The following is a 70,970-nucleotide window of genomic DNA, read 5'->3' on the forward strand; positions in this document are numbered from 1 at the left end:
ATTTACAAGACAACAAATTTAGGCCTACACAATAACTTACAATTATTGTTACACTACGTAAGCCTTGGAACTTATTTAATATCCGAAATATTTGTGCGTTTTTTTCCTTCAATTCACGAAAATAATTTGAAGAATAGTTCAAGATCATTGTTATGAAGACAAAATACTTTTCATTTTTAATGAAATTATTTATGTATTTTAAAAAAAGATGGTCCAGGTTATTTCTCTCACTCTGCTAAGCGTTTCCACAGTGTCCTTATGCAAACAAACCAAATGGAGGTAACACTGAACGTAATACAGAGTCCAATAACATCGGGGCGAAAGTCACAAAAAGCAATAGAAGCTAGTCGACTCTGGTACTATTTGTCGAGTAAGTTTAATAGCTATGAAGGGAACTGTCGAATGTCACCTACTTCTAGTTCTTTATAAGATGCTACTTCTTGCTACGTTGTTATCAGAGTGTCTGTTTACGTCGACTTCTATTTCGTTCCGTTCTAAGACCCTATTCTTATTTTAAAGTTACGTCATTGTCACTAAGAAAAAACTTCCCCTAATTCCGAAACAAATAATTAGTTTTCCTAATCGTGCCATAACATACCCAATCTCGGATCAACCTGAAATTTTGCAAAACCTTACAGAACAACAATCAGGGGAAAAAAAACAATTACTTAATTAACTATTTTAATTCATACACGGGAAATAAATAGAAATTGACTGTTATGGGGTATAAGTTGAATTTGTCCCTTTTATACTTTGTAGTGAGAAAAGTTTGAGACTAACAATAGATAACTATAAAACCTTCTATTTTCACAATCCATTTCCCGTCATATACTGTCTGCGCGCACAGCACAAGGAGGCTGAGGAGGCATAGCCTTCCAATACGAAGTCAGGTCGCTCAATTTTTTGGGGGGTAAATGCATTTTAATAGCAATCACCCAGAAAGGTGGAATAGTCTAGATCTATTACATATTTAATGACATGGCTGATCCAAACGTATTGATACTGTTGTAACCCAATCCGCGACGCAATAGGGTTAACTGTGTGTGATCAGCTGACATATGTGACATAGGCCAGTAATACAGCATGTTATATGATTATTTCGAAGGACAAGGGACAGTACTGGTATGAACCTTGCACGTGAATAGGACCCGGGTTATGGTCATCTGATCATAAGCCTGCGTGGACCAGAGACACAATGTGGTAAAGGCAGTGCAGTTCAAGACAGGACAGCGAGTAGACCGGACTGTTAGTCTGCCATGAAGTCGGTCCTGGTGGAGTCTTGAAGTAAATGTACGAGTCCAGGAAGAGATAGAGACAGTAGAGTTTATTAGTTTAGTACGGTGATGTACAGTATAGCATTTTTAGTGTTGATGTATTGCCAATTGTGTCATAGTGGCTTTTTTAATTGGCCATTATTAAAGTACCAGATTATTTGGAGCCTTGTTGTCAAGTTCTTGATGTGTTGATGTGTTGTTGTGTGTTTAGCAATGTTTACAGAAGGCCGGATTAGGAGAGATCGTAAAAATACACTTAATATCAGCTTTGTTGTTGTTGTTTTTTTTTTAAGTTTTTTTTTATTTTGCTTGTTGGGAATCCCAAAAGTAAAACATTTAGTAGGAGAGAAACTTTCTTCAATAAAAAAACATGTTAAATATCAATGGACTTATTCACCAATCGTAAACAAACACCATTTTTAGTTCGTAACACTTGGAGGGAATCTTTCTGGGGAGGTGTGGGGGAGGGGGGTCATATCGAAAGGCGTAGCTAGGAATTCGCCATTATTTGGGCACCCGGGAAGGCTTGACCTTTCTGAGGGCCCCTGCATTTTGAGTAATATTTAATATATAATATATATAATGTAAAAAAACACTCATTTGGGGGGCCCTTCTCAAGTGAGGGCCCGGGGGCATTTTCAATTTTCCCTCCTCCCCCTCCCCCCCTCCTAAATATTCCTTAAAAGATTCACTCTATTCTTGAAGAAAAGGTTATACGTGTTGTCATGTTAGGGTTAGGATTCGCGTCATCACGCCTATAACAAGAACCAGGCTGTGACATGTGTACGAAACAAAACAAAAAAAAATATATTTAGAAATTTGCACTATAACAGACAATTTACTTAACTGGGGCGGTATTTTAAATAGTGTGGCGCAAGGTTTTTTTGGGAAATGCAAATGAAACGAATGCTCCTAACACATCTATTGATGAAACAATGAAAGTGATAGCCGGGAAACAGAAAGTCTTACAATTAAATAACTTGGAGCTTGGAGAAAGAGAGCGTAAATAGAAAGCTTAAAGATTGCGTGAGTGTGGTAAAAAGACACTGTTCAGGCAGAGGCGTAGTGAGAAGGGGGCATGGGGGGTACGATGCCCCGGGCGCCAAACGCAGAGAGGCGGAAAAAAAAAAGGTTAAAATTATTGTAGATATTTTAGTTAGGTAATACATTTTAAGGTTATTTGTATTATATTATTATTAAGTACTTTTTTTTTATAAGTCTATATTTCTATGTGAGGTTCATTTCATGGATAATGAGGGCGTCGCGTCAATATAGCTTATTGCTCCGGGCGCACGTTTTGCTCACTACGCCTCTGGGTTCAGGTTTTAAACGATATGGAGCTTATAGCGAGGAAGAGAAGAGAGGAGCAATAAATGGAAGGAATTGTGGGAAGAGGGGGAAAGACAGGAGGATTGTAGACTAAAAGTTTAAGACAAGATTTAGAGTTTTAATTAATGTTTGTGATTTGTATTGGTGACAATATACGTATTTAAATCACTTACCTGATAAAGATGCAGTCATTTGAATCATGAACTTACTTGTCACGCTGCCAACCTTTCATCCAGTTGTCTTCATCTTTGTTTTCCTCTTCATCTTTGTTTTCCTCTTCATCTTTGTTTTCCTCTTCATCTTTGTTTCCTTCTCCATCTTTGTTTCACAAACTATCTCAGATGTTCTGTCTTCCTTTCGATTCTTTCCTGATCTGTCGGCTACCTGCGTGCGATCGCTTGCAATAGCTCACGACACCTGGTGGCGGATTTTTCAAAAGGGCTTGTGCAGACGTCTGCAGCCAAGGTGATCGTCCGTTTATGTGTCGCGTTGGCCAGATTTTTTTTGTTGAAACTTTGCCTGGATGTCATGATTGTTCTTTACGATAAAAGCGCAGCTAACAAAGACTAGGCGCGGGGGGGGGGGGGGGGGGAAGTGCGTTTGGGGGTGGGCGTGGTACTCAAATCAAATGGGTATCGATACTAAGACATTGGCAGTAAGATACATGCCCTGATGTTTATAATTTGAATGATTGGGACGAGAGAGTGTGGGCAGGGTGACCAATGAAATGTTCAGACATAGATCTTTTAAATCAATGAAACTATAAAATAAAATACATAAACACATGTTGCCCATGAACCCATATACACTCCAATATTAGTTCAATCAATGTCTAGGAGCCTGTTTAGATAATAGTTTTAAAAAAAGTAAAGTTCCTCTTTCAGACCTTGCGATCTAAAGGGTAGATGATGTTATGGTCATCTGTTTCTTTGGCCAATGGTTAACGAGCAGGGTGCCATGTGGCCAGCACAACGGCCAACCACCTTTACTTTCCACAACTAGAGTCAGGTACCCATTAAAGTTGGGTGGACACAGGCATGCCCTAAAAATCAAGAAAATCAAAGTCAGTCTTCACTCAGATTCGAACCCAGGACCCCAGCTTCGGAAGCCAAGCGCTTAACCACTCAAACACAGCCCACCCCATGCTTAGATAATACTTAGGTACAAAAGCAATCAATATATTTGTAACTGCTCAATCACTCTTGGTAGAGAAGTTCTTGACTTTAGAACCTAAGGTTATCTAGTTCACATCACATTGCAAGATGGTATTTGGAATGAAATTCTTTTGAACGTTCCGAGGACGATAGCATCTATACTCATCTGAAACAATTGTGATATTTATGATTATGCTAATCACGTGAATTAATTCTTTGATTATCTAATTGCTTTTTAGGATCCATTTAAAATTGGAAACACATCTTTTAGGCGATTAAAAATAAAGAAGAAAAAGGGATATGAAGAAAAAAGGAGCGATATAAAGAAACACATATTGTAACAAATAAATACAGAAATGCTGGGACAATCTACTTCAGCATATTTAAAATTTTTTGGGGGCACGTTGGTTGAGTGGGTAAGAGCTTGGCTTCCGAACCTGGGGTCCTAGGTTCGAATCATGGTGAAGACTGGAATTTTTGTAATTCGGGATTTCCAGTGTTTCCCTGAGTCCACCCAGCTCTAATGAGTACCTGACTTAAGTTGGGGAAAGTAAAGTTCGGTCGTTGTGCTGACCACATGATACCATGCTCGTTAACCGTTGGCTAAAGAAGCAGATTACATTTACATCATGGAGAGCTCCCTGATTTGGAAACCACTGAGCAATTCATCTCATATGTCTAGTCATCTGAACGCTCCAACATAAAAATGAGAACGAAGAAGAAGAAAAAGAAGTTGGATCACTATTGTCAACTTAATTAACTTTTAGCTACAAGCATTAATTTCATTATGAAGTTTTGAAAAGGGAAAGAAATCCTATGTTCTTTTTTTTTAATACTATTTTATCAATTGAAATTTGAAAACAGGGACGTCCTCGTATAATTTAGCGCCACACTTTCATGGAGGACCTCAGAGCAGTGGACACCAGGCGGGAAAGAGGCTTCAGACATTGCAGGGACACATCTTCATGGAGACAGCTTGGCTCCCAATGCGCCGAACTTCGCGGGAGGATCTAAGCAAGAGAATGTTTGATACTGAGTTAATAGTCCGTAGACAGCACGCCATTTTGGTGCATCCGGTGTAAAGAATAAAGGAAATGTGGATACGCCATCTTGTTTTTGTTCACTTTACAATTAAAAGTTCACTCTGTAGCTCAGGACCGGACACAGCAGCGTGAGACAACAGATGATCCGAAAGCTTAAAGTCGGGACGAGCGAAACCTGCCCCTTGTGGAGCATCACCAGAGAATGCTGACCATGTCCTTCAAAGCTGCAAACAATACCAAGAGGCCCGAACAAGACTCTGGCCCCAAAACCCTCCTATAGAAGAAAAACTATTCGGAGAACTGCCTGATGTGGAGACCACAGCGGTTTATCTCATATATAGGATGACTGATCTGAACCCTCCGACATGTAAAATGAGAACGAACGAAGCAATCTGTAGGCTTTAATTTAGCTGGCAATATTGAAGATCCGTTTATCGTCCTTGACATTGATTAGTTTATCGTCCTTGACATTGTTTAGTTTATCGTCCTTGACATTGTTTAGTTTATCGTCCTTGACATTGTTTATTTATCGTCCTTCACATTGTTTAGTTTATCGTCCTTGACATTGTTTAGTTTATCGTCCTTGACATTGTTTAGTTTATCGTCCTTGACATTGTTTAGTTTATCGTCCTTGACATTGTTTAGTTTATCGTCCTTGACATTGTTTAGTTTATCGTCCTTGACATTGTTTAGTTTATCGTCCATGACATTGTTTAGTTTATCGTCCTTGACATTGTTTAGTTTATCGTCCTTGACATTGTTTAGTTTATCGTCCTTGACATTGTTTAGTTTATCGTCCTTGACATTGTTTAGTTTATCGTCCTTGACATTGTTTAGTTTATCGTCCTTGACATTGTTTAATTTATCGTCCTTGACATTGTTTATTTTCTCGTCCTTGACACTGTTTAGTTTGTCGTCCTTGACATTGTTTAGTTTGTCGTCCTTGACATTGTTTAGTTTATCGTCCTTGACATTGTTTAGTTTGTCGTCCTTGACATTGTTTAGTTTATCGTCCTTGACATTGTTTAGTTTATCGTCCTTGACATTGTTTAGTTTGTCGTCCTTGACATTGTTTAGTTTATCGTCCTTGACATTGTTTAGTTTGTCGTTGAAATGTTTTACACTCCCGTACTATGTACGGTATATAAACCAAAATCAAGCTATTTATAGATTAGTCTCTTTTATTAAAGCCCCTTTTACCTCATCTCTAAGCCTTCAAGTTTGGTTTTTATTTCATTTTCCAGTTACTCTAAACAGGCCCGCATTTAGAAAGTATGAATAGCACTTACAAAGCAGTTTGAGAATCACCCTGATGTAGGGTAGTCATATTTAGGCAAAATTGGATCGAATATGAAAGAGGTGTCTAATCATTTTTATGACAGTAGCTGAAAGGATCAATAGAGTACATGGGGGGGGGGGTAAGGTACTACAGCGCAGTTCATCAATTTATTTTTTTAAACTAGTTTTAATGTAGCAGAAATACAATAAATTGTAGTGTTAATAACTTTTCTGGACAGTGTTAAGTTCAAAGTACGAACAAAAGAACTCAGACATCTAAAAAATAAAAATGAATAGATTAATTCAAAATACGTGTAGACGTATTAGATTAAGCTACCAGCAGATTTATTTAGAGTACAAATACATTAGCTCAAAGTACAAACAAAATATCTCAAGGAACATACTTATTAGCTCAACTTCTCAAGTATAGACACTATAGCTCAAAGTACAAACGTATTAGCATCTTAAGTAAAGACATATTACCTGAAAGAAAAGACACATTAGCTAAAAATAAAGACACATTAGCTAAAAGTAAAGACACATAAGTTAAAAGTAAAGACACGTTAACTTTAAGTACAGACACATTAGCTACAAGTAAAGACATACAAGTTAAAAGTAAAGACACATTAGCTAAAACTAAAGACACATTTGTAAAATTAAAGACACATTAGCTAAAACTAAAGACACATTTGTAAAAGTAAAGACACATTAGCTAAAACTAAAGACACATTTGTAAAAGTAAAGACGCATTAGATTAAAGTAAAGACACTTTCGCTCAAAGTCCTGGCATCCTACAGAACACATGAACTCAACAGACACTTTCTTTCAAGGCAGACTCCTAAGCTCCAGGCACGCGCAATGGACAGAACAGAATGTAGACCACAAAGTTCAGGATGACCTTTTCAAATGACACATTGACATGTCTAACTGTTGACATTTGTGGTACGTTAACATCTGTGATAGACATGTAAAGGCTTATAGAAAAAAAACATGATCTTATATATATATATATATATATATATATATATATATATACATATATATATATATATATATATATATATATATATATATATATATATATATATAGGCTGAGCTGATAGAATGAACATGATCTTATGTGAATAGGCTGATAAAAAAAAGCATGATCTTATTTGTGTAAGCTGATAGAAAGAACATGATGTTACACGTGTAGGCTGATAGAAAGAACATGATATTATATGTATAGGCTGATAGAAGAACATAATCCTACATGAACAGGTTACACATTACAATTGGATCTATCAGTGTGGATTATTTTGCACCAGCTATAGAGACTTTTCTATAAAATCATGAATATAACCTTTTTTATAACCTTTTTTTATCACCCTTTCTCCAGATCTCTTAGAGTCGATAAATATAACACCCCTATCGATTTACCTAATTAGGTATTGTTATTCAGGACCTACTCCAAAAATAAATAAATATCATGGCCATGTTTCCTTCTCAAACCTGTCCAGGTTTAACTCTCTTCTGCTGGGATACGAGACACCAATAAAAATGACTTTTGAATGTCGTACAGAGACAATGCCTTGCAAGGAGAGTTCACGTTATTAAACATTACCTTTACCTGCAGTCTGGGGGTTACGTCCCTTTCCTTCCCACCTCTTTCCCATACCTTTCTATAAGGCCACAGCGTACCCACAATCTTTCTCGTGGACATAATCAACCTGCTCACAGCAAAGAGAAGTAAAAAGGAAAGTTCAAATCTATAAAGTGTCCTTTTATGTGAATTGCCTGGCTTTTTTCTTTCAAGTATAAATGGATTGTCTGCCTTTTGAAACTTCAATATTTTAATATCAGCCATTGCCCGTCTTTCTAGTGCAGAGGTAGGCAAATTACTGCCCGCGCGCCACATGCGGCCCACCGGAGCGTTTTACCTGACCCGCGGACACCTACAAATATTATTTTGATAGGTATCGTTAAGTGAATGTGAAGTTAAATGTGAACCTGGTCTAACTGATGTCTTATAATGAATATCTAATTGATCTAAATGTTTTGTAAACGGTCAATCTCTTATTCCAATCCTCAAGAAATAAAACATTTAATAATTTAATAATTGTTTCCTTTAGTTAAGTGTTTTAATTCTATGGCTATAAAGCAGTACTGCGATTCACGCGATAATATGAAAAACTACTTATTAATTGTTGTTTTGAATTATCCCCAACTTATATGCATACTAAATAGATTTTTCTCTTTTAAAAAAAAGTAAACATTTTTTTGTGTAAATATAGTATTTAGTATGACAGAACTTATTTCACTTAGCAATACAAATGAAAAAAATATTTTTTGGCAAAAAATCTAAAATCATTTGCATAAATGTAATATAAATATTATAAATATTCACCTCCCCTACTGAAGAGCCTCCCGTGTTTGTTACTATTAATAGTGAATAGTTGTAAAAATGATGTATTTATTTTAAAAAAAACTGCTTGCATAAGTGATTTTAAAAATTAGATTTTTCGCTTTCAGAAAAAAAAAATGTAGCCGTTGCATCAGAACTTTGAATGGTCTAAAATATTATGATATCAAATTTTCACTATCTTTTCTAGTTTACGAGATCTAAACGGGACGGACGGACAGACGGACATTCCACACAAAACTTGATCGTCTTTTCCCCTTTTGGGAGCCGCTAAAAATGAAACAAACAACGAATTTCCATCACGTGAATATCACGTGATCAAAAAATCAATAGGTTTTTGATTTAATAGCTTTATGTGGATTAAATATCGGAGTGCACCTAAAAGCTAGAGATGAATTGCGTAACATCAGTCCTCATTTTAAGGACTTTTAACAACAGTTACAAGTACTATACAAAAGAGTTGTGCATCCTGAATAAATAGTATAAACAGCTTTCTTGTATTTACAAGGGTCGATAGTTCAAATTCCCTATGGAAACTGTGCGATTGTACAAATGAAGATATGTTTAGGGCAGCTAAGAGATGTATCCCAGAATGCCCTATCTTAAACAGAGAACAGAGAGCTTTCTATTGCGATGTACGTGTCAAGGTCGGAAGAGAAGTGTAGACATAAAGTTAATTTAAACATTGGCTTCATTTACCTTCGAGTTTCTACAAAGAAGAGCAAGGGAGATCATTAGAAATATAAAAAGAGAATTCAATTTCCGTTACTAGAAGGAAGATTCACTCCCTTTTTCTTCAAATACATCACACATTTGCTGGCAGTTTTTTTTTTAAATAACTTGTATCTAATTTAAATCTGCGCTTCCTACCTTACAGTACACACTTATTGTCTTTCTGATGACGGTTTCAAGTTTCCCTTTATGGTTCCTGATTCTGAACTCTGGGGTATTGTTAACTAATTGTTCCTTAATCTTTTTAGCTTTAGGTCAAAAGTAGTATATTTACTAAGCTTAGACATGTCGCAAACTAGCATGCAAACTTTATCATTAACTAACTTAAAAGAAAAAAATTGAAAACTAATTTTTTAAACTATCTAAAAAAAAACTAACTCACAAACTAAATGGCATTTAGATCCAAAAAAAGGATTATTTTTTTAAAAAGGGCTATTCTTCCTGCTTACAGTATGATATTCATTATGTTATGGCACGATTAGGAATTGGTTATTTGTTTCTGAAATAAGGGAAGTTTGGACTTAGAGACAATGACGTTAGTAAAAAACAAGACTAGATTTTAGACAGAGCGAAATATCAGCAGATGTAAACAGACTACGTTAGGACACCTTAGAGATAGGAAGATTGTTATGAACGTAGAGAGCTGACATTCGACGGTTCCCTTCATTACTATTAAACTTCTTGTTTAGTATCAGCGTCGATTGCTTGTTCGGCCTTTCGTAGGTGTTATTGGATTACGTTGAGTGTTACCTCCGTTTGGTTTATCTACATTAGACACCAGCGCCTAACAATAATTCTATTAAATTCTTGGAATGCTTCACTATTAAAAGAACATTTTGTTGTTAGCTTGCACGATTAAGTTCTTCTGATACTTCCCAGCTAATTTGTACATTCAACGGTCTGGACGTCTGTTTTATTCATTCAACTATTTACATTTGAGTCGAGTGCGGGAAAACCCGATGAAAGCGGGTTCAAAATAGCCTCATATAATTTTAAGATGATCATGTTTTGAAAAAAATATAACAGTCAAACTAGAGTTTTCAATGTGTGGCCAGTCAGCTGGTATTTTTTTACCCAAATTTTCTCTGTCAGATTTCTAGAAAAATTGTTATCCATGTAGGTCCCATTTTTTTTTCTCCCGAACCCATAACTAAATAGCAAGATAATAAGAAGAATAGGGGAAAACAGTTCTATATTCAGCAAAGAACAATAACGCATTAAAAAAATGAGACTTATAAATAAATATTATGTGCAAATTTAGTATCTGAAGAGCATACGAAGACAAAAATATCTTCGTTGACTAAAATAATTTTCATACAGTGTAATTAAAATAAAAGAAGGTTCAATCTGACGCATCCATGCTAACCTACAGACTTTGGTATAGGTTGACATTTACTACATATTCAAATCATTTGCTCCTAGCAGAATATGTTCACAATGATAAAAGCACTCACACAATATTGGGAAAAGCAATAAAGTCTATCACAATATTGGAAAAACGATAACATATATAACGTTGACCCATTATAGGAAAAGCATTAAAGTCTATCACGTAGGACGGATGAGAGTTGGGCCAGTCTGAATCGTTATATTGATATTACAACCCAATGCTATCCAAAGTTGGCAAGAGCTTGGTCGACCTGTTGGTTGCTTTTCTCATTACAAAAAAAAATAATTAGTAAATTTAAAAAAAAAAAAAATACATAGAAATTTGAAAAGCAATTTGTCTTAGTGACTTGACGGGATTCCCACTCAAATGTATACAAATTTCTATATTAGTGAGGCCTATAATAAATAGATTATGAATAGCTTTAGCTTTTGTTGCTGCAAGTTAGGTTATCCATCATGTCGGAGTGAACTGAAAGCATTGGCTAACACTTGATTCAACACCATAGCAAGGTACCACTGGGCTCGGGCTCAAGAAAAAGACTGAAGACCTTTTTCCTCCGCATCCAACTTTCATAATAACATAGGAATACAGAAACCATAAGCAAAGAAAACAGTATTCATTTTACTTGGAACTTGGATCTAGATTTAAAGCATTTTTTTTTTTTTTAGTAATGATTGAATTAAAAGAATGAAGTAGGCCTAACTTTGTAACTTTGTCTGATAGTAGGCCTACTTATCACATGTGTTGTTCATTTTCTTCAGTTCTTTCTTTATTAAATCTAGATCTAATGCGAAAAACAAATTCGAACGTTAAAACTGAATCAAACTAAATTAAAGAAAAATTTGAAAGGCAAATAATTTTACATAGCCCAGTTTTTTACCCTGCAATTGTATATTACTAATATTAGGGCGTACAATCATAGCCATAACATCAATACATAGGTAATGGATCCAACTTTAATTGTTCATAAATAATAACATTGAATCTTCATTGTATCCTGACAACACTACAATTAATCGGCGGAGACAGGTAGGGCTATAGCCTACTAGTTAACAACATTTATACTACGTGAAATTACAAAAAGAGCATCAAATAACATAGATTTCCATGAAAAATTGTTCTAAGATATACATGCACTGTAATCTTTGTCATGTGACATTTTCCAGTTGTGTTCGTTCGCTGTTTTATTTGAATGGGGAAGGGCGCGTTTTTGAGCACAAATAACAGGCTTGATAGACTAACATTAAATATCAGACTTCGTATATTGCTTGCTTATAATTATCCATAATATAATAAGTAACATAGTATGTAACATACAATTTAAGGCCAGAGATTTCCCAGGTATTAATATTTATATATCAGGATTTTAACTTATGCTATATTGACAAAATACTTACGTCTATATACGTCAATTTTCTTCAAGTATCGTCTAGAATTTATAAGATAATGTAAAGCTTGTTTCTTTTAGCAAATAATAACCTTTCCGTGTACTAAACATCAACTAATAGTATCTATAAGTTTTTATCCCAATGTGTATGTAAAGTATAAATGTGTAATAAAGTATAAATGTGTATTTAAAATTCAAATTTTATGCAAAGTATAAATGTGTATGTAAAGTATAAATGTGTATGTACAATTCAAATGTGTAAGAAGAGAGTGGTTGGTAAAAATCTCTAAAATGAAATACATGCCTGAAAACAACAGGGTTAAACGAGTTTTAAAACTTTAATATTATGAAGTTATAGTTTTCAACTACAATTTTTGCAAGCTTCAGCTATCCTCAAATAATAGTTTAGAAAAATAAAAGTGAAGTGTCCAAAGAATACTCATTGTGATTGTAAGAGATGAATCCTTTCAGTACAAATAGAACGATAGAAGAAATTCTCGCGAGATCATTCAATGTCAATATATTTGATCAAACTCTTGTCCCAGATAAAACCTTTTCTTGGTTCACCCTCGTAGTTGACGGGTGGGCATCTTTTGGTGTCGCTTTCCTCGGGATATTTACCAACGCTCTCACCATAGCCGTCTTTACCCGAATGGGATTCAAGGAAACCGTAAACATCACCATGACAACCATAACCTTCTGGGATATGGTCCGAGTGCTTTGTGGCTCCATTCACAGGTGCTACAGCCTCATCGCCCTGGTGTCCGAGTCTCTGGGCAGATCTTGGCAGAACATCACCACCACAAACCTGGTCTACTTGCACAACATCGCCAGCAACATTGCCTACGCCCTGGGCAGCTACGTTGCCATAGAGAGATGTCTATGTGTACGCTTTGCCCTTAAAATCAAACGAATGTTGTCGCCAATGGTAACACTTAGCATCTGTGTTACTGTATCCATTGTTGTATTCGCCATGTTTTTTCCATCAATGTTGTTTTTGAATTACCGCTGGGTTAGTGCCCCTGACAGTGACCAGCCAGTAGCCAAGTATGAGTTCTCTGACTTTTATAAACTTAATATCAAAAGTTACGTAGAATTTTACCAGTACATCAATTTTGCCTGCCCGATGGTCAGTTTGGCCACGATGGTCATCAGCAGCCTGGTCATTTTATTCCAACTGAGAAAAGCATCCAAGTTCCGAGCGAGAAGTCAACTGCACGAAGCGAAAGTAACAGTACGAGATGGTCAAGTGGTCAAAATGTTACTTGTGGTCATCGCTTCCTATATTACAGTGCTACTGCCAAGGCTGTTCATCTATATCGCTGAACTCGTTGTACCAGAGTTTTTCGTGTTGAAATATTACAACAATATTTTTGGCGTTGCAGTGTATCTAGTCTTCCTTCTGGATTTCATTAACTCCTCCGTAGGAATACTGATCTTCTATTCGATGAGCACAAAGTTTAGAAAAAATGTTAAGTTGTTGTGGACTTCGATATTACATCCGCGACAGCAAAAAGAGCACATTTTAAATTTAAATCATGCAAATTGATATATTAAAAGTATGAAGTGATGGAATTAATTAAGTAATGGATTGTGAAATTATTTTTTTTAATGCTAGTTACTTATCTTATAAAATACAGATGTTACTTCAAAAAAAGAAAATGATTACGTCCTACAGTCCTACGGCTACGCGTCATGCATCTATCAAATCTATGATCTACTGATGATCTGATCTAGTCATGCATGTTAACCAAGTCCAATCATACCAATGACTTAAATTCTGCCAAGTCGTTGGTTTTCCTAGCTGACTCAGGCTACCCATTCCATGCTCTAGTAGCAATAGGGAAGAATGAACATTTGAGACAATGTCATTACTCTAGATCAATATGGTAAATTCGTAACAGAGGGGCCTCCCATAAAAGCGCTATAAAGATCTACTCAGGCGCCATTTCGCTCTCACTTGCGTAGAGGAAAGTAGCTGGCAGCAGATGGCCTCTAAAATAAACAGTTGGAGAACTCACACAAAAGCGCCGGAACAAACATTTGAGACTCAAAGAAAAGCCATTATTGAAGACAGGCAAAGAAGACGGAAAGAAAACTTTAAAAGACCGCCAGTGGACAATGGTTTTGTCTACACGAAATGCTGGAGAATATGCAGGTCGCAACTGGGTTTGCATAGTCATGTGAAATACTGCACTCATCTTTAATCTTCGGAATCGAAGTCATTACCATTAATATGGTAAATTATATTAAGCAACCCTCTTATGCAAGCTGGCTGGTGTGAATGTATGTTTTAGTTTTCTATAATTATAATGTTTTGTTTTGTGTAATGCACGAATTGTAAGACAAATTTTCTTATGGTTAATAAAGATTATTATTATTATTAAATTTACGTAATTATCTCCCTTGTAAAAAAAAAAATGCAGTGAAAAATATACCCTAATGCCACAAATGTTTTAACTGTGGCGTGCATTTGAATGGAAGATTCAAACTCATATTACTCATATGTTTTTCCTGACTGATATTTGCTAACAAAAGATTACACTCAGTGAATCTGAGAAAAGAATGATATAGCTATGGAATGATTATTAAGAAAATTTAAATAAATTTATATAGCTGTTTAAAAAATCTCTGGAGCTTATGGTTTAGTTGAATCTACTATTTTGTTTAGTGGATCTCAAAGGTAACTAAAGATCTAGATAGAATATTTATAAGTGATTTACAAAATCACTACTTATAATGTTCTCCTTTCTTCATAATTTTGTCATTTTTATTGATCTCAATTATTTTTCTGGCCACTTTTTTTAAGCTCTGTTTTTATAGAAATCACTATGATCATTAAAAACATTTATGTGGGTGACTGCTTGAGAGGCTCATTTCATCTCTTCCAAAAGCCATAAATTCTGGACAAAAGCCATGGTTGAAAATTCTGGACAAAAGCCCTGGTTGAAAATTCTAAACAAAAGCCCTGGTTGAAAATTCTAAACAAAAGCACTGGTTGAAAATCACTACAACAGATTTTTTTGATTTTTTTTTTAGACTGGTGATAAATGGGTTAACATGTAAATCAAATAATTCATTTAAATATAAAACATCTTCCAGATGACAACACATTAGCTTAGAATGAAACCATCAATTTGTTCTTGAACAATACAACAAAAAGAAATTTTAACCAGTTTGTATTTTTTACTTGTTTAATGTTCCAATTTCCACCCATCATTGTGAGTCAATCAATATTTACATCAGTTAGTTAGTAGGAAATATAATCTATACAAAGTACATGTGTTAAGTAATCCAATGATCCTACTTCACAGGTAGGGTAGGACAAAGTTTACCCGTGGTATGGAATGTTAGCCAAATATAGTGAGTACAACAAATAAGTGGCATATATATCACAAGAATAGGTGCAGAACTAAATGTGCAAAACATTATATGCAAGACAGACCAAACTATAAATTATACATATAAAACTATCTTTTATACCAATTTTTTTTTTTTTTTTCTAATTTGGACCCCAAAAGTAATAGAAATTAGAACTGAAAAAAATGTTAAGAATATAACCTAATATTTTCCTCATACAGATCTGCTTCTATGAGAAACAACCTAACTTGTAAAGATAACAACATCTGTACAATGCTAAGATTTAGGAGCTCTTTAACTTCCTAGTGAAAAAAAAAGATTTCTTACTTAGGTCAAAACTGAAAGCAATATCTGACATGAAAAAAAAATATTGTGGATACAAAGAAAACATTTTAACAAAAAAAAAAATTGTAAACATAACACGCACAACTTTTTTTTTTTACTACCAAATAATTTAAACCGAATTTAAAATCAACTAGATTTGTGGTTTTTGTTACTTAAAAAAACACAGGACATTAAATAAACTGAAAAGTTTGGTACAATATAACAGGCTGCATTTTCTCATCAATTATGAAACAATGGATAGATAATGAAATAAAAACTTTATCGCTTCAGTTGTAAGAACGGCAAATAACTTCAGCCCAAGTCACTGTGTTTTATGTTGGCTAACTCAGAAAAACTTAGAAATGACATCTAAATAATTTAATAAGCATTTTGTTGAACATATGCTTTCAAGTCCAAACATACAGGGTCAATTGACAAAATATGGGGAAATGTTAGACTGAAACATGGGGACTAGGTAAGGGCATGGTCGTTAAGAGGTAAAGCCCTTGGCTTCTGAACCAAAGGTTCTCAGATTTGAATTTTGGTCTAGACTGGGCTTTTAAATTTTCGTATTTACAAGATGCTCCTGAGTCCACCAAACTAAATGGGTATTGGTCGTTGGAGAAATTAAAGGCAGCTAGCCACTAGACACCCTGCCACACATTGGCCGTAGAAACAGGTGACATTTAACATCATCTGACTATAAATTGCTAAGTCTGAAAGGGAAACTTTTTACTTGTTTTAAGTGAACCAGGTGATACACAACAAATCCAAAATCAAGAAAAAAAAATACCAACTTGGCAATCTGTACTTCATTTTTCTTACCCACTTCTACAGAGGATAACAAAAATGTAATTCCTTTACAAAAGGTAAAACATTTATTTTATTAATTGTTCATTAGTTATCCCATGTCGTTAAAATTTTTTTGTCAGAGTGAAAAAGTGAAAATTGTAATTCTCTTGTTTGGTCTGCATAACTTTCTAAGCAAAAAATGCTTCGCTGCATGGAATGATACGGAATACAAAATGTTAATTTCAAAAGAGGGGACATTTATTCTAATACAGCCTTCAATGATTTTTCATTTTCTATTTATAATTTACAAACAGACAAGTATACACACCCATTCAAACATAATATCACAAAATTTATAAACAGCTTGAGATTTTTTAAATATTGTATACATAAAAGTGACAAAATTAATAAGTAAAAAAAATAGTGTATATGTCTTTTATTTGCAGTAAAAGGGGGATGTCAAAAATGACTTCAGAATATGTTATCACATGCAACATACTTAGACAATGTATGTTATCACATACAACATACTTAGACAATGTATGTTATCACATACAACATACTTAGACAATGTATGTTATCACATACAACATACTTCATACAACAAAATTAGACAATGTATGTTATCACATACAACATACTTAGACAATGTATGTTATCACATACAACATACTTAGACAATGTATGTTATCACATGCAACATACTTAGACAATGTATGTTTTCACATGCAACATACTTAGACAATGTATGTTATCACAAACAACATACTTAGACAATGTATGTTTTCACATACAACATACTTAGACAATGTATGTTATCACATGCAACATACTTAGACAATGTCAAACTTCCTCATTGTCACATTCTATGTACAAATTAACAGCCCAAATATAATGTTCATCATATGCTATTTATACATCTGTCAAGTCATGCACATCTAGCTGCTCATGGAAGACAGTGTTACCATCAAGAAGTACAAAAGATAAAAAAATAAATAAACAAAACATAAAACCATATTTATTACAGATTAGAAGAAAAATTGCAGTGAAAAAAAATAAATAAGTAATGCATCAGACCAAACAGCAAGGGTTTTTCATGCCTTCTGGTTTAGGTTTGTTGGATTAATATTCTATGGCCTCCTTCATGGACTAAGGCTCAATGCCTGGGCATTAGCTGTGGTCGTAACGATAGATTAATATATAGTGCCTCAAAACCACAAGTTCTTTAAAGACATTTTTTTCTGCTGTAGAGAACAAATACACATGAAAATAGTACTTTTTACAAAACAAAAACTAGGCCTGTAATTGTTTTTTATTATTTATTAATATTTTATATAATGCCAAAAAAAAAAATATTTCTAATACATTTTGGGCTTAGAAAATTATTTTTTTCTTACTTTTTTTCTGATCAAATAAAAATAAAATCAATATCAAAAGTAAGACAACCAGAAAGGTTCGAAAGGTGAAGAGTCTCAGAGATAATGCAAGGCCCAACCTGCTCATAATCGATTTCAAAATCAAGAAAAGGCTCAACAGAATCTTGATATATACACGAAATAAAATAGTGCTCATTCATAATAACAAATAATGAGCTCCACATTATGCTTTAATTAAGTTAAGACATCAAATGTATTACACATATGTAAAACTATGATTATAAAAAAAATTATATTTATAACCAAATTTTAAAAATAGAGATTTCATACACTGTTCAAATTAGTTAAGCTCAAACACTGTTATTTATAAATATACATATCTGATCTGTTAAAATTAGAGTATAGATCTTTTGAATTTCATTCATTTTCAATTTCTTTAAATCACTTTAATGAAACCTAAGATATAACTAATCACTTTTTTTTATCACATGAAAATGGCTAGCATATGCCATTGTGGTGGACAGCTGTTCTTTCCAAGTGAATTGTGTCTTTAATTTAATTTCAATGGTTAAAACAAATTTAAAAATGAAAAAATTGCAAAAATACCTTTTGCAATTTTTAACTAGACAGAAATGTGATTCATGATAGAAAAATAAAACAATTATAAATGTACAAAGCTATGATTCTTAACTAGAAGTTAAAACTCACAGTATTTCTAACAAGCATTTCACTATTTCATTTCATCACAACTTCTATATTAAGAAAGCGACAAAGGAAACAACAACACTTTTGTAATAGAAATTAGCCTTATCTATTGTTGACACAATTGTTCATCAGTCACTTTGAAATACATTCAGCAAGATCATGGATCTTATTGATATGCTAACATAAAATTTCATAATTATTCAAACAGATTGTGTGAATGATATACAATAACAAGCTACAATATTCTGTTGCCATGATGTGTAAAAAACACTGACATAATCTCTTGAAAAAAAAAAGTAAAATGTACAACACGAGATCTTTTGAATAGGATAACCATAACATTAATGTACACCCATTTAAAGACTATGACTAATGAACCTGTAACTCAATGTGATGATCAAGATGAGGTCAGTGTCGCCTGGAAGCCTTCGCTTGTGGGACATTTCTCCTCCTGCCCATTAGAGTATCTTCAAGATCTATAGTGTCAATGGCATCAAAGTAAGGATACACTGGAGAGCTAGGGTCAGACGAAGCTTCGGCTGTGATGTAGTCCTCATCCAGCTCTGAGATCAGTGGCTCAAAGTTAGACACTGTGTACGAACTCCTGTTTCCTCTGTGACTTTTTTGAAATGAGAAAAAAACAAACAAATGAAAGCTAGCTTGATTTATTTTCATTTTTGTGTGACATAATCAATATATCATTTACATCAAATCAAATTCAGATTTATCTGACCCAGAACAAATATAAATAGGCTATAAGATGTCAGAGATGGCCCTAACATAATTATTTCAATGCCAATTTTCAAAATACAGTATTCTCCATGAAGCTAACTTTATATTACTATGACTTTATCTACAAATAGAAATACTGTGTTACAAATTATAATTAGTCTTATATTTTTTAAAGTTTAGTACCCATTTATATACACCATAACTTAAGACTTAGATCCCTCCCATGTCATTGGGTATATAGAGAGTGTAAGCTGTCTCCACTGAGATCATTCCCTAGCAATACTATATCTACATCCTCTTTGTAAACCTTTCATGAAGTTTAGACAGCATGAATGTGTGAACCTCGTATAATGTTCTATCCCAATTTAGTTCAGATCACACTTTCAATCTTTAATCTCATACTGATTATAAATACAAAATTATTAACTAAAACAGACAACTTTTTGATTTCCTACACTTTTTTCTAATGTAATCGTAAGATTTTCTTATGGGCTCTATTTGTTTCAAACTTTATTTAAGTATAGTATAAGTATATGCCAGTATACTGCTGTGGAAATAAAATAATTGGCAGAAGGCAGATAATCTGAACAAAAAGTCCTAATCAGTTATAAACAAATTTAATGTTAATGATAATGCCTTTCCAAGAGAAAATAAAGGGACCATATCTATATGCCACAGAAAAATGAATAATAATAAATTTTTACAAATGCTCCTTCTTCCCTAGATGCTATTAGAGCATGGAATGGGTTGCCTGAGCTAGCCAGGAAAACCAGTGACTTGGCAGAATTTAGATCATTGGTTAATATGCATGACTAAATGCATGACGCGTAGGACGTAATCATCTCTTTTTTGAAGTAATGTCTCTATTGTATAAGATAAGAAGATAAGATAATTTTTTTTTTCAATAATATTCCTTTTAAATGGTATGACTCTAATGTCTTGCTTATACTAACTAAGAAAAAAATGTTACTGGCAGATTTACCAATGGTGAGATTGGTGTTATTCAAGGATTGATGCTGATGTTGATTGTTTTACAAACAACTGTAAACAGTCAATTAGAACACTACTGTTTAGAAAATGAGAAAGGTTCATATCAAAAGGTCTCCCTTGTGTCACGAAAAACCAGACACGCAGACTATCAACACATGGACAGCTGCCTAGTTATGCGGTGGGAGCATGGAGGCCGAACTGTCGTACGGCTCCTCTCAAGGTCCAGGGCTCAAAAATATCCCGCTGCTATCCCCAGTATTTCCAGGAAAGTTTCAACTAGGATGTAGATTATCTTCACCTCCAAAGATAGATCCAAAACATGTAAAACATTTTACAAAACAAACATTGACTTACATGTTATTGTTAGGGTCGTCTTGGCTCTTCACTGCAACGTTGTCACTCTGTAGAAGCTGCTCTTCTTCATCTTTCACCTTTTTCAGTTCAGGTATGAACTGGGACATACTGGTCACAGTGTTACCCTCTTCTATGGCTGATAACTCTGGAATTCTGATATAACAAAATTATTTGCTTTAGATTGTTTTCATTTATTGGTTTACTGGAACAGCTAAACAATTAACTTATGAATAAATATAATTCATGCTGAATTATTAAAAAAAAACATACTTTTAAAAATTCATAAGAATCAAAACAATTTTTTTTAATGCAAAGACATTTTTAAGCCTATGCCAGAACAAAAATGCATTGAATAATATAGAAATAATAGCAAACAACAATTTCACATGAAATTCGTGGATTATTTTCTTGAAAAATGGTGTTTATCCGGGAGCAAGTTCCATATCTTTTGGCTGGGTATGGAACTTGTCATAAAGTCAGTAGGTTTTTATATCAGAACATGGAAGAACCAACGAAGATGAATCCATGGAGGGATTCTTGTGAAAAATATGAAAAGATCAAATTCTTAATCTACAGTGACGTACATGTATATAAATACACTTTGTGATGATTATTTTTAAAAAAATGAAGTAAACACACAAAAATAAATATTGTTGCATGCACTGGCAGATTAAGATTAACTTTGAATTAGAAAAGTTGCATGTGCTTGTGTGTGTTTTCATTTTCACTGTGATATGTGACATTGAAAGACAAATGTCATTTTCAAAGTGATATGTGATGTTGAAAGACGAATGTCATTTTCAAAGTGATATGTGATGTTGAAAGACAAATGTCATTTTCAAAGTGATATGTGATGTTGAAAGACAGTCATTTTCACTGTCATTTGTAATGTTGAATTACAATGTCATTGTCAATGTCATTTGTGATGTTAAAAGACAATGTCATTTTCACTGTGATATGTGATAATGAAAGATAATTCATCAAACTTTTTTTTTCTTTAGTTTTAGTTTTTCATGCATTAAAAAGATCTTTTGTTACAAGCAGCAGATATCTAGAAAATGTTCATTTTATAAACTTTTTTACCAGGAGATTTCCCATTATATTCTCTCCAAGTTTGGTAAAAAGTGATGAGGATATCTAATGTAAGATTTGCACTGTTGCTGTCTCTTAGACAAAGTTTGGTTAAAGTGTTTATAGTACATAATACAAGATGTGTAATCTTCTGCCTTTTAAATATTTACAGATCCATTATAGGCCAAGTACCTTGAGATTTTCTCCATGTTTAAGAATGGTGCATTAACATGGCCGATTCTCCTTGCCTTGTTGGATGATTCTGGCTCAGAGTCAGAGTCCTTTACAGGCTCGATAGTGAATCTATTGCAAACAAAACATTTTGGTTTCAATTTTTTTTAAATTGAGACTAACACCACAAGCTAATGTTTTGGGCTGTATATCAGAATTAAAACTGTAAATAGTAGGCTAGTCCCACTGGCGGATCCAGGGGGGGGGGCGGTAGGGGCGATCGCCCCCCCCCACTCGGCCGACCCCCCCCCATGGACGAACTTTAGTATAGGATTCACACAATTTGTATACGAATTTATTACTTATGTTAAAAATATATACTAATTATTTATATTTCAACATATTTTTAGATTATTTCGCCCCCCCCCTCTAGTATGTTGACCGATTTGGTGGAGTCGGGAGGGGGCGATGGTATCAATTCCGCCCCCCCTACACTTTCGAGTGGGGGGGGGGGGGGGGCGGTCCAATTTATTGGTAGAAATGACAGCCTGCTAACAAATCAATTAAATATCTATATCCCTGTAACTTTTTATTGATAACCGATCTTTATATTATGTCATTCCCTGTTTGCCGATTGGTGTGTGGGGGGGGGGGGGACGAACACCTCTTCTGCCCTTCCCACCTAAACCCTTTGAGTGGGGGGGGGCGGTCCGTTTTTATGGAGAAATCATAGTTTGTGAACAAAATTAGTTGAATTAATATATACATTTTATATTATGTCGCTCCCTTTCTGGTATTTTGGCCGATTCGGTGGGGTGAGGGGGGGGGCGATTGCATGTACTGCCCTCCCCAATCTAGCTCTCTGAGTGCTGGGGGGGCGGTCCTATTTTTGTGGAGAATCATAGTTTGTGAATAAAATTAGTTGAATATCTATATAATATAAACTACGTATTGATATGTGACCCATTGTAAATATGTCGTACCACACTCTAATCTCAAATTGTATCATTAGTAGCCTAAATTTAAATGAAAAAGGGTTGTACCAGGTGGGAGGGGCGATACATGCAATCGCATTTCCCCCATCGGACAAATCAATACTTTTTCTTTTTGTATTATAGTTAAGAAATTACAAAATTAAAAAAATCTGTCACTAATATAATTTATATAAACTATAAATTAAATTCTTATATCGAGTCGCCCCACCCATATTCTTTAATGCCAAATGCAATCTTTAGCAGAAATTAGTAAAGGAGCGAGGATTAATCGTTTTCACTCTACCGCCATTCCCATTTCCAGACAGAGTTTTTGTAATTTCACATGAAGTTATCATAAGTATTTTAAGAAAGACTTTGCATTGGAAAAGTTAGAATTCAAACGAAATTTTTCAGTATAAGAGTCATGATTGAGATGAGTTCTAAACTCAAATAACGTTTTCATAGTCGCCTTTTCCCAACCTTTACTCAATCTGATATTTTTCTAGCTAAATAAATTTGGGACTATAACTCACAATTTATACTAGAGTTGTCTTGAATACTATTTATCGAATAAGTTTTTTTTCGGCGGCGATCCTCAAAGCAAAAATCTAAATACGTGGGGTATCCTATCTTTTCAAGGAACAAATCGGTTTTATTTGCAATGTATTCAGGGACTATAAATTCATTGGAATATTTTTCAAGTACAACATTATTCGAAAGGTCGTTTTTTAATAGTATGAATAATGAGCTTCAGGTCAGGAGAATGCGTTTCTGCAGAAAAGAATGCAAAAAAACGCTTTTGGCGTCGGGGCTTCGCCCCGAACTTCATTTATGGGTAATGAGTTGTAGATGTCACGAGAATGCGTTTCTGCAGAGAAGAATGCAAGAAAACGCTTTTAGCGTCGGGGCTTCGCCCCGAACATCATTTATGGGTAATGAGTTGTAGATGTCAGGAGAATGCGTTTCTGCAAGAAAGAATGCAAGAAAACGCTTTTGGCGTCGGGGCTTCGCCCCGTACTCCAATGATGAATAATGAGCTGTACTTGTCAGGAGAATGCGTTTCTGCAGTGAAAAAAGCAAGAAAACGCTTATGGCGTCGGGGCTTCGCCCCGAACTTCACCAGAGAACCTTATAGCGCTGCCCCAGTTGTTTTGTTTTTCGCCGAAGGTTGAGAAATGCTGCTTTTTTTATTCTCATATTTATATATATATATATATATATATATATATGCCTATACATATATATGTGTGTGTGTATGTGTGCGTGTGTGTGTGTGTGCGCGCGCGCGCACTGTATGCACGTTTATGCGTAGGGTTAGGGTTTACTGGGCGTTAGGGTTAGGGTTTGGAAAAAAATCGCCCCCCCCCCACTCCAAAGTTCTGGATCCGCTAGTGGCTAGTCCAAAACAGGTGAAGAAGGACTAAAGTATTTTGTTTCGGGGGTGCTTAGAATGACCAACACAATGACCAAAGGTCAGAGATAAATCTCACAATTTCAGCCTGGCAGTGGAACACCTCACTATATTGCCATCCTGCCCATATGTTTTTATACGAAGAAAAAAAAATTATCAACAGGCCTGCACATTTTGTAGTGAAATTAATGACTCTAGGAATTGATGGAAATAATAAATAATTAGAAATACAAAGATTACTTCTATGGGCTGCTGTTAGAGCTCCAGAGAATTTTGTACAGAAAAGTTTTTCTTCTGATTTAGGTGATAACTGATGTCCTTGTTGATAAGATAATACTTGAAAAACACTTTCCAATTGAATCAGATTAATAGGGACATTTCTATCTCATTAGTAATTGTGTTTAACTGCACAAAGATATTGAACTAGTCTAACCATGATGAACACTTTATCATGCAGTAAATCTCAAGTGAAGAGTCTAGAAAATAAGCTTTGATTGATCTACATAGCAAAATCTTGCTTAAGGACTACAGACCTTTGGTTTCCCCAGTTAAAGACAGATTTATTTAAGTTCTAGTCATAGTGACAATGAATTCCTTGGTTGTTTTTGCAAAAATGTACTAGGGCTGGTAAAACTAATGTATTTGTAAACATTTCTTTCATATGGCATGTTATGTTCAGTTTGCTCAGAAAAAAGGTTTGATGTGGCAATGAGCAGTTGGTCTAAACTGCCCACAGGTTGTGATGTCGCAGGTCAGTGTTCAGGCTTTCTCTTTTTTGGACGTATTGGGAGGGGGTACTTTAGGGGAGAAAGTTTCTGTACTGCCTTTGGGTGCTCAGAATTTAGCCTAAGACAAATCTTAATTGAAACATCTTGTCTGCAGTGAGATAGAAACTCAAGCCCTTTTCAGGTTAATGCCACTTTTAATATTTTAAATATCAAGTCAAATCATAAAGATAAGCTGACATGGGAATTCTTGGTAATATTTCTAATCTTAAATGATTTCTTTCACCAAATGATACTTAGTGATCTGTGGGGCAGACGATGTAAAGGTCATTGTTAGGGTCTAGCATAACTTCCAACCACCATTACTTTTCCCAAACTAATGTCAGGTACCCATTAGAGCTGGGTGGACTAAGAGGTGCCCTTAAGATCCAGAAATTAACAGTTTTCACCAGGATTTGAACATGGAAACCCATCAGCTAACATACATCCTTCTAAAAGAGATTAGCGCAAAAACATAAGGGAAACATTTAAAAACTAAAAAGGTATGCTGCATTGCACAAAGTTTTTTAAAAAGTCAATGTCGGACACAAACTTAATAAAAAATCTTAAGACTCCTGCATTATAAATTTAATCAGCCGAGTACTGTACCTGTTGCTTTTAGGAGAACTGGAAGGTTTGTTACTGGGTGAGATCTGAATGGGTAAACTGAGTTTCCTGTTCTTGCTTTCGACATCAATACAGTCACTATCTGTGTTGGCCCTCTGCCTCACCTGGTGAAACAATTAAGAAAACTGTTAAAACTTCTATTGATTAGTAATTGTAATTGGTTAAAATGAATGTCGAATAAATTAAAATTTAAAACTGAAATGCTATAAAACAAAATATATAAAGATTTACAACAGGGGAGTACAACTGTATAGAAAAAATATATAAAATAACGTAAACCCTGCTAAAAATAAAATATCTATAAACAAATTACTTAAAAGTGTGAAAACATAATGTTTTAAATAATACCATTTAAACTGTCTACATAACAGAAATGTTTTAACTTAGAATAAAAATATTATAAAGAATCTACTATAAGGTATATTAAAGCAAGATACACCAATACATAGAGAAACTAATTCTTGTTATTACAAATATCATACATGGTCTTGATTGTATGGAGCCATACATGTACCACTGAGAAAATGGTTAATGATATAAAGTACACTTTAGATGTTTGTTATAATTCTAGTTCTACGAAGCATAAAGCTCAAAAGATAAAAGAAAATGTTAACATATACCCCCTTAAATGAATGTTGAAACCCTTTCCCATTTTTAAAGAATAAAAATGATAAAATAAAATTAGAAATGTAATCATTTTAATTTCTAGGTTAAGACAGGGGAAAAAAAGGAAATATATTTTCTAAAGTAAAAGCAAATAATAAAAAAAGCAAATTTTATAAATAGCTAAATTTTTACAAAATTTCTTTAAATAAACAAAATCTACCTTCCATTAATCTTCCTAAAAGATGGCTTCAGAAAATATTCATATGATTTGAGGGAATAACAGATATCACCTAATTCATCCTTTAAGATAATTACACTACAATTATAGAAAACTATAGAACAGTTTTTTTTTTTATGATTAAAAATAAAATTAATGATTATATTGTTCTGCATTAACATAAAACAATATTTACTTTTTAATTTGAATGTTTGAAATATTTCTCAACAGCAATTGAAAATATAATGAAGTGTATTTTACAACTTAACTAGTTTAGAATGTAATCATCAGAATAATTTGATGGCTTAGGCACAACGTCACACTTAGTAACATCAAACATCATTGGATCATATAGCTTTCATGACAGTGCTAGGCACAGTGGTCAAATGTGTAAAAATAAAACAGGAAATAGCTTAAGTTTAACTAAAAAAGATTTTTTTTTATGAGTTTGATGCAATGAAGTTTGACTGTTTCATAGGGGAAACAACTGAATGGAAACCAAAGACAATGTAGACTTCCTGCACCAGCCTTCCCTCCCTTTCTAAAAAAAAAAAAAAGTTAACTTTCATGTCTTCCAGTTCAATATGACGTCCAGAAGAGCATGTATGGTATGTACAGTAGGTCAAGTGATTCAGCAAATCTATTGGGTCGAGGTTTCTAGTTCAAGGCTGCCAACATTAACACTCAGTTCAATTTTACAAATACAAAATTTAACTATCAAATTATTTTTTCATGAAAAAAAAAAATTATTATGCTGCATAAAATCTATAGCATTGAGAACAGCAATAAAAAAAAATATGTAAAAAATTTACAAACAAAAAAAAGCAAGCAATGTTGAAATGTTCTTTAAAAAACTTTAACAGAGCTTTCACACAGAGACTGAAAGAAATAAAAAAGCAGACATATTGGTCAAAGATGGAAGAATGAACAAACAAATAAAAATCACTCTCTACCCAGAAGAAATTATGAAAATGATAGAATATGTAATAAATGAAAATTGGACTAGCTCACATCCCAATTACAAGAAAAAGGATGCCTATCACGACATGACCAAAGCATAATTTTTCAACTCAGAACCGGACAACAAAATGTGACAACATGTGTTCCGGAAGCTAAAAGTCAGGACTAGCGAAACTTGCCCTTGTGGAACATCACCAGAGAATGGTGACCATGTCCTTCAAAGCTGCATACTAAGTCAAGAGGCCTGAACAAGAATCTGGCCTCAAAACCCTCCTATAGAAGATAAACTATAAGGAGAACTGCCTGATCTGGAAACTACTGCACAGTTCATCTCAGATATAGGATTACTGATCTGAACCCTCCGACATGAAAAATTAGAACAAAGAAGAACAGCTAATATTGGGAATCAGAGCTCAACAGTGTGAAACAGTTTGTAACTCATGCTATCAAACTAAATGTATTTACATTTAAAAAGAAATTGTCTTTGCCTGAACATCACCTAAATATTTTCTAAAACATCTCACATAAAAAATAATATCAAATTTAAAACTTTGATGATATTAAGCTATAATAAATGCAGTATATAGAAAAAGCCCCAAGCCACCTGAAACGCAGCTTTGATGCTATTGTCTGTCTCGTCCTTTACCGGGAGGTCCACGGAGGACCTTCTCATCTCATCCTGCTCATGGCTGATTACAGAGTACCTTGTGGCCTTGCCATTTACAAGGTTATGCATGCGGCCATGCATACTTCCATGCATGCTACCTGTAGACTCCAGAGTGGCCTGGGAAGGACTCCGTCGAGTAGAACGACCATGGAACAGGCTTAAAACGGAGCCTGTGATTGATCCTTTACCCCTTGACCTGAAAAAGAAAAAGTTTTTTATCTTTTAATTGGACACCTATATTAAAGTCATAACCATCTATATTATCTTTGATTCCCAAACTAGGGCCTATTTAGCACCCTTACAGGGGGATTTACTGTGTTTTGAAATCAAGTTAGCTATTTCTTAATTTCAATTAGTTTATTTTTTAAAATTTACATTTTTTTGTGGAAAGCGTGGTCGAGAGGCTAAGTGCGCTTCAACTTGGCTTGGCTTGTCTTGACTAACTATGAAGGGGGCTCGAGGTTCGACACCCGACTCGGGCAGAGTTGTGTTTACTGAGCGCCTAAAGGCAGCATGGAAAAACCTTCTACTAGATACCCCCTCTCCCCCACTGGTCCACAACTGAGATTGGACCAAAGCGCTCTGAGCATGCTATAAGCATGAAAGTAGCGCTATATAAAAGCCATAATTTATTTATTTATTTATTAAATACATAACTATTATAATGAGATAATGTGTTATTTTACATATAGAGATATATATATAAAAAAAAATAATGTTCATTACCTCTGATGCCAAGGTAAGTTATTGAGCTCTTCATGGTCTGTAATAATCATCTTCTCATTTTCTAAATTAGGTTTACTACAAGTACAAAAATAACATATTTTATAGTGAACTATAACAACTAGTTCAAAGACAAAATATCAAAAGTTTTTATTGGAGATCGGCTTGTAAGAAAACTACTTTCAATGAATTGTGATCTAATCAAAAACACTTAGGAGCTCAAACAGCTGCTTGATCACTTAACCTAAATAAATGATGTTCAAACAAGCATTCCTTTTTTTTAAAATTACACAGGCTTATTCACTAAAGGACAATATGACCTCTCTCTACTGCTTACTAATAACCTTCAATCTAATCCCAAACTAAAATTATTGTCAGATGTTTCTGTCTAAATATAACTACTTTATACTTTAGATTATAAAATGTCCAATACATAATCTATAAAAACAAAAAAATCTAAGGAATGTTATTTGTAAAGTAGTTAAAGGAAAAAAAAAACTTACTCTATATTAAAAGTTGTCCCCAAGAAGTTGGGCCTGATGGAGCCAAAGGAAGACTCTGTGTAAGGTACATCTGCAGCTAAGTCATCCCAGAACTGGTCCCTTACTAATGCAGGATGTCTGCCATAGCAATGGTCAGTCAAGCAGAATGCTACCTGATGGGACAGAAAAATAACTATAAAAATGGCCTTCATAGTACAAAATAAATATATTGAATATCTTTGTAATTATCTTTTTTTTTAAATAAATGGTAAAATAGTGAATAATTATAATGATTATTACTCGTAACAATATGGAGTGAAAAGCAGACAATAAAAACTTTCAGTTTATTTTTTATATCTCATATTATAATTAACATTAGTGACTAGATTAGCGCATTAGTAGACATATGTATTATACAGAGACTCTTGATAGTCTGAAAAAAAACAGTAATTTGACACAGCACCAACCTAAATTCATGTAATTAAAATATGTAGTACATAAACTTTTAGAATGTAGGTAGGCTTCAATTGTAATGTAGTACATAAACTTTTAGAATGTAGGTAGGCTTCAATTGTAATGTAGCACATAAACTTTTAGAATGTAGGTAGGCTTCAATTGTAATGTAGTACATAAACTTTTAGAATGTAGGCAGGCTTCAATTGTAATGTAGTAAAGTAAGCAAATGTTGAACTCAAATGTTTTTATTTTTATTTTTTTTATCAATAACTTTTCTATTTCAACTATGTTATAACATTGAAAGTCTAAGATAATATTACATCATAAATTGAATTTTCTTGACATACAAGGTAATGTCCTTTGAAATAAGGTAGCCTTTGGTAATCCAACATTTTTGGTAATCTTACACCCCCGTGGTTCCATAAACATCAGACTACTAAGAGTCAACTGTAATTAAAAGTAAATTTTGAAACATGCTTTTTAAGATTGTTTTATTTTTCTTTGTTCTCTATAGTGGCAGAGTGGTATCTTACAGTCTACTAAATTTAAGTCTTGACTTGGAATTGCGGAGGCTGAAATGTTTATTTCAGGATTTAAAGACCTTAAACCTTAATCCACCCAGCTTGTCAGAAACGGGTGAACTAACTCTCACTTGCCCTAGTGAACTTTAATTGACTATAAACTTACTGCAGTATGTCTGTCTAACAACCAGTTGATGTCGTAGTCATCATCATCTTCACCAAAGGGGTTTATCATCTGTTCTGCTACCTATGAAAATGAAACAAATAAATAAAGAGAAATAAACCATGAAAAGATGAATAACATTGTTTTAATTAATGAGCATCTTAATCCCTAAACAAGTAGTTCCATCCTTATCTTGTTATATAAGAAAAGATGAGCTCTTATATCATACAGACGTTACTTCAAAAAAGAAGATGATTACGTCCAACGCGTCATGCATTCAGTCATGCAATGAGATCTTATATCATACAGACGTTGCTTCAAAAAAGAAGATGATTAGGTCCAACGCGTCATGCATTCAGTCATGCGATGAGATCTTATATCATACAGACGTTACTTCAAAAAAGAAGATGATTACGTCCAACGCGTCATGCATTCAGTCATGCAATGAGATCTTATATCATACAAAAGTTGATTGACTTTCAACAGCCTGAACTGATGTATAAACATTAAGTTAGTAAACACAGGTATCTGAAAGCAATATCTAAATATAGAAATCAACATTTAAGTACTGAAAGCCACTTGTCAAAGAATCAATTTCTTATTGAAACTGGATTGATGCGGAAAAATATGGAAAGTTGACTAAGTGTAATAAAACTTGACTCAAACACCAACAGTCCATCTTTCAAAGAGCCCACAAAGTGTTCAATAATATTTATGAACCTACACATTTTTAGTAGGAGGCGCGGTGGCTGAGCGGTAAAGCGCATGGCTTCTGAACAGGGGGTCCCGGGTTCGAAACCTGGTGAAGACTGGGATTTTTAATTTTGGGATCTTCGAGGGCCTCTGAGTCCACCCAGCTCTAATGGGTTCCTGACATCAGTTGGGGGAAAAGTAAAGGCAGTTGATCGTTGTGCTGGCCACATGATACCCTTGTTAACTGTAGGCCACAGAAACTGCCCTATAGACCACAAAGTCTGAAAAGGAAACTTTACTTTACTTATACATTTTTAGTAGCCCCCCCCCTCCTTTTTTTCTTTTACAAGAGTAAGTAAAACTGAATGTACTCAGGGTTGTAATATTCTAGCCCAGTTTGCTTATATTGTTCTGGCTACAATTTTTGATCAAATTGTATTAAACTAAGTCAGCCTATTTGAACAGCTGAACTATATATCTCTAACAGATCTCTTTTATAACACTTTCTGTACACCTTAATTTTTTTTTAAATGATGTACAGACAAGAAAAGAGAAGAAGGCCATTTCTCAGGGCATTAGAAGAAATATGCAAATAACAGAAACCAGCCATCAATATCATAAGGCTACATATCAAGGGGGTTTGAGTTTAAATCTTGACTTAATCCTGAGCTTAATTTGAAGCTAACAAAATTGCTGATTAGGACCCAAGTAAAGGGATCGGCTAAAACTAATTTTCCTGGCTAGATATATTTGTCCTATGCTAATGGTACATGAATAAATAAAGTCAAATGCTTAGTGAAGAAGCATTTTACATGTTGTCCCTCTTACCTTGAGCCAACCCATGTAGAATAAAAACTGCAGAATGGTAAAACCAGGAAAATAAAAATCTCTGGTGTATCCAGGATGCTTCTGGCTTGGATCCAAATATTGCTGTCCCAGCAATGCAACAGCGAAGTAAGAATAGGTGGCAAATGTTACAACCTAAGAGGAAAAAATAAAAAGATTTTTTTAAAAGCTATTGCAGTAAACTACACCTACAAAATTTTAGAAACATTTCAATGAAACATCTTAAATATATATATATTATAATTTAACTATAAAGAAGGTTTTAAGCATCTTCTAAAAACAAATAAGCATCAAACAAATAATTTGTTTGATGTTTATTTGGGTATTTTCAGATCTGGAAGGCTGTAATAATCATATGCTTAATATCTATTTCAAAGGAATGTTTGCAGTTAAAATACAAGTGACACTTTGTCACAAAAGTCATTGGTACAATTTTAAAAAGTGAAAAAAAATTTATATGTAGAGAGGGTAAATAGATTAACATTTTTTTGGTTACAAATACCTATTACGTATTACCGATTTAGTCATCATGATCATCAAACTCCATTTGAGTGAAGGCTTGAGAGGCTCAAATCCTCTCTTGCAAAAGCCCCGGACAGAAACCCTGCTGTTGACGTTAAGGTCGTCTGTTTCTTTTGCCAACAGTAAACGAGCAGTGTGTATAGCCAGCACAAGGACCAACTGCCTTTATTTTACCTATCTTAGAGTTGGGAGGACACAGGAACACCCTAAAAATTCCAAAATTCAAAATCCCAGTCTTTACCTACATTCGAACCCAGGGCCACAGGTTAGGAAGCCAAGCGCTTAACATCATAGCCACTGCACCCACTTGATCTATATAATAACAAAAGTATTACATGTTCTTCTATTCATAATAGGTTATGAAAAGACTTGTAAAATGTTATCTAACCTGGGTGTATACTAAGGGAACTGTGATCCAATCATACACAAAACAAACTGAACATTTGTCTCGGAAGTCTGCAAGACACTGAAATAGAAAGCATACAAAATAGACTCACTAATCACAGATATCTAGATTAATTTCCATTAAGACAGTAAGTGTTATTTCATTTCGATGGCAATACCATTTAAGCATGAAAAAGGTTGCCTGAATCAGGCAGGACAACTAATGACTTGCTGAGTTTAAATTAGTAGAGTAAAATTAGCATGTACAACAATGATAACACATGGATGTGAACCTACACTTTTTATTTCCCAGGCTCAGACCATAGATAGTATATTTAGTCCAAGCCAGAAAACTAAGCCTAGCCATGCTTTAGATACAAACATATTTTAAAACAAGATTTAATTATGTTCAGTGTCGTTAACTCCTAGTGACTACTATCCTTGATCACAAAGATTGAACGTCTGAAAATTGTACGGTAAGGAAAATGTTTGACTCTATGGTTGTTGTTTTCTAAATATTCCCTTATTAAGGGCAACACATAAACTTTCCAGGCCAGTGTTTACCTCTAACACTATCAAGACAAATGTTGAACTCTACACATAAGACTATCTAGGCCAGTGTTTACCTCTAACACTATATAAGCCAATGTTTACCTCAAAGTTAACAAGGCAAATGTTTACCTCTAACACTATCTAAGCCAATGTTTACTTCAAACTTATCTAGGCAAATGTTTATCTCTAGCACTATCTAAGCCAATGTTTACTTCAAACTTATCTAGGCAAATGTTTACCTCTAACAATATCTAAGCCAATGTTTACCTCAAACGTATCTAGGAGAATGTTTACCACTAACAAAGCCAATGTTTACCACTTATTATCTAAGCAAATGTTTTTCTCTAACTCTTGTTTCTCTAACAAGTAGGCTATATTGTTTACCTCTATGACCATTCGAAGTCCAAAGTCTGTTTGAATTCTTCCTTCACGTCTCGCTGTCACCAGTACCTGATTTGCCCACATCATCGGTACCCAGAACTTGAGATACCTACATTGAACTTTCTCATACATCTCTGCTTCTTCCTTAGTGATGAAACCTAATGAGAACAATGTGGTAAACATAATACAAATAATTTAATTTATATAGCGCTGTTAACATTTAGTAAATTAATTTACTAATTGGTTATTTTTTTAAATTGATTCATGTTGTTTTTTTTTAAGATGCAATAAATAATTGTTTAAAATATCCACTTGATCAGAGAAATAGTGTTAACATATATATTTAAGAGGACTAAATCCAACAAATCTAGCCATGTCTGTGAATACTGAAGGATTTTCCTTGTTGGTATCAAACAAAGTAATTAATTACCAGTAATTAATTGACTAATTAGTCTAATTGGTTACTTTTTTATTGTTTCATTTTGTTTATGTAAATAAATGATTGTGCAAGTTTAAAATTGATCAGAGAATGGGTGTGGAGAAGTAAGGTATACACCATTTTTACAAAACAGACAGACAGACAGATAGACAGAGTGAGTTAATATAAACTTAATAAAAACACTTGCCCAACGTTTATCCAGCACCATTGGATTGCGAGAGAAAGGAGAAGTTTGCAATGGAGCTCTAAGGTACATGTCATAGTGTAAATTGTCCTTATCACTATTGTAGGCCTATTATGCCTAGAACCACTTCATGACTATTTAGTGATTTGTTAATATTATGCCAGATAAACTTATTCTTGTGTAACCTATAAGTTATGGAGTGTGTGTGTGTTTCTATGGTGATGGTGGAAATAGGTTAGCAATTGGTTGTAAATGATGCAAGATAAACAGCATTGTCGTCTGCAGTCTTAGGTAGAAAGATGACCCCAGACTGAAAGGACGTGTTATTGTAGGGATTTTGTTCACAATACCATTCAATATTATGACTAAAGTCTACTACATTCATTTTATCTCAGGTTAAATCTGTTTATATTGTCATAAATTATGATAAATGTTCTATTTAGTTTTATTCACAAAGAAGTTATTAATTTTTTTTAAAGTTTTTTACGTTAAAGTACGCATACTACTTCGGTTTAGTTGTCTACCAGCAGGCAGCAGTTTGGTCCTACAAGTTAACACTCTTTCATAACGCTATATCATAACATTGAAATATCCATTAATCAGTGACATGAGTTTATTATGAGTCAATTTGGTTAAATATTGCCTTCACTGTTTATTTAAGTTAACAACTGTCAGGGGTGCCCAGGCAGACGAGCCTATACGAAACATACAACCCTGACACTGTGCTGTGCATGTTGTCTGGCTTGTTTGACTGAGTATCTGCATACTGTAGGCGTGTGTTTGATTACGTTAATGAGCAACCGCTTTATTGTATTTGTATGGGATACTACACATTGTATATGGGCCAAATTAATTGTTTGAATAGACAATAAAATGTAATGATTGCTGCTATTTACAGATAAGTTGTTGGACTTACCAGCTTGAACGATGTGATCTATTGTTGGGAATCGCTTCATAACAGAGACGCTCACAGCACGACAGATTAGGATTAAACCAAACAGCACATATCTAGACAGTACATAAATAAATGAGATCATTCTTATGTTAACCTTTGAATAGTAATAACACTTTCTATAGGCTTCCCCCAATATACGAGACTAAGAAATGACAAATAAAAATAGTATTAAGTAACAAAGGCAGGGAATATATAGGCCTACCCAGTCTTGGGTAGACTCTTATTCCCATTACTAACAGTTATGTTTTCTAGAACACAGAACTGTCATCTTTCCTTTTATGTTTTATTTCGAATTCACATCAACAAAGTCTGAATATTCTCCTCTTTAAAAAAAAAAAATTTCGCCATAACCTAAATTTCAAAACTCCAAATTTCATATAAAGTTGCCCGTAAAACAAAAAGAGATTTTTAAAATTTTCATCTGCTTCTTTTTCGTAAAAATATATATAAATATATTTTTTAATTACGTACGTTAATTTGTTAAGTTTAGAAAAACATACAAAACGCTTAAATGCTTACCTGGCAACGGATCGTCTCATCATTCTTGACTTCTCGTCAAAACCATGTAAATAAGTGGCCATGACAAAAAGTGTTCTAAATGATGTGAACCAAAATAAAATGTCAAAATGAATTGAATTTTAATTTTGAAACTTTCAATAATTTCGCTAATAATTATTTATCTCATAACTTTTTGTTTGGTTGCAAAACAGTTGAAAACAAAAAAGAACGATCGATAGATTTCTATCTATAAATTTTTAATTTTTTTTTTAGATCTTCACATTTTTAGATGGCATTTTACTGAAAAGTAATTCTTATAATTACAATGTCAAAAAAGATCTCTGATATCTTAAAAACTATTTTGATAATTAGATCTAGTAGATCTAGTTAGTATAAATGGGATCTAACAGATCTATACCATTTCAAGTGGATCAATTAATAGTTGTTAGAAAGTCTTAAATTTACTGTTATAGTTCATCCAGAGCGCCTAGGTCTATTTTACATAATTTATTACATAAGGACATATACAAAATTTAATATAACAAAGTGTAACATTTCTATGTGTTACATAAGTATAATATATTAAAGTCATATACCTCTTTTCCAAAAAATCATGTATAATTAAGATAGATAAAAAAAAAAAAAAACTCACAGCACCAACTAGCTAGTTTAAAGAACCACTGACAAATATTAGTGTGACGTACGTTATGTTAATTTAATGTGTTAATTTTTCTTAGTGATTAGTTTGTATGGGGATGTTTTTTTATCTTAGTAAAAATTGTGTGTGTATTGAAGTTTAGGAGTGCAGACAAATGACTGTTTAAAGTTGATTTTTTTACTTTCGTTGAAGTTTAGCCTACAATGTCATAATTATTGCCAGTGCAATACTGTTGCATCTTGGGAAGAGCTCTGACTACCTTGAATCTCTCCATCAGACATATGTTGCTAATTAAACCTATGTTGAAAAAAACTGATACTTCCAAACATATGCCGAGAAAATGAAATAGAGAGAAAAAGAGAGAGTCGGCAGACAATAGAGAAAAGGAAGGAAGAGCGAGAGAGAAGAGAGACGGGAGGAGAAAGAGAGAAAAAAGAGATAGAGAGACGAAAGAAGAAAGAGAAGAGAGACGAAGGAAGAAAGAGGAGAGAAAGAGAAGAGAGAGACAAGAGAAGAAGAGGACAGAGAGAGACGAAAGAAGAAAGAGGAGAGAGAGGGACGAAAGAAGAAATATGAGAGAGAGGGCAAGAGAAGAAGAGGACAGAGAGAGAAAAGAGAGAGACAAGAGAAGAAGAGGACAGAGAGAGAAGAGAGATCAAAGAAGAAAGAGAAGAGAGACAAGAGAAGAAGAGGACAGAGAGAGAAAAGAGAGAGACAAGAGAAGAAGAGGACAGAGAAAGAAGAGAGATCAAAGAAGAAAGAGAAGAGAGAGACAAGAGAAGAAGAGGACAGAGATAGAAGAGAAACGAAAGAAGAGAGAAAAGAGAGAAGAAAGAAGAGAGAGAGAGAATAGATACAAGAGAAGAAGAGGAGAGACAAAGAAAGAAGAGAGACAAAAGAAGAAAGAGAAGAGAGACAAGAGGAGAAAGAGAGGGGAAAGAGTGAGACGAGATAGAACAATAGACATAAGAGACAAACTAGAGAGAGAAAAGGAATTGGAGCGACAGAGAGTAAAAAAGAGTTAAGGTCAAAAGAGAGAATGCCTTAAGTGTAAAAGTTACAAAGTAATAGGGTAGCGAGACAACTTTATGTCGAAGAAAGTGCTGATGAGCGGTATGGTTGAACAAATGTAGTTAAAAACTAATTAGTATGTAGAGAAATTCCTACGAAAAAATAAATATGAAAGTGAATCCCATTAGTTATACACCGTATTTAATTATTTTACTTTGTATAATATATATGTAATGATTTTCAAAAATCTGATTAATTTCATGGTTGTAAATACAAATCATTGTATAATGTATTTGAGCCTTAGAGCCTTCACGTTTTTCTTTTTTTTTTTTTAAGAGTAATTACACTTATAAGTGTGGAAAAAATAAACAACTGGTTATTATGGCTGTGAACTGTTGGGGATATTGCCGGGATTCACTGTGTGGCCGACAACCCGTGCTGGGAGGGCAAGCAAAGGAGGAGGACATGCTGAGAAGTCGAACCCTGTCTTACCTGTCTGGGAGGAGCAGGGTAACAAACGGAGTCCACCACCACCTTACATTAGACGAACACAACAAATGGTGTCAAACTGCGTTGTAATTACTTGTCAGCGGTTCTTAAACTTTAGTAGCGACTCCCCCATTAACACTGCACATTATGTTGGCCCGATTGTAATCTGTGTTGGCTAATTTGGGCTATTGTTAGGGGCCAATATAATGTGCTCAGGGAAATTAAGCCTTACACTCTATGCTAAATGTTTATAAGTTTACATGACATTAGAAACATTATGTAAGAAACATTTGGCTTTGAGAAAAAAAAATATACTCTTAAGTTTAAGAAACGCCAATAAAAATAAATAAGAATAAAATAATTTAAAAAATATAAGATAAAAGAAATGAATAACATAAATTAAAAAGAAATAGAATAAGTAAAGTAAAAAAAAAGTAAAGTTCCCCTTTCAGACCTTGTGGTCTACAAGGCAGATGATGTAAAGGTCATCTGTTTATGTGGCCTACGGTTAACGAGGGTGTCATGTGGCCAGCACAACGACCAACCGCCTTTACTTTTCGCTAACTAACGTCAGGTACCCATTAGAGTTGGGTGGACTCAGAGGCGCTCGAGGATCCCGAAATTAAAAATCCCAGTCTTCACCAGGATTCGAACCTGGGACCTCCGGTTCAGAAGCCAAGCGCTTTACCGCTCGGCCTTCGCGCCTCCAGTATAATAATTATTAAAAATATAAGATAATAAAAGAAATAAATAACAAAAATTGAAAAGAAATAGAATTTTGTTTGATGAGAGATAGAGTATGTCAGAAATGACTCTGAAATTATTTGATATGCGTAAGTAGACTTATATTCAATGAAAAGTCTATATGTTTCTTACCTGTCTGGCCAGGGGACATTTATGAACTGCTGCCACCACCTCTGTACTATAAACGTCACATAGAAGCCCAGCAGGAAGGAGAGTGGTATAACATTGGACGCCGACCTCAGTTCCATCACAATACTTTCAAAAACTCTGAGGAGAAAGTCAACTAGTTAGCCATCAATATATTATCAGTTTTTATACACTCTGTCTGTCCATCTGTCTGTCTGATAAAAAGTTTTAGCATGTGTTTTTTTTTCTCCCATTTACCATTCTCGGCTCAAGTTAAAACTTCGCACAATTGTCCATTAAACCTGACAAGACATGAATCAATTAAAAAAAAAAATTAGTTAATTATTTGTTGTTGATAAATTATTTTAATTTCGAAATAAGGGGAAATAAATGCTACGATTAAGGATATATATATATATATATATATATATATATATATATATATATATATATATATATATATATATATATTGAGTATTACGTTTTGACACGTTTTTTATTCTCCCACTCCCACTTCCCATTATCGTATCATTATCGTATCATTATCGCATCATTATCGTATCATTATCGCATCATTATCGTATCATTATCGCATCATTATCGTATCATTATCGTATCATTATCGTATCATTATCGCATCATTATCGTATCATTATCGCATCATTATCGTATCATTATCGTATCATTATCGCATCATTATCGTATTATTATCGTATCATTATCGTATCATTATCGTATCATTATCGCATCATTATCGTATCATTATCGTATCATTATCGTACTGAAATTTATATTATTCGTAGTTGATAACACACGAATCAATCCAGAAATTAGCCAGTTAATTATTTAGTACTAATTAATCTATTTTGTTTTATATAGCAGAAGGGAGGTAAGCTCCGTAATTTCCAGACAAATGGCAGTACTTGGCGGTTTCGGAAACAAAGATAATATTGGGCTTTAATTAACGGTACCATCGAGACCACGGTTTAGTGCGCTAACCACAACATGACCAGGCAACCATACGTTAAGATAGATAAAATTGGACTTCCCTTAAATGGAACAGAAATAAGTTTGGACTTTAACTAAAGAGAGAAGTGGGTGTGTATTTTAAAAATGTCCAAAGCGTTCACAATATTGTACACAACGAGAAATGGAAAGTTTGTGTAAACAGTAATTATTTAGAGTTTGGTGACGTGTGCTGTGTCTCATTACTGCTGACACAACATGATTCATGGCTCGAATGCCCCCTTCCACCGTTATGATTTGACAGTGGTGTGCAGGAGGTTGGGTCAATATGTTATTTCAACTATTTCGCTCATGACAGCACAATCTTAGTAAAAAATGGTATTCAAAATATTTAAAAAGTAAATCATTAAAAGTAAGCTCTCTTTCAGCCTTGCACACCGTGGGGGCAGACGATGTAAATCTCATCTGTTTCTTTGTCCGACGACTCTGTCATGTGTCCAGCACAACTACCAACCGCCCTTACTTCCCCAGTATTTATCAGGCACCCTGCGTGGCCGAGTGGTCAAGGGCTTGACTTCTCGTTGAAAACTGATATTTTGAATTTGAGAATTTTTAGGGCGCCCTTCAACCCACCCAACTCTAATGGGTACCTGCCATTAGTTAGGGAAAGTAAAGGCTGTTGGTTGTTGTGCTGGCCACATAACACTCTGCTGGTTAACCGTTGGACTTAACATTATAGATCGCAATATCTTATTAGAGTAGAGGAACCGCAGTTTTTATTGAGATTTTAACTAAAGACCTCTCTGATCGGAAGCAATTCTAGTATTTATTTACAGTGGGAAGCGTGGTCGAGAGGCTAAGTAAGATTGAACTTGGCTTGTCTTGGCTACCTATGAAGGGGGCTCGAGATTCAACACCCGACTCGAGCAGATACTCCCTCCTCCCACTAGTCCACAAATGAGATTGGACCACAGTGCTCTGAGCATGCTATAAGCATGAAAGTAGCGCTATGTAAAAGCTATAATTTGAATTTGAATTTATTTATTAAAGAATTTTCCTTTATAATTTTAATTGGGGTTTATCTAATAAAGAGCTATCTATAATGTATTGTAATTGTATTTACTTAAAATAATTCTGGATTTATAAAGCAGTTACACAGTACAAGTCTGTAAAATAAGTGTACACTACGTAGGACCAGATAACAAGAGAAATGTGTACTGGGCCTACTGTTGGAGAGTTTCACAGAAAATAAATAATGTCAAAGACGCTAAATTAAATTTCACTGTTGCCAACTTAATAAGAACAAATTGAACTCCAGTTTTAACCCTATCTCAATACGTAGTATCTAGTGTTCGTATCAAATCTTCATTATCACTTATAGTTAGTTGCCCGTTTGTTTTTAAATAGGTTAGCAGTCATGTAGTGAACGTTTAATACTTTCTTTGTATTGAAATTAATTTAGAAACAGACGAGTTGGCAGTGCTAAAATGTCCATTCTATACCTTTAAAAAAAAGCCTAGCTCATCAACACTTCCTTTATATTGTACACCGGATACACCAGAAAACGCTAGCTAATTATAGTTCTTCCGCCATAGATGACAATCTCCACTAAGAGTTACCTTTTCTGATCCTCGGTCAGCGCTAGTCTGTAAATCAAACTGATGATGGCGTAGAGTGAAATAAAAATGATGAGTTCTTTGTACAAGAGCTTGTAGACACTTCCCCTCCACGCCCTGAGTAGCTTCAGGAAGCCCCCAAGGGACGTTGTGGCCACACGGTTCTGGTAAATGATGGTCATTCTAATAGACAAATGTACAGTAACCTTGACCGTCAATAAAGCGGAAACAAAACCGAAACAGATTCAGAGACGTCAGCGAACTTTGAATGAGCTCTAACACAAATGAGTTAATTTGGCAGCTGGAGAGAAGCAGTTTTGTAGATCAAGTCTTTCCTCGGGTGGCTTGCAATTTATGACATTTTGCCTGATGTTATGCAGATTATCCCGAAAAACAAAAATTCTCAGCTGGCTTTTCTGAAACGAAAAATTATTTTACGTATGAAATTATATAAAATAAAAGTAAATGATTAAAAATATTGATTACTTATAATATATTGGTAGTTGTAATTCACAATTATATTTGGTAGTCAAAGTTATTTTATTACAAAATATAGCAGCATTACATATTTGAGAGTATTTAAATCTTTGGCTTCAGCTTTATAATTTGATCTTAAAGTTGTCAATGCTGAAAAAAAAAATTTTCATAGATTTCCCCACTTAAAAATAATAAGTAAAACAATTATCCAATTCCTTTTTTTTTTTAAATGTTGGCATATCACAAATGGGCATATTTATTTTATCGTCATAAGCAGTCGGTTGTTATCTGAAAGAAAAAATTCAACGTAACGCAATTCAAGACATTTGATTTTAAAATGTCTGCTTGCCATCGGTTAAAAAGCTTGAATGAAATAAGTAGTTTAGTATATCTACATAAAATAAACCGTTTCTATATTGTTATGGTAATGTTTTAGCAGCCAGGAAAGAATTGGTTTTTGTGATGTCTGTTGACGCCTGTCTCGTTTCACCTTCACCTACCCCTTCATCTGTTGAACCGTTGTGGCACCACACAAGATTTGTCGACCATCTTTCTCCATTCTTCTCTTTCTTTTGCCTTGGATAGAATCTCTTTCAATGGCAGGCCTGTACATTCTTTTATGTTGTCTTCCCATCACTTTCTCTGTCTGCCTCTTCTTCTTTTTTCCTGGTACTGTTACCCAAAAGCATTTCTTTGCAAGTCCGCGATCATTATTTCTATATGGTCATTGCTTGCCCTTTTTTGGTCAGCAGGTATTCGTGAGGTCTGATTTCCATTGTGATCGAGTCTCCTCTTTGTAATGCGGTCTTTGTAAGTGATACCTAGGCTCCTTCTCTAGCAGCTCCATTCCATGGCTTGGATCCTCCGCTCTAGTTCTGTAGTAGCCCAAGATTCGCAAGCATACAAGAGTGTGGCCATGACCAAGAAGCGCATCAGTGTCGAGGGCTATGCCGTTGTCTTTCCAGATTGTTTTGTGCTTTGCAAGTGCTGCTGTAGACTGTGCAATTCTAACTAGAAGTTCAGGTTTGATTCCTTCGTCTAAGACGATAACTCCGAGGTATTTAAACTTCTGTCCCTTGCCTGCTGTTCTTCCTCAATACCGAAATCCATTTTTTAAATCACTTTTTGCTATTGATCATAATGTGTGGGGGTTTTTTGGCATTTATTTTCCCTTTTGGATCTTCAAAACTAGACCGTTATCAAAAAAATTTCGTCTGCATTATGCTTAAAATAGTTGAAACGGCTACTGTTTCTTTTCTGAAAGTGAACCGTTAATTTACAAAAAATAATATGGAATGTCTTTTTTTTTCATAAACATACACCATTTTTAAAACAAGATTTAAAATATTTTATAGTAATGGTAATGTTATGTCTATGTAGCATCTGAAATTATAAACTATATATTTACCGTTAATCAATTAGTTAATTATTTATACTATAAGAAATAAATAATTACCGTTAATTAATTTTTTTATTGACTTATGTTTCGTTAGGGACAATGATTAATTATGCAACTTTTCAACTTGATCCGAGAAAGGGAAGTGGGAGAAATAACGTGGATAAAATAACTAACAGACAAATAGACTGACGGAGTCAGAATATCTTCAAGATAGTAACAAACTATAACTGAAGAACAAAAGCATGTGATATACTTAAAGAAAAGTTAAAAAAACAGGTAATCAACAAAATGAATAAAACGAGGCAGAGCTTCCACGGAAATAAAGACAAAAGGTAAAACGATAGTGCAAGACAATGAGATAGAAAGAAACAGTGCATTCAAATTCTGCACACATTAACACGCTACATACCCGTTCAATTCAGAAAGGTGTTTTAACATCACAGACACAAACATAACAGCTAACTCAAACGAGATGTAGATCTGCACTCAACTCTTGAGACTAGCAGTTGCTAGGATTAGTCAGGGGCGAGCCAGGCTTCGAATATCGTGCCTCGACCGTCAGTTAGTCTAGTTGTAGAGTAATGCTTACTAATCAGCTAGCACAACAAAGACACTTAACGAAGTATCTCCATTGGACAGATTTCACTACACTTTATGTCATTTCAGGAATATTAGATAGATAGATAGATAGATAGATAGATAGATAGATAGATAGATAGATAGATAGATAGATAGATAGATAGATAGATAGATAGATAGATTACTATTTATAAGGCACACAAATTACGTATCAGAAGCTCGGGCGCTGTTCACGAAATCAGTAGCTCCGCCTTTGTTTGACTCATTAGGTAAGCAGATGTCCAGTGAAGGCAATTAATTACAAAAGAAAACCAAGACTACAGAGCGTGCTCGGTACTACACATCCGCCATTCGTGCCGCTCTCAAAGTTATCGCCACGTTAGCTACGCTCTGCCAGTTGTTTTGTGGACATCCTCTGTGACCAGGTTGCTGTCAGACTTAGGGGCTCACGTCACGACTGTCATCAACAGTTGCCTTTGTTGTCGTTTTTTCTTTTTAATTTCATTTCATAACTTTCTCCCCCGTCCCCCCACGCCCCCTTTGTTCCGCCTTCTCAGACGTAGTCTATCAAACATTCTTACGTTAGATTGGCCAGGGTTAAGGTTATATCTTTTGCTGTATATAACAAACATCTCAAACTCGGTTAAAGATGTGGAGCAAGACCCCCCCTCCCCTCCCTTTTCCCACTTCCAGGATCATTGTCACCATGTTGTTGATGTCACTGCCGATACGCTTAAAAGTGGCTACGTTACAGAAACCTTTCACGCTGTATCCAAACGATTGCTACCAACAGAAGGTCATCCATGACGTGGCCTGATCAGCGAACGTTAACAATCCTACATTTTCATTTATATATATTTAGGAGGCGCGGTGGCTGAGAGGTACAGCGCTTGGCTTCTGAACCGGGGGTCCAGGGTTCGAATCCTGGTGAAGACTGGGATTTTTAATTTCGGGATCTTTAGGCGCCTCTTGAGTCCACCCAGCTCTAATGGGTACCTGACATTAGTTGGGGAAAAGTAAAGGCGGTTGGTTAGTGCTGGCCACATGACACCCTCGTTAACCGTAGGCCTCAGAAACAGATGACCTTTACATCATCTGCCCTATAGACCACAAGGTCTGTAAGGGGAACTGGCTGTAGACTGGCTGTGTGATATGCGCTTCAGGCTGTCGTCCCGATGGACCTCAGTTCAAACCCCACCAGCCGTCATTCACCTGCCGTCCTGCAAGACTGGACTGGGGCGTAATAAGCTTTATCTCTGTAAGAACGTCTGACTGCAGGAGGATTGGACTATGTAATGAGCTTTATCTCTAAATAACGTCAGACTGCAGGAGGATTGGACTATGTAATAAGCTTTATCTCGCCACGTTAGCTACGCTCTGCCAGTATCTCGAAATAACGTCGGACTACAGGAGGATTGGACTATGTAATAAGCTTTATCTCGAAATAACGTCGGACTGCAGGAGGATTGGACTATGTTAAAAGCTTTATCTTTGAAAGAATGTCTGACTTCTGACCTGAAGAAGCTAAAGCTTAAATTAAGCATTTTTCTTCGATTCCAAACACTAGGGATGAGTGCAGTATTTCACATAAATACGCAAACCCAGTTGCTAGTAAAAAAAAAAATTTTCTAAAATATTTTACATGTTTCGGATGTTCCTTCAGAGTTGAAGATAATTTACTTCCTAGTCCAAACCTCCCGCAGGACGACGGGGGGATGGGAGAGGGCAGGGTTTGAACCCGGGACCATGCTAAATATTTTGTCACATTTAATGCAGACAAAGACTTTGTCTGCGAGAGGTGGTGTGGGGGGGGGTGTCTACTTAACTTGTCATTTCGTCGTCTGCTCCTGGTTTCGCAAGAGCCTCTCTATGAGTCTTAAATGTGTGTCTCACTGGCATAGAAGAAAGCACAAGGCAGCGGATGGCCTCTGAGACAACTGGTTAAATTATCTAACATTGAAAATACCGAAGAGTTCCTGAGTATTATATTGAGGAACCTACATCGCTTTTGTTTCCCTGATTGTGGCATTAATGACACAAAGATATAGCTGCGTAAAAGAAGAGGCACATTCCTTGTTCCATATGCCAGGACAAATTTGTACAAAAGCTCCTTCTTCCCTAGTGCTATTAGAGCATGGAATGGGTTGCCTGAACTAGCCTGGAAAACCAGTGACTTGGCAGAGTTTAGTTTAATTGTTAATATGCATGACTAAATGCGTAGGATGTAATCAACTTCTTTTTTGAAGTAACGTCTGTATCAAATAAGATAAGATAAGATAAAATAAGAGGAACGAACTGACGCGAAAAAAAATCTCCCTTTCTTGGCTGTTATGCAATTATTATTTTTATTAAGATAACTCAACAATTATTTTGCCAAAATCAGCTCCTGAGGACTAGGCGTTACTAAAGACCGATCTGTTCTTTTAAACTTAGCCTATTCTTAGATCCGCAACACGCATTGTATCAGAAATTGTGTACACCTTTTTTTCTAAGCTTTCAACAAAAGACACATTATGACAGGTGAAAAAATTACTTAATTATTAGAGTGTAATCTTACAGGTACAGCTGGTTCTAAAGGCAGGTGAATCGGAGCGACTTTTATACCCACCCACGAAGGGGGGCCCCGATCATGTAGGCCTATTCTACGTGTGGTTTTCGGGTATCTAAGGGCCCGCGATATAGTTAAAATTCCTTTTCACTCTTTCCAACCCCCCCTCCCCCCCGGTTCTTTCGCACAATATGTAGATCAGAAAGTAATAATATTTGCATTGTCCCAGACTAACGAGATAATAGTAGATAAATCACAAAGTGACAAATCGGCACGCACATTTTTTAGACAAAAAACACACCAGAAGAGCTGTGCCAACACAAACACACTGTTTTCTAATGTTGTTTATAAATTTGTTTTGTAAACACGACCTGTGCTTCTCTCTCTCTCTCTCTCTCCCTCTCATTCAATCTCTTTCTCTGCCACTCATCTTCTTTCTCTCTCTATCCCTCTCTTAACTCCTACTCCACTTCTCAATTCCTCTCTTTTGTTTTATTCCTCCTTAATTTCTAATTGACATCTCTCTTTGTTTCCACTCTTCTCTCTATGTCTGTCAACTCCCACTCTATTTCTCACTCTTTCAATCCTCTCTCTCTCTCTCTCTTCTCTCTCTCTCTTCTCTCTCTCTCTCTCTCTCTTCTCTCTCTCTCTCTCTCTCTTCTCTCTCTCTTCTCTCTCTCTCTTCTCTCTCTCTCTTCTCTCTCTCTCTCCTCTCTCTCTCTTCCTCTCTCTCTCTCTCTCTCTCTCCTCTCTCTCTCTTCCTCTCTCTTCTCTCTCTTCTCTCTCTCTTCTCTCTCTCTCTCTCTTCTCTCTCTCTTCTCTCTTCTCTCTCTCTCTTCTCTCTCTCTCTCTCTCTCTCTTCTCTCTCTCTCTTCTCTCTCTCTCTTCTCTCTCTCTCTCTCTTCTCTCTCTCTCTTCTCTCTCTCTCTCTCTCTTCTCTCTCTCTCTCTCTCTCTTCTCTCTCTCTCTTCTCTCTCTCTCTCTCTCTGACGCAAAGGCGAGGGTGGTGAAGGTTAAAGGTTTCAACTTCACCACCTTTACCTGTCCATTTGTCAAGCCGTCGGGGCACCACACATGATCCATAGACCGTCTTTCTCCATTCCTCTCTTTCTTGCCTTGAATAGAATCTCTTTCAATGGCAGGCCTTTCCATTCTACTTCCCTTCTCTTCCCTTCTCTCTCTCTCTCTTGTGCATGTCGCTCGAACTTTTTAAAAAATAGCTTTTATATAGCGCAACTTTCATACTTATTGCATACTCCGAGCGCTATTGTCCAATCTCATTTGAGGACCAGTGTCGGGTGGAGGTATCTGGGAGGTTTTCTGTGTTGCCTTTAGGCACTCAGTAAACACAACTCTGCTCGAGTAGGGTGTCGAACCTCGAGACTCCTTGATGGGTAGCCAATTTCAAGCGTACAAAGCCTCTCTGCCATACATCTTTACTTAATACAGCTATATGTCACATAAGGCATTGACTTCAATTAAGGATGAGGGTGGCAATGCTGTCCCCTATAGGGGACCCATTTCATGTAGAGTTGTCTTCAAAATTTAGATGTCCTGATATCATGTTGTTATATACCATGTAGTCAATTCATCATATGTTGTGCAGTCAATTCATCATATGTTGTGCAGTCAATTCATCATATGTTGTGCAGTTAATTCATCATATGTTGTGCAGTCAATTCATCATATGTTGTGCAGTCAATTCGTCATATGTTGTGCAGTCAATTGATCATATGTTGTGCAGTCAACTCATCATATGTTGTGCAGTCAATTCATCATATGTTGTGCAGTCAATTCGTCATATGTTGTGCAGTCAATTCATCATATGTTGTACAGTCAATTCGTCATATGTCCTCGTGTCATATCGCCTTACGTCAGGTTGTCATGAGTTCCCTAGTCAATTCGTAATGTCCTCTAGTTCTATCGCCCAATCTCATGTAGTCACAATGTCATCTAGTCTGTTCGTCAAATGTCCGTAAGTCAGTTCATCAAATGCCATACACATGACGTAGCACAAAAAACTGTAACGATACTTGAAAAAATAATTCCTATGTTTAGTTTTAGACCAAGGTTAAGGTTGGGTTCAAGGCTCTAGAGAAGTCAGCTTTAATTTCATTATGAGTGAGTCAGCATTGTCTTTCTTTGCATACGATTGTCAATCAACCCTTGCTCATGAGCCTACCCTGTTTTAACGTAGAATTCTTTCTCTTCTCGAGAATAGCCATAAAACATATTAACACCTCACTGGGGACGTCTTGTTTAGACAGGAGACTTCAAGATCTTCTATTACTTTCTAGTGTTAACACAAGCAATGAAATGAGCGTAACTTAAGTACTTTACAGGAGTCCAACTACAAAACAACAAATTTTTATGGCATCGGAACAAGAACTAAGAATGCCAACTCTGAGATACATGGCAGACCAAATACCCAGTGCATTAATAAAAAAAAGAATTTAATTTGTTTATTGCTGTGTCGACTTTTAAGGTTTTGGTGTGTGCGTGTTAGTTTTCACACGTGACTTAATTGTAGTCTATAGCTATTAAGTGATCTGAAATAAGTACATTTAAAAAAAAAAAATCCTGGTTTTAGGCTAACGTCTGGTATTTGGATCGCGATTGTTGTGATTGAGTGTTAAAAGAGTTAAGAGTTCAGATCTCACAATGATAATTGAGCGTTGACGTCTGCAAGACCAGGTCTGAGAATGCTATTCGAGTGTCGAGGTCTGCAAGACCATGTCTGACACTGCTATTTGAGTGTTGAGGTCTGCAAGACCATGTCTGACACTGCTATTTGAGTGTCGAGGTCTGCAAGACCATGTCTGACACTGCTATTTGAGTGTCGAGGTCTGCAAGACCATGTCTGACACTGCTATTTGAGTGTCGAGGTCTGCAAGACCATGTCTGACACTGCTATTTGAGTGTCGAGGTCTGCAAGACCATGTCTGACACTGCTATTTGAGTGTCGAGGTCTGCAAGACCATGTCTGACAATGCTATTTGAGTATTGAGGTCTGCAAGACCATGTCTGACACTGCTGTGTAAATATTGAGATCCCAGGGTTGAGAAAGCGTCTAGGGCTAACATTTGTAACTTAACATCAACAGGCCAGGCGTAACCAACCTTGGAGTCATACAATCAGAGCTCGGGTTTGTTTTAAGTATTTGTGAAAAAGCTTCCAAGACATTTAAAACAAAAAGCCATAAAACAGACATGGAATAAGACTTCTTAGTAAGACAGCGGACAAACGATGATTTGATTGGACGGTACTATAAAAATCATAATAATAATAATAATAATAAATGTCCGATGTCCAAGAAAGCCCAGACAAAGATGGATTTGATGGAGTTATACCAAGGTAAAGAAGGCCCAGAAAAAAAGGTGGATTAGATAGAGTGAAACCAGGATCCAAGAATGCCTAGATAAAGATGTATGGGATGGAGTAAAACCAAGGTTTAAAGAAGACTCAAACTTTGTTTTCGAACTGATGATAAATTGTACAAGGTAACTCCAAGAGTTTTAACATTCAACAGTTGATCATTAAGAATTCAGAGATTTTTACGATTTTCCTTTTGTAGTAATTCAAAAAAAGTAACCAATCATAAAGCTTCGGGTATAGTTGGCTTTTAAAGAAAGCAAAAAATACTAATAAAGTCCAAGACATACTAAAAAAACTGTTGTCTGAATGTTTTTTTTTTTTTTTTTTTTTTTGTTTAGTTTTTTACCAACAACATTGACAAAATTTTATTGTAACCGATAATAACCGATACAATATTATGCCGTTTTTTTCAATGTGACTAAATTAGTAACTAATAAATAGCTTAAGCAACAGTATCCTACGGCTATATCACGTCCAACGATAATTAATATGGCATTTCTAATGAAGTCCCTTGATGGAGTTACTTCCCTTCGTGCTCAATTATACACCAAGCACCGTGAGAAGTCCAAAAATCTCTACCCTACTAGCACTTCGGTTTGGCTGTGTTTGGCTATGTTTGGCTGTGTTTGGCTATGTTTGGCTGTGTTTGACTATGTTTGGCCATGTTAGGTATAAATGTTTTTAAAGTTGTGCTGATTAATCTAGCAAGCAGAGAAGTATTTTAAAATTTTCAATAAATCTATTTCTGTTTTTATGTCAATGCTTAGAATGACAACAGATTCACTTGTTTTTACAAAGCTTATATCTCTCTGTTTGTCTGGTACACATTTTGAACACGTTTTTTTTTCGACTGTTCCCTATTCTCGGATCACGTTGAAACTTTGCACAATTATTCATTGTTCCTAACAAAACACAAATCAATCAACAGATGAACCAATATAAGTTAATTAAATAGTGGAAGTTAATTTTCTTTTAATCTTTCAAAAAGGGAAACAAATCTTATAGTATTGATATATGTGGCTGTAAGTGTTGAGTTCTTTCCCTCATGGTTTCTTTTTGTTTTCAACCCCCCTTTTTTATTTAAAAAAAATATATATTTTGCTTGTTCTCTATCAGTTACGAAGTTTAGTTTTATATAACTTGCATCTTTTATTTACTAGATGATTGATTATAATATATTACCTCCTGTTTCCTATCCTAATACAAACTCATATAAGAAATTAAAGTACTGAATATAGTGAATCGGTGTAAATATATCGCAATTATTTTAAATTATTTCCATTGGAAGATTCAACTACATTACGACATTAAAAATCTAACAATAATTGCGACATCAATATGTCAATTACACCAGGCTTTTCATTTTAAACCTCAGAACAAAACAAAAAATATAGTCGTTGGATGAGTTATCTGGTTTAAAGCACCTGCCATAATGCTAATGAATAAGAAATGAAAGAAAATTATAATTAACAGCCCTAGCTTGAGCGACCTAAACTTAAAATATCGGTCTCACTTAGTGTAATGTCTTTCAAATACTTAAATTTTTTTTTTTCAAAACAAAAAGGAAGGTAACTCTCTTGACGTGATGAATGGGCGGCCTCACCATGACAACCACTGCATATTTCCGACAATGGCGGGTCACATGTTGAGATAACAAATTCATCTACAGAGATCGAGAAGTTGCTGTGACCAAAGAATAAATTATAGTTGACATCTAGGTACACAATTAAAGTATTCTCTTGTTGACATCTTGGTACACAATTAAAGTATTCTCTTGTTGACAAATGGGTGCACAATTAAAGTAGTCTCTTGTTGACATCTAGGTACAAAATTAAAGTATTCTCTTGTTGACATCTAGGTACACAATTAAAGTTTTCTCTTGTTGACATCTAGGTACACAATTAAAGTATCCTCTTGTTGACATATGGGTGCACAATTAAAGTATTCTTTTGTTGACATCTAGGTACACGATTAAAGTATTCTCTTGTTGACATCTAGGTGCTCAATTAAAGTATTCTCTTGTTGACATCTAGGTGCACAATTAAAGTATTCTCTTGTTGACATCTAGGTACACAATTAAAGTATTCTCTTGTTGACATCTAGGTACACAATTAAAGTATTCTCTTGTTGACATCTAGGTGCACAATTAAAGTATTCTCTTGTTGACATCTAGGTACACAATTAAAGTATTCTCTTGTTGACATCTAGGTGCACAATTAAAGTATTCTCTTGTTGACATCTAGGTACACAATTAAAGTATTCTCTTGTTGACATCTAGGTACACAATTAAAGTATTCTCTTGTTGACATCTAGGTACACAATTAAAGTATTCTCTTGTTGACATCTAGGTGCTCAATTGAAGTATCCTCTTGTTGACATCTAGGTACACAATTAAAGTATTCTCTTGTTGACATCTAGGTACACAATTAAAGTATCCTCTTGTTGACATCTAGGTACACAATTAAAGTATTCTCTTGTTGACATCTAGGTACACAATTAAAGTATTCTCTTGTTGACATCTAGGTGCACAATTAAAGTATTCTCTTGTTGACATCTAGGTACACAATTAAAGTATTCTCTTGTTGACATCTAGGTACACAATTAAAGTATTCTCTTGTTGACATCTAGGTACACAATTAAAGTATTCTCTTGTTGACATCTAGGTGCTCAATTAAAGTATCCTCTTGTTGACATCTAGGTACACAATTAAAGTATTCTCTTGTTGACATCTAGGTACACAATTAAAGTATTCTCTTGTTGACATCTAGGTACACAATTAAACTATTCTCTTGTTGACATATGGGTGCACAGAAAAAGAATATTGCAACGATGCTTTTGTGTATCGCGTGGCCAGCCAAAGACCAATCGCCTTTACAGTTGATTAGAATTGGAAGCGTCCTAAAAATAATTCATAACACATGTCTTCACCGAGATTCGAACCCAAGAATCCTTTACCACTCAGAGGCCAGTAAAAAAGTACTCTTCAAGTTATTTTTACTTATCTCAATGTGCAGTGTATAAGAAATTCACTTAGAAAAGAAATTACACACGGACACGTAACGTGAAAGCGAAAAAGAAACAATAAATCCAACTATAAATCCAAGCAATCTAAATATACATATAGCTGCCATTATACTACACATATAGAAAAGTAAATAGGTCATGAAATTTTTTTCCTCAAATTCTTTATGCCTACCGTCCAAAGTCGCTGTTAGTCGTATGAGTTACACAAGGCTATATTGAACCAAGTTAAAGTCTTAAATGGGCTTTCGTTCGTATAATTCAATAAGTCAGCAGCAATATACTTCTTAACCTAATATGAACCTGTTCTTGGGTATAATAAAAAGGCTTAATGTTGTTGGTCAAGTGCCTGTTCTGTAAAGCAGGGCCGGCCTTAGGCCGATTTTACCCTTTGCTCCAAATTGGGAACCGCGACTGGCAGGGGCCCCGCAAATTAAATTTAGTACATCACCATCAGTCATGGCTCTTGTCACTGGCTTTAAAAAATGTAGGACTTAATGGGTTAACGTATTTATTGAATTTAACGATTGACGTAACTTTAAGCCCTGCTGCAAAGTGTACTTCTGACGATAGATCTGATTTCATTAAGACTAGTTTACTCAAGTTTGAATTTTCCATTCTTATCTATATATATACTTCTCTTCTTCCCTCAAGAGCTTGGACGAGAAGAAGAAGTAAAGGAAAGACCACTCTCTTATTTCTGCAACTTTTTTTTTTTTGAGTTTTCAAAAGATATTAATAATTTCCGGATATTTCCATGACTTTTTCGTATATTTTAGACACCTTATTTATAGTATTAGTTTTTTAGCGACGCACCATAAAAGACGTATATTGAACGGGACTAGTGACGTTTGGGATATTTTGTGTTAGAGACCGGAAAATCAGTTATCGGTAGAATCCTCTAGGGTAAAGACGTGTTTAGTTGACAGAGACTTTTACTGTGGCCTTTTCTTAGAATAAATATATGATAAATTGTTCATCAGTGTTGATCACATATCTTTACTCGTTAAATCGATCGTCTTGTTTATTCTGTATTGTTGATCAACTACATTGAATACACCCGAACAATAAAACTCAAACGCTTGCAGAGTAGTTAATTGAAATTCAAGTCATCTAGAGTTGACCTCAAGACAGACTGAACAAGCACATCACAATATTTTGTTACAAGTTATAAAATGGTTTAATTTAATAATTTACACCTAGAATTAGCGCGGGTCCTTTGAAAGTGCGGGGCACACTGCGGTTACATAGGGGCCCAAGGCCGGCCCTGCAAAATAACGGCGTATGCTACGCCGTGGGTCGACTAGTTATTAATATAGATTAAAGTAATAATAGCTAATGAACATTTGTTAACTCTTCAATGATTAGGCCTACATGCGGAAATATCCGAAGACGTATACTGTCTGTTTTAAGATAACTATTGTCAAGTCCTGTAGTCTAATTAAAATTATTGTGTATTATACTTTGAAAATTATAGCGGAAAGTTTTCCCATTGTTGTCAACGAGCTACTAATTCTTTTCTTAACGATATAGACCTACATCAACTGTCAAATTTCTAGAAAAATCGTGGGAGTCGTTTTGGAGAATCGCGTCCACCTACCCTTTGCTCACCCAGACTGTTTTGCCCACTCTTCGATACACTACTAATGCGCAGTTAACGACATAATAATCATCTCATTTATTAAACAAGCAAGTGAGGCATACATTTCACTGGAACTACGTAAAGGCTTAATCCAGATTGTTTTTTGTTAAACACTATTTCCGGTATTAAAAGCACAACAATATTTTGAGGTATGTACAGTGCATTATCATGCTATCAAAAACGTGTATTTTAAAAACCTTATGTACTATTCTTACTGACTTAAATCGTCCCGCATCGTTCGGCGCATTGGGTGGAAAGCTGCTTCCACAAAAATCTGTCACTGGCAATGTCTGAAGCCTCTTCCCACCTGCTTTGAGGACCTCCATGAAAGTGTAGCGCCAAGTTGTTCTAGGATGTTCCTGTTTGCGATTTCCTCGTAATGGCCTCCATGTCATCGCAACTCTTATTATGTGTAATTCGTTTTGTCGGAGAACATGTCCGGCAAACCTCATGCGACGCTATGTCACAACTAAGGGGTAGACTCCCAGTTCGGCATAGGATTTCCTTGATTGAGACCCGATCTCTATAACTGACTCCTAAAATCCGTCTTAGACATCTTTGTTGAGCCACATTTAGATTTTTTTCAATTTCGACAGATGACCATTTACTGCACTTTATTAATGGAACCCAGCCACTGGTATAAATGTGTAACCTCTATGGCTACGCTCTTGGAATTAGGTGACTGTAGTTTGCTTTTGATTTTATATCGAAAAGGAAGTTTTATCGTCAAAATCATTTTGGGGGGGGGGGGAGTGGGTTAAACTAGAAAATGTGTGTTTTTTTGTTTTTGTTTTTTTTTTTTAATTAGCTACGGTCATAGAATTTGGTGACTGTAGTTAGCTTTAGAATAAAATTGAAGAGAGAGGTTTTCAACCTCAAAACTCTTGGTATGGGGGTATTTAAACTCAAAACCATCAGGGGGTATTTTAAACTTTGAAAAAAAAGCCCTCTGGAGGAGGTGGTTTAAACTCAAAACCTCCCTTGGCTTGGCTACGCTCATAGAATTTTGAGTGTGTAGTTTGCTATTTTTTTATCTTGAAGAGGTATTTTTTTAGCTTCAAACGCGCTTAATGAAGGTTTAAACTCAAAACCCCCTATGGCTATTATCATAGCATTTTGAGTGTGTAATTTTATTTTTTTTTATATTGAAGTATTTTTTTAGCTTCAAACCCCGCTGTAGGTTTTTAAACACAAAATCCGTCTTGGCTCATAGAATCAGGTGACTGATGTATGGATAGTCTTATATTGTAGAGGGGGTTTTATCGTAAATTTCAGAGGGGTTTTTAAAATCTTCCTTAGCTATGCTTTTGGACTTTGCGGATTGTCGCATTCTTTTTTTTTGGGGGGGTTTGTTTTATAGAAGAGGGGAATTTGACTGCAAAACCCCCTGGTAGTGGGTTTTAAACTCAAGGGCAAGTGATGGTTTAGTATTAAAATCTCACCTAAAATAAATAGAATTAAAGCAAAAAATCAGTCTCTAAATTCCTAGCCCCCCCCCCTGCTGGGGGGGATTTCATTTCGGAGGGGGGAGCTGAACCCCATCCCCCATGGCTACGCCCATGATCGCTACGCGTCTTGATAAATTATTTTAATGGGTTGGTTTCAGAGAAGTGACTCTTTTACCGTTCTCACCCTACTGGCCCAGGCTAGACATCCCTTCCCACCTGTCTTATGCGGAAGTTTATGTGGTGACAATAGTGCAACCTAAATCTGTGCATGTTTTTTTTATACTTGTGTCACAGCTGAACGAATATAAAAACAAAGAGAAAGAGACAGAGACAACAAGTGCAGTAAGAAATTTAGAAGGAGAGAGAGAGAGAGAGAGAGAGGATGTGAGAGAGTAAGTAGGAGAGACTGGCGGAGCGAATGTTAGCATGAAAGGAGAGGAGAAGACGAGAGGACTGTCAGAGAGAGAGACAGAAATATATACAAGAGACAGAGGGAGGAGCCGGATGTAAACAAGAGAGAGAGACACACAGAGAGACAAAGAGAGAGAAAGAGAGAAAGACAAACTAAGAGATAGACAGAGAGCGACAGAGACATAGAGATGAAACAGAGAGACAAAGAAAGATAGGCAGACAGATAAAAAGAGAGAGAGTCAGAGTGCGAGAGAGAGCGACAGAGAGAGAGAGAGAGAGTGGAAGCGCTACATAAAGGGAGACAGAGTGAAATAGACAGAAAGTGAAAAAAACATATACAAAACACGGATATACGAAGATAGACATTGTAAGCGCTAGAGAATGTAAGGACTAGAGAATGTAAGCACTAGAGAATGTAAGGACTAGAGAATGTAAGGAATAGTGAATGTAAGGGCTAGAGAATGTAAGGAATAGTGGATTTAAGGACTAGAGAATGTAAGCGCTAGAGAATGTAAGGACTAGAGAATGTAAGCACTAGAGAATGTAAGGACTAGAGAATGTAAGGAATAGTGAATGTAAGGGCTAGAGAATGTAAGGAATAGTGGATTTAAGGACTAGAGAATGTAAGCGCTAGAGAATGTAAGGACTAGAGAATGTAAGGACTAGAGAAAGTAAGGACTAGTGAATGTAAGCGCTAGAGAATGTAAGGACTAGATAATGTAAGGACTAGAGAATGTAAGGACTAGAGAATGTAAGGACTAGAGAATGTGAGGACTAGTGAATGTAAGGACTAGAGAATGTAAGCGCTAGTGAATGTAAGGACTAGAGAATGTAAGGACTAGAGAATGTAAGAACTAGAGAATGTAAGCCTTATAGAATGTAAGGACTAGAGAATGTAAGCGCTAGAGAATGTAAGGACTAGAGAATGTAAGGACTAGAGAATGTAAGCGCTAGAGAATGTAAGCGCTAGAGATAGGTTGACGAATACAGAGACGAACAGAGAATGCACGAGAGAGACGTTGACCAAACCATAGTGAGATTTGAACGTCTTTGGATTAAACATTTTGTTACGACAACATTATACATAGGGCATGGTAGGTTCATGAGAGTACAGTATATGAATACAGTAGATGATTTTATAACATCCTACTTATAACTACTTATAACTAGGCTTAGGCGAGAGATTTAAAAAACACTCTAACTTGTCACTTGTGTGGAAAAAGTGTAGAGATGCATCGAGTTTACTTGAAACCAAAATGTGCGGAAGTAGAAGACCCAAAAAAAAACAACAACCCAGAAACTATCATTTTTAAAAAAAGAAGAGGGGGGGGGGCGAGCTGCACTTCTCTTTTCCTTTCAAAACTTTCAAATGAAAAAAGAAGAGCAAAGGACGGGAGGAATGAAAGAAACAAAGAAAAAAAAAAGAAATAAAGAAGGAAAAAAAAGAAAAAAAAGAAAGAAGGACGGAAAAAAAGAAAGAAAAAAAGAAGAAAGAAAGAAAGAAAAAAAAACGACAAAAAAAGAAAGAAAGAAAGAAAGAAAAAAGAAGTAACAAAAAAAAAGACAAAAAAAGAAAGAAAGAAAGAAATAAGGAAAAAAGAAAGAAAAGAAAAGAAAGAAAAACAGAAAGAAAGAAAGAAGGAAAAGAAAGAAAGAAAGAAAGAAAGAAAAAGAAAGAAAGGAAAACAGAAAGAAAGAAAGAAAAAAGAAAAAAAGACAAAAAAGAAAGAGAGAAAGAAAAGAAAGAAAGAAAGGAAAACAGACAGAAAAAAAAGAAAGAAAGGAAAACAGAAAGAAAGAAAAGAAAGAAAGGAAAACAGAAAGAAAGAAAAGAAAGAAAGGAAAACAGAAAGAAAGAAAGAAGGAAAAGAAAAAAAGAAAAAAAGAAAGAAAGGAAAACAGAAAGAAAGAAAGAAAAAAAGAAAGAAAGAAAATAAAGAAATAAGAAAGTAAAAAAAAAAGGAAGAATGAAAGTAATAAAAAAAAGGAAGGACCAAAGAAAAATGAATTAAGAAAAAGAAAAATCAAATGTAGAACTAAGCGGGGTTTTTTTATGACTCATATATCTAATAAAAACTTAAGTATATATAGACATCTTCTACGAAAGTCAGACATTTGTAAAACAATGGTAACTAAGAAACTAAATATTCATTTATAATGAAAAGGGAACTTCTTAGTCAACGTGATAAACTAATAATAGCATGGTCTTACACCGTAAAGTAAGGCTGAACTAATTACATCATTCCAGAGGCGTGGCAAAGTGCGTAACAAGAAAAACATTAAAAATACTTTTTTAAAAAGAAAGCGAATACCTCGTTCATACAATTTTTAGAGAGATTGTTTTTCGTTTCATTACTTATAAATGTTACGTTCAAAACCAATTGAACGTTCTATAGCCAAATATAAATTTATATACTTTACAAAAATTTTTTTTTACTTTTAAAAAATTATAAGGTTAAACTAGAGTGTGGAAAGACGAGCTAGGAATTATTATCTCAGCAATATACATCAACTGTGACATTTCTAGGAAAATCGTTTTAAGCAGTTTTTGGAGATCCGTGTCCAGGCTCCACACACCCACCCACCTAGACGTTTCCACGAAGTTACGAGTTGAATAGAGGTATTGTAAAAACTATTGTTGTTGTTGTTTTTGACTTGCAGTTGGGTGGTGAGTTCAATTATCTGATGATTAAGAGATTCCGGCTGTTCTAACCTGTGACGCACCTGTGGAAACGCCCCTTATCGTGACCCCCCACCCCTGTGGAAACGCCCCTTAGCGGAAGAGGGTAGGCTAACAGCATGAGAAAAAAAACTGCATTTCCTTTCCATGTTCTCTGGGAGTTCTGTGAATAAGCAAATAGAATGCGCATGTATACCAAAGATCAGCATTCAACAGTGTCACTAACCCCAGGTTGAAAACTAAGCCTCGCCGTTCCACAGGGGAGGCTGCCTCAAATGATCAACTCGCCCTGGGACATTGCTGTTCATCATTATCTTTATTGTAACTGCTATTTATAGACCCTTGTGATCTATGGAGCAGTTGATTTAAACGTTATCTGTTTATGTGGCCTACGGTTTACGAGGGTACCATGTAGCCAGCACAAGGACCAATCGCCTTTACTTTTCCCCAACTAATGTCAGGTACCCGTTAGAGCTGGGTGGACTCAGGGGCGCCCTGATAATCCCGAAATTGAAAATCTCAGTCTTCATCGGGATTGGAACCGAAGACTCTTCGGTTTGGAAACCAAGCGCTTTACCACTCCGCCATCACAACCCCAGCTGCAATCTATGTGATAGATGATGTAAAGGTAATATGTCATCTGTTTCTATGGCCAACGGTTAACGAGCAGGGTGTAATGCGTCCAGCACAACGACTAACCACCTATACCTTCCCAAACTAAACTCATTAGAGTTGGGTGGACTCAGGGGCGCCCTAAAAAATCCCTAAATTCAAAATCCCAGTCTTCACCGAGATTGGAACCCAGGTCCGCAAAGTTTCGGAAGCCAAGCGCTTAAAAGCGCGCCCCCCCTATCAGTTATAAGTAACATTTTAAAAATATATTTTTACCATACATCGAAATAAAAATTGTAAACATGCGTTTGTTTGCTGTTCTTTATTTTATTATTATTATTATTATTTATTTTTCGTTTTGGTATTACACCTCTCAAATGTAATCACAAATGCTCAATAACTCAAGCTTAATGGGTCAACTTAATTGGTATAACCTTACAGGTTAACAGTAACCTAATTTATATTAGTAGACACTCATTTCATAAGATTTACAAATTGTTGAGTATCTTACATGTGGGTTAATGATGACAAGCTTTTAATCATAATACTTCTTCCGCTTCCACTTTCTAGTTCCTAGATAATAAAAATAACTCTGTTAAAAGGACTACAATGAATTTTGTTTCTCTCTAACGAAGCTCGACCCCTGGCAGTGCCAGAGAATGAATACTCGTTCGTTTCTAACATAATAATAATAATAATTCGGAGAGTATTGCGAAGAAAAAAAAAACATACTTTCGCATTTTTAAAAACACAGTAAGTGCAAAAATTATAAAACACCTAAGGAGGAAAGAATTCGAAAGTTTCATGAGATGCATTATTTTCTTACCTTACACACAATGAATAAAACATAAATCTTAAGCTCGACCTTAATCGTCTGCAAATATTTTTATATGAAGAAATAAAACAAGTGTGCTCCAAAATTACGTTTGGAATATTTTTATAGGTAGGTCTCATAAAAGCAGACGTTGCGAGCAAGGCTTGAATGGAAAATTGTGACCCATAGAAATGCTTGCGGCTGATTGGCTGGCCGCGTAGAGGTCACAGAGACATGGTAATTAGGAGTATGATCTAGTGTCCGACGGCTTTCAAAAAATAAACAATAAACAAGTTTACGTCTTTGAAATTAGTTTTGAAGTGGGTGGAGCTAATGTAAGCAGATTATAAGTACGTAGTGTTTTAATTGCTGATCAGTTGTCTTAATTGGAATGGGGCCTTGGAGAGGGAGGAATCATTGTCAACCTAGGTCTATTTCATGCTATTTTTTTTTTTTCATTTATGAAAGTGTTGTACTGTTCTAGGTATTTTTTGTTTAAATCGTGTAGCCTACCGGTGAAAAGGAGGGTAGTTTTAACCTGCGTTGTGAGTGAATGTTCTAACCAACTTTCGTGTATTGCTTCTAGATCTAGATCTAGAACTCATCTTCTTCTTATCTTATATATCACAGACAAAAAAGAAGAAGATAATTACGTCCTACGCATTGCATGTGTCAATCTAGTCATGAATTGTTAATCAATGACTTAAACTCTGCTAAGTCGTTGGTTTTCCTGGCTGATTCAGGCAACCCATTCCATTTTCTGATGGCACTTTGGAAAAAAAAAAGCACTTGTACGAATTCGTTCTAAAGAAATGTGCCTCAACCTTTGTATCTTTCTAAATATTTCATTAGGTTTTGTTTTTCTATTTTGTTAGTTATGGTTTAGTATTTTTAAAGTGTTTTATATATTAGAGCTACTTTACTTATTATTCCTCTGTCCTAAAGTGTCTCAAAGTTTAGTGATTTTACCAATGGTGTTACTCTAATCGAATTGAAATAGCCGTTTGTTATAAATCTCACTGCTCCATTTTGTATTTGCACTAGTTTCTTGGTGTGCGAGGCTATGCCACCTGCACGTTAAAACAAAGCAATGAGGAAAAAATTCACTTGCAGTAAAATAAAATCAAAACGGACTACAAAGTAAAAAAAAATTGTACCTTGGAAAACATACATCGATTTCCTTTGTGACCCTTGTCCCACAGTCTGAGAAACGCGGAATACAGAATATGGCTTCTTGTCGTGTGGCTTGCGCGCTGGACTGACGTTCGGACTTATCGATGGTCCCGAGCTCAAACCTTGCCCTCTCCCATCCCCCGTCGTCCTACGGGAGGTTTGGACTAGGAAGTAAATTATTTTCAACTCTGAAGGGACATACGAAACATGTCAAACATTTGACAAACATTGTATGTTTTGTATCAATCTCTAATATCATACTCATGACTGACTTAATTTACAGATGCCTTGAGAACAGTTGGAAGATATTCAATTTCCCCTTGGTGTCGCCCAACGATCCCAGACATACGCTTGAATCTAGTAGACCTAATGCCGCCAAGTTAAGTCGTTCATCTTACGACCTTCAAATTTTAGCACTGGAGTATTACTGCCTTCAAGCCCAGTGTCATTTTTGCGTATACTGATAGGTCGGCATCGATAGATTCTGGAAGAGCAGGCTTTGGAACCTACAACGAAATTCTTGGCTTTGACTCAGTCAAAATCTTTGGATCATGTGGAAGTGTACGCAGTTTTGATGCGGAGACCATGGCAGTCTGTGAAGCCTTAAAAGTCATTGATTCTCAACTCAGCTAGGGACATTTGAGAGCAACACAGATTGTTGTGGTCACTGACTCAAAACCTATACTACCATGCCCCTCCCCCCCCCCCCCCAATATCGAAACTGCCATCATAGCTTCACGCAACATAAAGCAACGCTATGGCACACATGTAATAATGCAGTGGGTTCCGAGTTACATAGGTGTGACTGGCAACACTACTGCAGACTCTTTCCCGTGGTGGAGGCTGTCCAGGCCTGAGCAAGCTATTATAGCACAGTGCAGCAGTGGCGTAGCTAGGAATTCGCCATCATTTGGGGGCCCGGGGGCTTGACCTCTTTGGTGGCCCCAGCATTTCGCGTAAAATTTAATATTAAATGTAAAAGGCACTCATGTGGAGGCCTCCTCATTTGGGGGCCCGGGGGGATTTCGAATTCCCCCCTCCCTCACCCCACCTTAGCTACGCCTCTGCAGTGCAGGATTGAAAATTGATCTAACAATTAAGACTTAGACGTCCACCAAACATTATTTCATCACATTGTTGATGCGTGTTGATGTGGTTGGTTGATCAAGATTGTATTTGTGTGTAGATCAATGTTATCTGAGAGTTCGGTACTAACACATCCAACAGAACAATTAATAGACAGATTGAATAAATGTTAATTTTAACAACAATTTATTAAAGAATATGGGCTCAGTTAATGTCGTATCTATCTATATCACAAGTGGGTCTTTCTTCGTCCTAATGTCCGTTGATTCTCTTTTATTTCCGTTCTTACTTTTTAAAATGATCTGTCGCGTCACTACGGAAATACCCGATTAAACCCCAACCTCTATCTTATCTTATCTTATATAATACAGACGTTACTTCAAAAAAGAAGATGATTACGTCCTACGCGTCATGCATTTAGTCATGCATATTAACCAATGACTTAAATTCTGCCAAGTCACTGGTTTTCCTGGCTAGCTCAGGCAACCCATTCCATGCTCTAATAGCACTAGGGAAGAAGGAGTATTTGTACAAATTTGTCCTAGCATATGGGACGAGGAATGTGCCTTTATCTTTGTGTCTTCAGAGTATTTTATTAAATTTTGTTTTTTGTATTTGAAGATTATGGTTCAGTGTTTTATGTATGATTGCTACTTTACTTTTGAGCCTTCTGTCCTGAAGGCTTTCTAAATTTAGTGATTTTACTAAAGGTGTTACTCTAGTCAAATGTGAATATTCGTTTGTTATGAATCTCACTGCTCTATTTTGTGTCTGTTCCAGTTTCTTAATGTTTTCTTGAGTTGAGGGGTCCCAAACGGAGGATGCATATTCTATTATTGGCCTAACCAAGGTTAAATAACATTTTAGTTTTATGTTCTTATTTGATTTATAGAAATTTCTTTTAATAAATCCTAATGCTTTGTTTGATTTTTTTGTAGTTTCATCAATATGTGGATTCCATGACAGTTTTATTATAACACCAAGGTATTTTGCGTTTTTAGTCTGTGTTACTGGTTTGCCATGAATAAGATAAGTGGAATTAATTTGTTTTAGTTTTTTTGTTACTCTTAACAACTGACATTTTTCTGGGTGGAAAGACATGCTCCAATTTGATTCCCATTTCTGTAATTCATCTAATTCTCTTTGTAAAATATCTGTGTCTTGTGTTGTTTTTATTGTTCTATATATTATGCAATCGTCTGCAAATAATCTGACTTTTGTTCCTGAAGTAATGCAATTTGGTAAATCATTTATGTAAATTAAAAATAGTAGTGGACCCAAGACTGTTCCTTGAGGTACACCTGAGTTTACTGTTATCGGTGTTGATTTAGAGCCATTTATTATTACAGTTTGTTCTCTCCCTATCAGAAAATCTTTAATCCACTGATGCAGTGGACCATTAATGCCGAAATATTTTAATTTTTTAAGCAAACTATGGTGGTGACTTTGTCAAAAGCCTTAGAAAAATCTAGTAAGATAGCATCTATTTGTTCTACGCGTCTTGCTATAGTGTCATTAAAAAATCCTTCTACTATCCAAGACGTATCGCACCGCACTGCCTGTTCAGTTGTAGCCTGTTTTAAAATGTTTTCATAACAAAATCTAGATCTGCTTTGTGTTGTGTTTTTTTTTCGCTGATTACTTTTTAATCCTTCTCATAAACTGCATTCATAGTCAAATCACTTCTTGTTTATATGTTTTTTTGTTATTTTGTATTTTTTCTGTTTTCCAAGACGATTCTATTCTTTTTTTTTTTTTTACATAACCTTTTTCTTTTCAAGACGCATCGTTGTTGTCTCTTGTGATAGATATAGTGCCTTGGCCTAAAAGGCAAACTGAACAGACAAGAATGTATGTATATGTTTGTGTGTGTAAAGTATATAAATATTTATTTTACTATTACGTTTTTTTACCCAACTTTACGAAGAAGCCCCCTCCCTCCCCCACCTGAAGAGACCCCCACCAATTCTCGGTCCCAGACCATGTCATTAAGATGTCATTAAGTTAAAAGATAACTCAAAGAAGTCCCAGTGCATGCTCTTGCATAAAGTTAAATATAGGCACTGCAGTGCAGTGGGGAACGATTTAGTCTTGTCCAGGGGAGACAAACATTTCTTCGATATACACAAGAATGCAGGGCCGGTCTTAGGCCACTGCAGCCTATGCGGTCGCAGTGGGCTTTCATAGACCCCGCGCTAATTCAGGGTGTAATTATTAAATTGCAAAATATATACGAAAAACTCCTGGAAATCTCCTGAATTTATTAAAATCTGCTGAAAACTCTTTAAAATCTCCAGAAAAATAGACAAAATTGTCATTTGTGGGTGTCATTAATTGTGTGATAAAAGGAAAAAAGGCATTGTCAGCTTTCATGTAAAAATCGGGCGAATTTATACCTTAATCAGAAGTTCCAATACTTTATTTACTTTTATAGTCACTAGCATATAAATATGCCATTGGTTACAAGGTTCGTAAAGTACAGATCGCAATTTTTAAAATAGTAAAGTCGAATTATTTTTCCTTATAAAAAATCTTAATTTTCACTTATTATCCTTATTCCCACACAGACTAGGCCCCGCGCAACCAGTTTCGCATAGGGCCCCTCAATTGCTAGGACCTGCCCTGCAAGAATGTCATCATTTACATAGGTGTCTGGTGGGAATAAAAAGAAGTCAGTGATGAAATTAATCAGTTTTTCCTTGGTGAGGCTGTACGAACAATAAATTTAACTTGTATTTTTAAAAAAACAACAACATAGAAACGATTCTTAACAAAGAAAAAGAAACATCAATAACTCCAGAGGAAAGGAAAAAAAAAAGCATAAAACCATAGAGGGGAATTCGGAATTTGGATATCATAGTTTTATAAACACAAAGCTTATACTTGTGTTGAGTGAAATGTCCTCAATTAGTTTGGATCAATCAAGTAATTAATTTTCAATAGATCACGACTAACAATAATAAACGTGTACGATTGGAAATATTTTTATGAATTGTTTTTTGTTTAGCGCAACTTCCATACTCACAGCATGTTCTGTACTTAGGGTCCAATCCGGTGATGGACAAACTACGGCCCGTAATTCAACATATGTTTCTTAAGATCCGTGGATGTAATCTTTATTCTCACTCATAATTTCATTTGCAATAATTTGGGGGCCCCCTTCAATATATCAGGACATTCCACTTCTAAACGTAAAACTCTGTATACATCCATGATGTAGAGAAGAAAAAAAAGAGCTGAAAAGAACAATTATGCCAGCAGATTTTTTTAATTATTTTTTTTAAGCTATAGTAGCATACAATATTGAAAAAAGATAATGAACATTTTCTATCGGGAAATGTGTTCAACAAATTATGATTCAAGTTGGCGAAGTTTTGTGACCAGATAATAACAATTTTTTTTTAATGTTGAAAGACAAGCAAACACTCTTACCATTGTGACAGAGAATGGAAATCATTTCAGCATGATCCGAGATCGGGTTTGGGAGAAATAACGTGTACAAGCTTTTTACCAGACAGACAGGCGGACAGAGGGAATTGCTTTAAATTTTGTAAGGATTATAAAATTATAGGTTTATCTAAAAAAATAGTACGAGAGGGACTCAATAAAATTTACATCATAGTTAGCGTAAAACTAAATGAGTAACTTTAAGTGTTGTTCCAGCACTACTGACCATAAGACTGATCATAATGTTACAGCGCTATTAGTGTTAAATATAAAAGGCGTTGAGGAAATTTTGTATTTTAAATTTCGGTTCCACCGCAAGTGAGTCTTGAAGGGAGCAATTAAAATGCTAAATATTTATGATGTATTTATGGTCTAAGAAAATTTGAATTATCTACATCAAGAATATGCATTATAACGATAAGATGGAATGAAGCTCGAAACATGATGGAGGAAATGTCTATGAAAATAGCTTGAGGCAAGCTCAGTGGCGCAGCTAGGGTGAGGGGAGGAGGGGGAGAATGTGAAAATCCCTCCGGGCCCCCAATGAGTGTTTTTTTTACATTAAAAATTAAATATTACTCAAAATGCAGGGGCCCCCAAAGAGGTCAAGACCCGCGCCCCCAAACGATGGGAAATTCCTTGCTACGCCCCTGAGCAAGCTGACGGTGAATTAGAATTTTGTTCGGTGCTATTGAGAAAAAAAAACTTAAAATATTTTCTGAATGTCTTTTAGTGTGGATTGAAAGGTAGTGAAATCAGACTTGTACCTTCACATCATTGAACTGCTATCTAAATATCATTACAAACATTTTCTAAATGTTCCGAATTAGACGACGACAGAGACTTGTTGAGAGTTTTCGAAATGTCATTTCTCATGCTCAAATATTATGTGCAATGTTTATAGCATAATATATTTAGGAGCAGCTTGGGAAAAGCTATGTCCGTCCTCGCCGCATGTAAAAGTAAAAATTATCTTTACGTTTAAAGTTTGCCGTTTCTTTAGCAAGGTTATACAGGGTGAGGTCGCTAGCCCCACGCCAAACCCTCCTCCTTTCTCACCCGGGCTTGGGACAGGCGTATGGCGGAATTCATTCAATGTACACAAAATAAAGTCCATGCGTTAGTAAGCTAAAACTGAGAGCAATGGCTCTGATTAGTCAGTGATACGTTCTATGGTATTGGAACTAATCAAACAAACAATCTAATGACTATTCAATTCTCAGTAGGTCTAAGTTTTAAAAAAGGTACAAATTGTTGGCTTTATTGAAGATATATAAATTTAATTGAAACATACAATTTGAATCAAGGCTTGGTCAAATGTAATTGAATAGAGACGCTGATCAAAGGGGAAACTACTCTAGCCAGCCGACTGCAAACAATAGCCCTGCCTTGACCTTGAGACTCCCCGACGACTTATTCTGAATGGAAAAGCATTGCCAGGCTATTAGACATTGAAAGCAATTACGGATAAATACAGATTAATCGAACGATTGACTAATGATTAACTTTCAATCAAATGTTTTGATTCGTTTGTACGCCTATTCCCCGCCACACTTTTTTCCATTGATATTTTTAATTAGTGTTTTCTTAATTCTTTGCTAAGTACTATGAGGGGAAAGCCGGTATATATTAACTACTGGGTACTAAATTGACATACACGTATAACTTAAACTACACTTCAACTTTTTATTTACATAGATTGCCATTTCGCTGGCGTTATTTGTAGTCGATGGGGGCGCGGTGGCTAAGTGGTTAAGCGCTTGGCTTCCAAACCTGGAGTCCTGGGTTCGAATCTTGGTGAAGACTGGGATTTTGAGTTTCGGGATTTTTAGGGCGCCCCTGATCCACACAGCTCTAATGGGTAGCTGACTTTAGTTGGGGAAAGTAAACGCGGTTGGTCGTTGTGCTGGGCACATGACACCCTGCTCGTTAAGCGTTGGCCACAGAAACAGATGACCTTAACATCATCTGCCCCATAGATCGCAAGGTCTGAAAGGGGAACTTTACTTTTTTAAGTAGTCGGTGGTGCGAAGTAGACACATTAGACCAGCCCGGCAAGTTGATCAGTCGACAGTCCAGTTTATTGATGCATAGATTCTTAGGTCTGTTGGCAGTATCAAACATGCCTGCTTAATGACGCTTACCTGACAAGATCATTTTTTTTGTCTACCATCTTAAAAGCTACTAAATTATAATGAGATGCATCGTTAGGATTAGTGCGATTATGAATATTCATTTTTTTTACATTAAAAATTAAATATTACGCCATTATCGCATGTCATGATGTCGAATGTCAAAATGCAGGGCCCCCCCCTAAAGAGGTCAAGCCCCCCGCACCCAAATGATGGCGAATTCCAAGCTACGCCACTGATGTTAATATACAGTAGGCCTAATTATTAGAAATACTTAGGCTTACTTTTTGCTCACCATAGGAAGACATGTTCGTGTGATATTTGGGTTAATTTCTGGTATTTCTAAGTCTAGTAACAATACATTGACACCTTCTTTGCAGTACGGCAGACTGCTTGTTAGACTTATGGCACAAACCAGACTTTGTTGGTTTTTCAGGAATAGAAAGTTGGCTTTGCCTTTGAGATTATACTTATTTTATTTTATGTATTTATTTCAAACAAGCGTTAAAACCAGGGGTGGGCAATCTTCTTCCATCGAGGGTCGCATTAAAAAAAAAATTGGGTTTGGGGGGGGGGGGACGCTTATATAGACCGAGGAGAAGCTTCTTGAGAGGCGTACAAAGTTAGTCCTGTTTTTTTTTTTTTCTTCGTATGACCATTGTGGTCATTTAGTAAGAGTACGTGACTATAAGTCAGTCAAGAACTGGCTGCACAGCAAAGAACAGTGGACAACGCACAAAAACAAAGGCGTGGAAAAGGGGAAGTCACACACTAAAGCCACTAATCAATTATTTCCCCTTGTTTGTATTGAAGTCCATGAAAAAAAGAAAAACGAAAGGAGCGGGAGGGGCATGTAGATGTAGAATTTTGAGTGACAGAAAGAATCTTGTTTACACGGAAAAATAGTAACCTGCCTGTAATTCTTATAGAAATTAATTAAAAAAAAAGAAAGCTGAATGATAAGTTTACCTTCTCGAATTATGCAAAATAGTCTGCACCAAGGAAAATTACTGTAAAAAAAAAATGGCTGCAATGTTTTCCTAACATGATGTATAATAGTATATATCCTTTGCCATTCAAACAAAAAGATTTTTAGCGGTCCCCGACAGGGGGAAAGACTCTATTAGTTTTATGTGGAATGCCTGTCCGTCCATCCGTTCCGTTTAGATCTCGTAAACTAGAAAAGATAGTGAAAATCTGACACCATAATATTTTAGACCATTCAAAGTTCTGATGCAACGGGTACTTTTTCTTTTCTGAAAGCGAAAAATCTAATTTTTTAAATTACTTTTGCAAGGAGTTTTTTCATAAAAATACACCGCTTTTACAACTATACACTATTAATAGTAACAAACACGGGTGACTATTTAGAAAGAGGGATGGTCATCAGTGGCTAAATCTGTAACATACTTATGCAAATGGTTTTAGATTTTTTGTGAAAATTTTTTTATTACATTTGTATTGCAGCAACAGAAGACACTAATGCAGACATTTCTGTTTTTTTAACGGAAATGTTTTTTTTCTTGAAGATTTAAATAAGAGATTGACCCTTTACAAAACAAAAAGATCAATTAGATATTCATTATAAGACATCATTAGGCCAGATTCACACTGGACTCCACCTTCACTTTCACCTATCCTTTGGTCTGCTGGACCGCTGGGGCACCACACATGATCTGTCAACCTTCTTTCTCAATTCCTCTCTGTCATTTGTCTTTGATAGAATTTCATTCTGATGTTCTTTCTGAAAATATTGAAACCTGCCTTTTTACCTGCCAGGGTGGACCACTTCGGGATCCGCATTTTGAGTTTTTGTTTCCACACAAACTGTCTTCGTAACCTTGTTTACTTTTTAAATGAAAGCCGAATGGATCTGATCTCCTCTTTAAACTTAACAGCTATTAGAATTTTGTTTCTTATTGATTGAAAGCAATTGGGGTTTGTGTCAGGCTGGGAAAAAAATGTTATGAATTAAAATCCACGATACTAACTTCATTACCACACAGCCAGTCTCATACTCACTTGCATATTCCCTGGGATCCTACCTGTGGAAAAGAGAGGGGAATAGGAATGCGGAATTTATAAAAACAACTACGACTCTTTAACTTTTCCCTGTAAGAAGCCGTTTCGCAGAAGCGTATCGAAAGACCGGGTCACGTTGACCAAAATTTGTCTTCTGGCGATCCTTTCCGCGTGCCCCTTTTCACAAGCCATGAAGAAAAATTCTGTTTTAGAAATCTTGTCCACATTGTGACCAAACCATAGACATAGAAAAAAAAATTTAGTAGACCAAACCTTTCCAACTTTCATCGTTTCACTACATTGAAGAGTTCCACCTATGAACTAGACACAATATATCTTATCTTATCCTATGAAATATAGACGTGACTTCAAAAAAAGATGATTACGTTATACGCGTGTTCTTAAGTCAATCAAGTCATGCATGTATGTATAATTTTTTCTTAAATTCTGCCTAGTCCTTTTTTTTTCCTGGCTGACTCAGTCAACCCATTCCATGCTCTAATAGCACTAGGAAAGAAGGAGCATATTTTCCATTACTTAGACTCTCAAAACTGCTTGTGTTTCAACCTCAGAGGCGGCGCAAGGCGACTACCCATTGCCAGGGGG

The 70,970-nt window shown here is 35.5% G+C and overlaps 2 protein-coding genes across 6 annotated transcripts; one reads left to right on the forward strand and one right to left on the reverse strand.

Annotated features, from left to right (window-relative positions):
* Positions 1-12,445: 12,445 nt before the first annotated feature.
* LOC129922725 (uncharacterized) lies at positions 12,446-13,537 on the forward strand. The gene has a single exon (XM_056009670.1). It carries the CDS (start codon positions 12,446-12,448, stop codon positions 13,535-13,537), a length of 1,092 nt encoding a protein of 363 aa, XP_055865645.1.
* A 1,456-nt stretch (positions 13,538-14,993) lies between these two features.
* Positions 14,994-60,676, reverse strand: LOC106075719 (bestrophin-4-like). Of its 5 annotated transcripts, none has more exons than XM_056010497.1 (17): positions 60,517-60,676; positions 41,502-41,914; positions 38,923-39,057; positions 38,050-38,091; positions 35,910-35,984; positions 35,352-35,443; positions 33,816-33,970; positions 32,884-32,961; positions 31,956-32,108; positions 30,438-30,518; positions 29,316-29,467; positions 28,816-28,890; positions 28,069-28,285; positions 25,622-25,743; positions 21,885-21,995; positions 20,622-20,774; positions 14,994-19,164 (listed from the first exon to the last, which is right to left on the reverse strand). In XM_056010497.1, the coding sequence occupies exons 2-17, from the start codon at positions 41,678-41,680 to the stop codon at positions 18,954-18,956; spliced, it is 2,031 nt and encodes a 676-aa protein (XP_055866472.1). In that variant the 5' UTR covers positions 41,681-41,914; positions 60,517-60,676; the 3' UTR covers positions 14,994-18,953. The 5 variants fall into 5 exon arrangements, with proteins under 5 accessions (XP_055866472.1, XP_055866470.1, XP_055866468.1 ...); XM_056010495.1 differs by having other exon boundaries at positions 14,994-19,158; positions 28,027-28,285; XM_056010493.1 differs by having other exon boundaries at positions 28,027-28,285.
* Between the last annotated feature and the right edge of the window lie 10,294 nt (positions 60,677-70,970).

The sequence above is a fragment of the Biomphalaria glabrata genome, chromosome 14 (assembly GCF_947242115.1).
Source record: "Biomphalaria glabrata chromosome 14, xgBioGlab47.1, whole genome shotgun sequence".
NCBI lineage: Eukaryota > Metazoa > Mollusca > Gastropoda > Planorbidae > Biomphalaria > Biomphalaria glabrata.

Coding starts and splice junctions, on each gene's coding strand:
- LOC129922725 (XM_056009670.1), top strand. CDS start 12,446: ATGAATCCTTTCAGTACAAATAGAACGATAGAAGAAATTCTCGCGAGA.
- LOC106075719 (XM_056010493.1), bottom strand. CDS start 41,680: ATGACCATCATTTACCAGAACCGTGTGGCCACAACGTCCCTTGGGGGC. Junction 25,744..28,026: donor GCATCAAAGCTGCGTTTCAG/GTGGCTTGGGGC, acceptor TTGTTTCACCAG/GTGAGGCAGAGGGCCAACAC. Junction 21,996..25,621: donor AGTTCTCCTAAAAGCAACAG/GTACAGTACTCG, acceptor TGTTTGCAATAG/ATTCACTATCGAGCCTGTAA.